This window comes from Sorex araneus, chromosome 4 (assembly GCF_027595985.1).
Source record: "Sorex araneus isolate mSorAra2 chromosome 4, mSorAra2.pri, whole genome shotgun sequence".
Lineage (NCBI taxonomy): Eukaryota > Metazoa > Chordata > Mammalia > Eulipotyphla > Soricidae > Sorex > Sorex araneus.
In genome coordinates this window covers 92,365,152-92,437,240 of record NC_073305.1, presented here as the reverse complement: position 1 = coordinate 92,437,240, position 72,089 = coordinate 92,365,152, and the positions used below count along the sequence as shown (strand labels likewise).

The 72,089-nt window shown below is 38.5% G+C and overlaps 1 protein-coding gene and 1 pseudogene across 1 annotated transcript; both read left to right on the top strand.

Annotated features, from left to right (window-relative positions):
* Positions 1 to 26,952: 26,952 nt before the first annotated feature.
* LOC101541332 (sorting nexin-16-like) lies at positions 26,953 to 27,964 on the top strand (annotated as a pseudogene).
* An 11,396-nt stretch (positions 27,965 to 39,360) lies between these two features.
* On the top strand, positions 39,361 to 49,422 carry LGSN (lengsin, lens protein with glutamine synthetase domain). The gene is given in 11 exon segments (XM_055136694.1): positions 39,361 to 39,540; positions 42,141 to 42,203; positions 48,284 to 48,383; positions 48,419 to 48,579; positions 48,581 to 48,615; positions 48,617 to 48,698; positions 48,700 to 48,813; positions 48,815 to 48,917; positions 48,920 to 49,114; positions 49,117 to 49,339; positions 49,341 to 49,422. Coding segments are annotated over 11 exon segments (1,338 nt in total).
* Positions 49,423 to 72,089: the final 22,667 nt, after the last annotated feature.

The window sequence follows — 72,089 nt, the reverse complement described above, 5'->3', positions numbered from 1 at the left end:
AATAACGATTTTTCTCCTCCCCATTTCACATGAGCCACTCATGGGGCCCACCGACATCAGTTCTTGGCCAATGGTGTTTAAATTCGATTGGTTAACTGAATTAAAAGTTCATACATACCAAAGGGCTAGATAGTACAGGGCCTCAGATGCTTGCCTTAGCTTGCATATTGCTGAGCCCAACTGAATGAGCTGTGTACCACTATCAGGAGTGATCCCTGAGCACAGAACCAGGAATAATCCCTGAGGACTGCCAGGTATGGCCCTGTTGCCCCAATAAAATATCATCCATGGAGCGATAGCACAGAGGTAGGGCGTTCACCTTTCATGAGGCCGACCCATGTTCGATTCCTCTGCCCCTCTAGGAGAGCCCAGCAAGCTACCAAGAGTATTGTGCCCAGACGGCAGAGCCTGGCAAGCTACCCATGGTGTATTCGATATGTCAAAAACAGTAACAATAAGTCTCACAATGAGAGATGTTATTGGTGCCCACTCAAATTATCAATAAGGGTCTAATATTTATTTCTTACACATAAACGATAACTATCTTGTGTAACTATCCTGACCTATTGTTTTGTTTATAGAATAAAATTCGTACACTGATGATTTCAAACAATATCTTACCTTTTAAATAACATTTTAGATAATTTATTATATACAAATAGAGAAATGATGGCATCTAATTTTAAAAATTACTACTGATAATGAACATGGCTGACCTGGGTTTGATTCCTCCACCCCTTCGTAAGCCTGGCAAGCTACCGAGAGTATCTTGCCCAAACGGCAGAGCCTGGCAAGCTACCCGTGGCATATTCGATATGCCAAAAACAGTAACAAGTCTCACAACAGAGATGTTACTGGTGCCTACATGAGCAAATAGATAAGCAATAGGATGACAGTGACAGTGACTGATAATATTTTTGAATTTATAGATTTTTACCTGATATCAATGCGTATATGTCACATAGGATTCTTGGTGACAGAAATCATTCATAATTTAGGCAGAAAATGTGCTGCTACAAAGACATCAGGTAAGTTGGAGAGACAGCATGGAAACAGAAACTGGTTTCCAGGAATGGGAAAGAATATACTCAACTTTGGCAGGAGGCACAGTACAGAACTGGCCCCCAAAGTTGCTTCTGCAACTGAGTGCTAGATTATGTAGTTTATCCCTTGTTGTATATCTATCCTAAGTACTTTGGGCTTCACCGGTGAATTGTCCCTTTCCTCCTCCCAGAGAAATTTACCATACCCTTGCTAACATTCCTAATTTGGTTACAGTCTATCTTCAACCTTTCCTTTGTGTTGGATGTTAACCCTAAGTGCTTTAGGCTTCATAGGTTAGTTGCCCCCTTTCTTCCTCCCAGAGAAGTTTAACATGCCCTTGCTAGCATCACTAACTTAGTTAAAGTTTATCTTAACCTTTCCCTTGTATTTTACCTCTCATTGTCACAGTTCCCCAAGTCAGTCTTGATTACTTGTAAGCCAAAACTTTCTGGTAATTCTGAACTTGTATTTGTACTGCTTTGTATTTGAAGTGTTGTATGTTTGTACCTGCTTTTCTATTTCCCCTATAGCCTTTTAATCTTTTACTATAGAGCAATGTTTTTTTATTAAACACAGGGAGACCATTAATGCTATGCTCCTGATATTTGGGAGTTGATTGACTCTGAAATATATCTAATCCTGGGCATAATTACTTGGTCATAACTACTTGACTCAGGCTTCAGTTTCTGTAGTTCCTAACACCCCAAAAGGGAGGTCCTGCCGTGGGGCTGGGATGGACTGGGGCAAGTGGCAAAACTACCTGGCATCAAAATTGGACATTCTAGAGGACACGAATGCATGGTCTTGATGCAAACTGTTACAACCTAAGTGACAGGACCCCCATAGGGAAGGACTGGATGAACTGGCCTGAGGATTTATGGTGAAAGCCTTGGGAAAGTCAGATTTACAGTGAAAGCCTTGCTTGCTCTCAGAGCCCAGAAAACTAAGTGTTAAAAGCCTTGCTTGCTCTCAGGCCAGAGAACTAAGTGTTGGAAGGAGCCTTGTTTCTTACTGTGTTTATCCAAACAACTGCAAGTATTGATAACTTATATAGGGAAACATAAAAGGAATGAAGTTGTCCTTCTCTCCCTCATCCTTTGTCCCAATTCTTTTGGCTGATAGTTGTAGTAGCTCTAATGATTCGGTGGAGGACAGATTCCCATTCATAGATTAGGTGTACATAGGTTGCCAGCATGACTAAAGACAGTTGAGGATATGATATTTTCAGCTTCTGTAGGAATCAGTCTTCCAGTGTATTTTTTCCCAAAGCATAAGAAGGATTTTAAGTGATAGATAGTAAACAAATCAAAAGAGCATAAGCATTCATATAATTCAAATAAATATGTAGGCATCAACATCAATAAAATTTTAAGAGGCTTATTTTTTTTTAAGTTTTTTTTTTTAAATTTATTTTATTGAATCACCAAGTGGAAAGTTACAAAGTTCTCAGGCTTATATCTCAGTTACACAATGCTCAAACACCCATCCCTTCACCAGTGCCCAAATTCCACCACCAATAAAAACAAAAACAAAAGCAAAAACAAAACAAACAAACAAAAGTATACATCCCACCCCTCACCCCCCAACCCACCCCGTACGTGAGTGATAATTTCACTTCCTTTTCTCTTTACCTTGATTACATTCCAGATTTCAACACATAACTCACTATTGTTGTTAGAGTTTCAAAACAGATTCACTATTTTTGTTGGAATTTATCCCCTAAGAATACAGCTCTATTAACAGGGAAATATTTGATAATAAGTTTTCCACTGATGAGAATGAAGAGATAAAATGTTGCATGGCCGCAGTAGTGGCCGCGCGGTTTACAATTTCTGTATTATAGTAATTAAGTCCGCGAAGATTTAAGTTTGAAAATGAATCATTTCCCTTCCTGGAACAGCATGTAGCCAAAGTTAGTTCACAGTCTCCATACATGGGTGCAAGCACTTGCTGGAACCCCAATTCCTAAAGCTGTCTCTGGTTCCCGCTCATTCCACATCCACCGGCTCTGCAGAGACATGGGCACCCGGGCCGAAAACCCAGCCGGCCGGAGCCGAGCCGCCGGCCCCGGCTGGGGCTGGCCCTGTATCCAAGAGGCTTATTTTTAATCATTTTTTAAAAAATTGAATTCCCGGGGCTGGAGCGATAGCACAGCGGGTAGGGCATTTGCCTTGCACGCGGCCGACCCAGGTTCGATTCCCAGCATCCCATATGGTTCCCTGAGCACCGCCAGGAGTAATTCCTGAGTGCAGAGCCAGGAGTAGCCCCTGTGCATTGCCAGGTGTGACTCAAAAAGAAAAAAAATTGAATTCCCATATCAAATTTTCATATTTTCTGAAGTATCTTGGGTATTTTCCATCTTTTACTTTTTGGTAAAAGTAAAAGGTAAAAGGTAAAAAGTGAAAAAAGAGATTAGGACAGTGAATTTCAAAAAGACAGATGGTTGCATGATAGGATCTTAAGATTGTTCTACTCCATTGCCATTATCTCAATCATATTAATGTAGCAGTATTAGAATGGCTCACTTCTTTTTTTCCTTTTTGGGTCATACCCAGCAATACACAGGGGTTACTCCTTGCTCTACACTCAGAAATTACTCCTGGTGGTGCTGGGGGACATTATGGGATGCTGGGAATCGAACCCGAGTTGGCCTCATGCAAGGCAAATGCCCTACCTGCTGTGCTATCACTCCAGTTCCGAGAATGGGTCACTTTTTAATTTTTAAGATGAATATTACTTTTCTGAACTTTTAAGATAAATTAGAGAGGGGCTGGAGCGATAGCACAGTGGGTAGGGCATTTGCCTTGCACGGGGCCGACCCGGGTTCGAATCCCAGCATCCCATATGGTCCCCTGAGCACCACCAGGGGTAATTCCTGAGTGCAGAGCCAGGAGTAACCCCTGTGCATAGCTGGGAGTGACCCAAAAAGCAAAAAAAAAAATAAAAAAAAAGATAAATTAGAGAAAAGTTACAAAATTTGTAGAGTTCATACATACTTTTTTCCAAACTTCCTTTCATGTAAAAATATTTCATTTTTATAGAACATATACCAAAAGCAAGAAATTAATGTTGTTTCAAATTATTAGATTATTTACATGTATCCATGTTGGTACTTAGTTAAAATAAATTTACAAGATGAATTTCTATTTATGACAGTTACAAGGAAGTATAGGGTGTATGCAACAGCTGGAATCTCCAAGAGTATTAAGTTTAGGGTACTATGGGTTAAACTCCCATTTTTTTTAATAGTTTAAAGAATCATAGGACAATGATTTGGAAGAAACCAGAGAGACCATTTAGCTCCAAACTTTATTTTGCACAGAATGAAACTGAGATGAAAGCAGGTGGTTTGCCTTTAAGAATTAAGATTTCTTGGGCTGGAGTGATAGCACAGCAGGTAGGGTGTTTACCTTGCATGGGCCTGACCCGGGTTCGATTCCCAGGATCCCATATGGTTTTCTGAGCACCGCCAGGAGTAATTTCTGAGTGCAGAGCCAGGAGTAACCCCTGTGTATTGCCGGGTGTGACCCAAAAAGAAAAAATAAAGAAGACTTCTTCCAGAACTCGGGTTGTCCTGCTATCTCATTAAGTCTTTAGGCTATTTTCTCTATGAAGTCAGAGAATCTTTGAAGACCCCAGGACCCTATAAGGAGTGTGTGAGGTCAAAATTATTTTCATAATAATACTTAGACATTATTTACCTTTTTTTACCTTCATTCTCTCAAAACAGTACAGGAAAAATGTCAGGAGATTGCATGACATGTGATATGCAGCAGAAGGAAACTTCGAAGCAGATATTAAATTCTTGTGTTTTCTTACATATTAAAACAATTTCCAGGATCCTGAAATGGAGTAAAATTTCTACTTTTTTATGTTTTGAAAAATTCATTTATTTTCTTTAAAAATGTCATGAACTATGCTATTATTCTACTTTTAAATATTATGAATACTGGTTGTTAGAACCACATAAGTGACAAATTCCTTACTGTAATTATAAAGTCATTAGGAAGAGAGGGCAATATAAGCAGCACTAGCTACAAAATACTGAAAACCAGAGATATCATTAAAATGTGTTGTTATTAGTCCTTCTATTCCTAAATACAGCTGGAATTTTTTTTAGCAGGCCTCCCCATCACACTTAGGTTCCTAGGGACCACTCTCTGTGATACTTGCTATGGTTGTACACACACAGTCAATCTGGGACAAGGCCCATAAAGTGCCTGGATAGAATGTGGGCCTCATGTATTTGGCCCTTTGCGCTATCTCTCTTTTTTTAAAAATTAATTTATTTTTTAATTAGTGAATCACTGTGAGAATACAGTTACAGATTTACATATTTTTGTGCTTATGTTTCCCTCATACAATGTTCGAGAATCCATCCCTCCACCATTTTCCATTCTCCACCACCAATGAACCCAGTATCCCTCCCACCTCCAATCCCATCCCCCCCACCCCACCCCGCCTCTGTGGCAGGGTATTCCCTTTTGTTCTCTCTCTCCTTTTGGGTGTTGTGGTTTGCAATAGGGGTATTGAGTGGCCACAGTGTTCAGTCTCTAGTCTACTTTCAACATGCATCTCCCTTCCCGCGTGGGATTTCCAACCACATTTTACTTGGTGTTCCCTTCTCTCTGTAAGCTATCTCTTTGACTACTGTTTAGGGATGTTTCTTTTACTCATTGTACCTAATTGTAAATTTGTCTTGGAAATTAGAACTTCATTGTTCCACATTCATGATTTATTTGTTTGACTTTGTGATACTTGAACTAAATATATGATTTTGTGGATGGGTAGAGAGACTTGAAAATGATGTTGAAGTGATTTAACCTTTATTGTTTGTTTGCCTTATCACCCTTTCTTAGTTATGTACTTTTTTTGAGGATTTACATTGTATGTTTACTATGTGTTGCTAAACTAGGCTTAAGGAAGGGGGAGACAATGGAATTTTCTCTTCAGAGTCAAATAAAAAGGACAAAAAAATTGCTATATTCATTGACAACTCTCTTTCTGCTCACTTTTAGAGTCACATACCCTTGCTTTAGCCCCATTTTTCTAAATGATGAATTTTAGTTCTTAACTGTGTGAAAATACATACTATTTCCTTAGAAAATGAACAGATTGTAGTCAGAATTAGGAGGTAATGAGGAAAAGGTTGGGGGAGAACTTCAGGCAGCTTTTGTAATCTGGAGGACCAGAATCCTTAGACAAATGCAAATCCATTACTCTTCACATATCTTTTCACCATATTTTGTTAAATTAAGTATATTGATGGCTGAGTTCTGTTATTTATGTTTCAGTTGAGCATATATATAAAATTAAAAAATTTTTTCTTTTTAATGAATCACTGTGAGGTACAGTTACAGACTTACAAACTTTTGTGCTTACGTTTCAGTCATACAATGATCGAGTACACATCTTTCCACCAGTACCCATTCTCCACCACCAATGTTCCCACTACCCCTCTCAACTCTCCCCTCCCGCCCCAGTGGCAGGCACATTCCCTTTTACTCTCTCTCTGCCTCTCAGTTGGGTATATTTGAAAGAGGAGTGACACTATGCAGATTCTAAAACAACCACAAATCAGTAGCAGGACAAAGTGTAAGAATCCTACTGTCACTGTTGATATGTCAGTCTGCTGACTGGCCCTCAGTCCACACATTCATGATAAATAGAGAAGACGAGAAACTGGGCTCTTCATTGGGCTCATCTTTAATCTCACAAATATATTGTTCTCTTATTTTGTTGGTTTTATCTTATTTCTTTATCAGTTAGCTGTGGGAAGCCAAGAATTTTGTGTCTCAAACATTATTTTGTTACATATAATCTACATAATCATAAAATAAAATCAGAATCATTGTGATTTCATTTTCTCCTACTATTTCTCCCACGAAGACAGAATAGGTTTAATCTTTTACTTAATTTGCATCCTTTTCTCCTCCGGTTCTGTTAAATAATTCATCAGAAGGCAGTAACTTAGTGGTAAACAACATACTGTTTCCCCTTGTTGGTACTTAGTAAACTTTAGCTTCTGCAATCTGTTCTCATAAAATGAATTCCATCATTCCTCAAATCATTTTAGTCACTTTTCTCTGGATCTATTCAATCAGATTATATCTTTTTGGCTAGAGAAGTACTTGAGTTGAATAGTCTTCCCATATGTTGTCTCAGAAGAGTGGTAGGGAAAGGATTTGACTCTTACATTTATAGTTACAGTCATTTTAACTGATACAGCCCTTTGAATGTGTTAGGCATTAAACTCATGTTTGTGAGTAAAAAGTGTTGAATGAGAACCTTTTGACTGTTTATTATTTTTCTCAATATATTTAAAACTCTTTACTAACATTTAGCTTCTGATTGATACTGGAGACTGTACATGTATGGGAAAATTTTAAAGAGGGTTTGTTATAATTCAGAAAACAAACAAAAACCCTTCTTCTTTCCTACCAAGTTGTAACTGAACAAAGCTAAAGTATCATTTCTGAATGCCTTTCACAGACAGTTCCCATTTCCTCTGACTGACTGAGTTAGGACGGTTTCTGGTACCATGCAGGGTAGCTTCTAGAAGAGTTTACACTCATTGTAGCCTGTTGGGATAGACTAGAGTCTGTCAGAGACTAAGATTAGGCGAGCTGGAAAGGCTTAAAAAAAGATGGTCCTACTTATAACACAAAGGCCTAGAAATAACTTAGAGTCCAGAAGGTATCCTAGGAAAAATATTAAATTGGAAATTATAATGAATGAAACTTTGACTTTGATAAAAGTCTGGGTTACTTACAACTGTGTTTTACCAATTATGCTTTTGTCTATAGATTTTTATATCATCTTTGCCTAATAAATGTTTTATCATCTGAGTCTAACAATAGTTTTCACTTGAGAATATAGTTGTTATTTAACAAAGATTCAGTATGTTGGTGAAAAGTCAATCAACACAGTTTCAAGGTTTTTTTTTTTTAATGTCCTTTGTGGAAAGTGAGGCATAAATGAGCATTTGTCATTTGACTCTGCCAGTGTGTTTCCAGCATACTATGCCGTGGGCATGATACATCAGTATTGTGTTTATCTTTTATTACCTAGCAGGCCCCTCTGGAAAGAATCTCCTTGGAATTCATCATCTGCAGGACCTATTTCAGGTATTCATAGAATATTTGTCAATGCTTTTGTTGGGAGAATATTGTGTTTCTAAGATTGCCTTAAATAAAGTAAGTGCTGAGATTCGTGATGAAGGGACCTTCTGTGGGAGGTATAAAAATCCAAATATTATTTATCAAAATAGTGGCAAAGTGAATTTTATTATTTTATGTCAACTAAATGAGGGCTGGTATGAATAAAGGCAACAGGATTATACTTGTTTTATGCATACTTTGAAATTGGCTATGAGGAAACTTTCTTATTTAATACATCTCAAGTTTATAAATTTAATAAAAACTAAACTTAGCTTAGAACTTGCATTAGGATTACTCACTTAATTTGAATAATCATTTAAAGTAAATTTATTAGGCAATGAGTTTCAGAAGCTTAGACCTGCTGTAAGATTTTTTATGCCAGTTTTAAATGTTGTAGACAGCATAGTTCTGCTTTACTCAAGGCTCTTCTCTCATTCTAATAAATGTGCTTTGAAGTTCAATGACTACAGGTCAGGACCCATTTTCAAATCATATTTGAAAGTCCCAGCATTATATGAAAAATACTCTTATGATCAAGAAAATATAAAAATCCAGCTTGTCAATATATAGTATTTCTCATTATTTCTTAACATGTATGTATCTAACATCTTGTATTTCTGACAGAGAATTGTGAAAAGCCAAATTGTATATGGGGAGTATGCTGTGACCCAGCCTGGGAAGTTGTTGATTTTCTTTTGATGAAGTTTAGAAAATAAAATTCTAGAAGCGTACTTACTAGTACAAAGCAAAGAGCCAGATCAATGCAAGTGTTCAAAGTAGTGGCATATATAGAATAGACATAATTACAATTCTTTTTCATCTAGTGGAGAAGATGAATAACAACTAATGAAGAATGAGTTCACTATCATGGATAATGAATGTGACCGAAATGCTTTGGGATGGAAACTCTTGGATATTAACCTTAAGTGTTTAGCCTTCATCAGTGAATTGCCCCTTTTCCTCCTCCCAGCAAAGCTCACAGTGCTCTCGAGAGCATCCCTAATCCCCTGAGTTTATCTTTAACCTTTCCTTTGTGGTTTACACCTCATTGTCACAGTTCCTCAAGTTAATCTTGGTTTCTTACAAAACAAAACTTTCTGGTAATTCCAGATTTTGTATTTGTAGTGAATTACTTGCTTTTCTATTTCCCCTATAGCCTTTTCATCTTTTACTGTAGAACAATGTTCTTTGTTTAAACACAGATAGACCTTAATACTATGAGCCTAATATTTGGGAGTTGATTGAATGAAATATATCTACTCCTGGGCATAATTACTTGGTCATAATTACATGACTCAGGCTTCAGTTGCTATAGTTCCTAACATTCCAAAATGTATGGACCTGGGGAGAGTGGCAAAGCTACCCCACCATCGAAATGGGACATTCTAGAAAGCACAGATGCATGATCTTGATGCAAGCTCTTATGACTTAAGAGACAAGACCCCCATGGGGAAGGACTGGCAGCACTGGTCTGAGGACTTAGTCTCGGTTTTATGATAAAAGACTTGCTTGCTCTCAGAGCCCAGAGAACTAAGTTTTGGGATCTTTATCTTGTACGATGTTTATCCAAATGACTGCAAGTATTTGGCAAGAAGAAGAATTAATTGTTGTACTAACTGTTTGACTTAATAATTTGATATATACGACTAGGAGGAAAGAGAAAAGCAATATAGAAATCTCTGAGAGACAGAGTGTCTCCTTGAGTTTATCTCCCCCAGAGAATTGCCTCTGCTGGAATATTTTACCTCTGTAAATCACAGGGACATGCAGTCCTATACCTCAGCCGCCTTTGGATGCTCTATAAGTATGCAAGCAGCTCTGCATTGAATGGGCCATTTTCACCATCAGTCTGTGGTCCCCATTGTCTTTCTGTCTCTCTGCTGGGGAGGCCTGGGGAGGATGGGAGTAGGCTCTCGGCCACCAAACACACACACACACACACACACACACACACACGTTGTCGCAGCACCCACATGGTGTCTTGTGAATTCACAGAAACAACAAGTGTACTTTCCACAAGTAAATTGATAACTCTTTGAAATAAGCACCTTTGAGGAGTAACTGTGTCTTAGTACTCTTTTCATTGTCAGGGGCATCAGATTATGCCTCTGTGTCTGTGAAAGAGAATAAATTTATCTGAATAAGACACGTAGTTATAAATGATGGCTTTGAAAGGAAGGCAAATAATTTGAATGTCATAACAAATTTCAAAATTTTAAGTACTATTTAACTACTTCAACTGGGTTATCCTACTCTTGAGCTTATGGCAGTATTCCTTTCTCCCCCAGACACCATAGCTTTAGCCCAGAATTCAAGGTGACTCAGCTTTTATGAAAATGGTTGAGAGAATGTTCGTTCTGAGGCCAGCTTAGTCCAAATGTTGATTGTTCACATTGTGTGGGGTAGAAACATAATATGATTTTATAGTGTACACTTTTCACAGCATGAAATAAACTGTCCTCTGTGAAAATTTTTCTTGACAACTGAGATGGAGAATTATATTTACTATATGTAATAAAAGTGAGCCTTGGCATCCACTTAACCTAAATATTCATTCAACAACCTCCCCTACATTTTTCTGTACTGGGTCCTATTCATAGGAAGAGAATGAATATGGCAGGAGTAAGGAGGGAGTTGGTGAGTGACGTACCTCTTTTCTTTAACTAATGCCTGAAAATGAACAATTATCATGTTTATACCAGATGCTCTGATAACATGAGCAATAGCAGCGTGAGGTTAACTTAAAAAGCACAACAGGGGCTAGAGCTATAGCACAGTGGGTAGGGCGTTTGCCTTGCACACAGCCAAAAGGGTTCGATTCCCAGCATCCCATATGGTCCCCTGAGCATCGTCAGGAGTAATTCCTGAGTTCAGAGCCAACAGTAACCCGTGTGCATTGCCAGGTATGAAACAAAAATTTTTAAAAAATGCACAACAGCTGAATAAAGTCTTGAAAGATTCAGAAGGCAGATTGTGTATGAGAAGACAATACCCTATGATGATCATTTTCCCAACCCAAACACATCCTTTATCAGAAGCCTAAGGAAAAAATTATTCATTTTAGATTTGGTAGTTCTCTAATGACTCTTTTTTTTTGGGTTTTTGGGTCACACCTGACGATGCTCAGAGCTGACTCCTGGCTCTACACTCAGAAATCACTCCTGGCAGTGCTCAGGGGACCGTATGGGATGCTGGGAATCGAACCCGGGTCGACTGCGTGCAAGGCAAATGCCCTACCCGCTGTACTATCACTTCAGCCCCTTCTCTAATGACTTTTATTCTAATAAAATGAAACAATAAAATCTATAGATTTTTATTGAGATTCCTCACTCGAAACGATGTCAGAAAAGCAAACACTTAGCCAAATTCTTATCTTAAAAGAAGATACATCAAAAAATATTCTCTTTTCCAAACACAGACTCTGTGGGTATATAAAGTTGCGAAATTAGGAAACATGGCAGCACATTATAATAATTAAAATCTGTCAAGAACTCTGTGTGTGGCATGAAATGATTATATGCCAAGTGAGTTGGGTAAGATCTATTCTCTGCCCAGCAGATACTTATGATTCATTGTAGGAAGTACCTCACAGGTAGATACAGAGGACTGACATGTCCACATTGCAGAAGACATGGATGCCATCTAGGTTAAGACATCCTTCCTTGCATCCTGTAACTTTGTGTGCATGTGTGGTAGAGGACATACTATGTGAAATTCTATGGGAGAGTTTTTAGAGACCAACATTAAAAGCCTAGAGATTTACTTACCCAGATTTACTTACTTCCCCGCATCCCACCATTGCCTGTGTAGCTTCATAAAGATGTTCTGATTTATTTTATGTTTTAAATGTATTTTGCTTTTTGGAAGGCAGAATTTTATTCTCAGACATCAAGGTTATATAATTCAATTTATGTTTGTACTTATTTTTTGTTTATTTATTTGGGTCACACCCAGTCATGCTCAGAGGCTGTACCATATTTGACGCTTTGAGGTCATACCCTGAAGAACTGGGGGTGTTGCAGAGAAGTGGGTGGATGGAGATGTGATCATGGGGGGTTAGGGGAGAACCATGTGATGCTGGGGATCAAGTCATATTTCAGAGACATAACTGCCTCATGAGGATGGTTCAAATGTCTTTTTATATAATAAGCATTCAAATACCCTTTAAAATTATGTTCTATTTATGTTCTGTGTAGGCACAAGAAGCTATGTGTTTCGGGGCTGGAGAGATAGCACAGCGGGTAGGGCGTTTGCCTTGCACGCGGCCGACCCGGGTTCAAATCCCAGCATCCCATATGGTCCCCTGAGCACGGCCAGGGGTAATTCCTGAGTGCAGAGCCAGGAGTAACCCCTGTGCATCGCCAGGTGTGACCCAAAAAGCAAAAAAAAAAAAAAAAAAAAAAAAAAAAAAAAAAGAAGCTATGTGTTTCTTGTAGAGAATTTGGGTGATTGCCTATTATAGATATATATGAAGTACTTTTTTGACTAAATGAATAAATTTCATACAACATAGAAGGATCCCAGAATATCAATTATTACAAGAAATATGAATATGATAACATATTCTTTTCAATTTCAGTCTTTAATATATATTTAAATGTTTGGTCCTGATGAGTATTAACTGTCACTGTCACTGTTATCCTGTTGCTCATCGATTTGCTTGAGCGGGCACCAATAACGTCTCCATTGTGAGACTCGTTGTTACTGCCCAACAGCAAATCTTTATTAAAAACAAATTCTAGAAAATTTATATTTAAAATTAACTATTAAAGTTATTTTCCATAATTGTTATTAAAATTATAATGAAAAACAGTCTAACAAAAATTTCCAGAGATTACATGTATAATCTCTTAAATTCAATGGACTTTAAGCATTAACATTTAACATATATGCATACAAACACACACACATATATATACATATGGTATAGTTTGGTATAGTTTTCAGGATAATGTATCTGTGGGCAATATGTCTCTAAGAATATCATATTTCCTTTAAGTTGTAAGTCAATGATCTTTTGGATTCTTGTTAATTGTAATCTCAGGGACTCTAATTTAGTATAAGACTTTGTAGAAACAGTTTAGTTGACGGATTGAGTCAGCAAACTACACATCTGTAGTTTAAGTTTTCAAATATGCACCAAATGTGTATGTGGTTGATGAGCCTGATAACTAAAAAGGAGAGTATTTTGGATAGGTTCTTGAGTAGACATGAAAAAAATAATTTAGGGGTTGGTTCTGGCACTGCTTATGAGATCATATGAGATGCTAGGATGAAACAGGGGATTATGTTGTACAAGATAATTTAACTTAGTTAACAACCGAGGCTATAAAAGTCAGTGTTATGTAATTTTATTCTTAATGTACTTTAATTTTATTTTGTTTTATATTGCTCATCAATGTTGTAAGGATTATTTTGCAATAGTGTATTATGAACGACTTAGAACATAAGACTTGGTCCATGTCTTAAAGAAAAAAATCATAACTCTGGAGCGAAGATGTGGTATTGAGGATAAATTTTATAAAAAACTCTAAAGGATAAATAAATGAAAGCGGGGTTGAAGAGACAGCCGTTATGGAACATCTTTTCACCCACAGAAGCTTTATTTTCTCTGTGCCCTTCTCTACAAAACTATCTGGGCCAGAGAGATAGTAGGGGTTAAAGAACTTACCCTATATACCACCCTCTCTATGGTGTAACACCTCAAATGTCTCGCAATCACCACCAGGAACAATCTTTGAGCACAGGCAGGAGTAATCCCTGAGCACACACCAGTATGGACCAACCACTTCCACCATCACCGTCCCCCTCCCCCAATCAAAAAAAGAAAACTATGAAGCAATTCTTAAAAATATTTTTTTTTCTGGGAAAGTTGTTTTGATTATATGAATAGTGGGTTACCTTTGGGTCCTGTTGAAGATTCAAAATAATTCTATTTTTGGAAACAGTTATGGTGGTGAAATCTGGATAAAATGTCTAGTGTGCTATATTTCAACAAGGTCAGCCCTAGTTGCCATCAGTTCATTTGTTAATTGAAAATTATTTACTGAACCCTTATATCATTCTGGTTGGTAGCACAAGAACACAACTGTAACACACCTTGTAGGAATATACAATCCATCGGTTATCCCCTTTGTCAGTGCATTTTTCCCTCCTTCTCTTCTTTTTTGCTGTTGTAATGGCTGGTGTTTACTTACACTAGTGTACATAGTTGCGGTGATGAACAAAGTCTAGCACTGCACTGTAGCACTGTCGTCCGGTTGTTCATCAATTTGCTCGACTGGGCACCAGTAACGTCTTCACTGTGAGACTGGTTGTTACTGTTTTTGGCATACTGAATACGCCACAAACAAAGTCTAAGTCTCATTATTTTACCTCTTGCCAACATTAACTTATTTTTTATTAAGTGTATGTCTCACATAATCCTAGTATTTTGTTTCATACATAAAATATATTAATTTAGAAGTCTTTAATTCCTGTTAGATATGCATTTTTGCTTTCTCAGTTGGTTCTTTCTCCTTCTCTACTTTTTTTCTTTTTGGGCCACACCCAGCGATGCTCAGGGGTTACTCCAAGCTCTGCACTCAGGAATTACCCCTGGTGGTGCTTGGGGGACCATATGGGATGCTGGGAATCAAACCCGGGTTGGCTGCGTGCAAGGCAAACACCCTACCCGCTGTGCTATCGCTCCATCCCTCCTTCTCTACTTTGACCGTGTCAAACTGTTTTCTGAAACTGTATTCTGAAACAGTATTCCAGTATTCTGAAACCATGATTCACCCAAGTTCTTACTGAATATTTTCCCTATGGAACTAGAAAATCGGAAGTTTTACTATTTATCTTTTATATCTAGAATTAAAAAAAGGTGGCATCTTTTTTCCCGAATTGAAAAGAAAGATCAAGAGCCAGGCCAGAGAGCTAATACACAGGGTTAAGGCTCTTGCCTTGAATGTGGCTGACCCTGGTTTTATCTTCAGCACTGCGTATGATCCTTCAAAAGCCTCCAGGAATAATTCCTAAGCACAGAGCCAGGAGTAAGCCCTAAGCACTCCTCCCTATTACAAAGAAAGATCAATAGTTTACAATTACTCCTATTTTGGTGCAAGGGATGTAATGCAGGGTCTCATGCATGTGAAGCACTTATTCTACCTCAGGCTACTTCCTATCTTTTAAAATTAATTTTTGTTATACTCTTTCAAAAATAAAAAGCATTTATTTTTAATAATTGTCTTCATCTTGTTTACCCCTCCCCAGTTCTTCTCTTCCCCATTTTTTGTTTGTTCTCATAGCATTTTAATTCTTATTTTCTCTTGTAGAAGATGAATTAAATTCCCTCATTTCATTCTAGTTTCATTCCTTTCTTTCGTCTACTCTTCTTCTCCATATCTTAGTATCTCCTTCTTTACTGGAAACTTCCATGAAGCATTTAAATTGTGTAACCAAGTGCTGGGGATGTGGCTCAGTAGTAGAAAGCAGGCTTTGCAGGTGTGAGAAACTGGGTTCAATTCCTGGCAAAATGATAAAATAAATGTGTAGCATTTCCTAAACGTAACATTCTTTTCTCGGGCACCAATGTAGTAGCTATTCTCTCTCTCTTCTCATTACCTTTTTGAATCGTATATTCTATCTCTACTTGAGACCGTGGACATTTCTGCTTGGATTATTGTTTGTAGACTCTGGTTCAGTTCTGTTCATTCTTCCCTACCTCACTGCAGTCTGACTTCTGCTCACGTCCTTCCCCTGAAACTGCTTTTCCCAGGTATTCTGTGACTGGGGTTGCAAAATACAATGAACAAGTCTTAATACCCACCCTATTTATATTGTCAGCAGCAGTTCTCTTTCTTTAATAATACTGCTTTTAATCTTGATGTTAGTGAAACAACTTCCCCAGGAGGTCATTTCTTCTCTGACTACAGTTTGGGATTGGAATAAATTCATGTCAATTTATTAAGTATTACTACTTCTCAATCTTATCGTGGACCTTCTGCTTTTCCAATCTCTATTTAATCCAATCACTGTTTAGGATATATTTGTTCTTCCATTTTATCTTTGGATTTGACTTACATGGGCAATGCTTGCTGGATGCTTTTAGATGACACAGCTACTCAAATTCCATGTGCCCAAACAACCTAGCAACATTTTGGGTTTCCAAGTCAGAAACCCCATTGTCGTCTTTGATGCCTTTGTCTCCTTTACCTCATATATTCAGTAAATTACTTTCCAAATCCACTCCCCAAATAAATTTGCAGTAGGCTCCATTTTGTTCCATCTACATAGCGTTTTTCTTCTCAGATCATTGTAAATTCTATCTATCCTAGATTTTCTATTTAAATGCTATGGCCATATTTTTTAGTTCAAGAAGAGGTTTCTAAATTTAGACTTGGCACTTAAGGAATCACAGTGTTTGGGTTAAGTGAATTCTCACCTTTTGTTTGGAGAAAAATTTTATGCGTGAAAGAAAGTTACTTTAATGATCTTGAGAATTATTCCACAAAGCACTAACTGAAACATGCACAGTCTCTTAGAGACTATACAGATCAATTATAATGAAGATCACAGTAAAATTATCAGAATAGGGTACAAAGTTCAATGACCTCGTTTAAATGGGGAATTAGGAATATTAACCATTTTTGAATAGGGTGGTTATAGCAGATTGACCAAGGAGTTAATTTTGATCTATGATTGAAAGAGTTTATAACTATATACTGGGATATAGTAGATTGTCAATAAGACTGTAGGCAAGAAAAGAGAAATTTGAACCAGTAAAAATGATAAAGTTGGGGCTGGAGCAACAGTACAGCGGGTAAGGTATTTGCCTTGCAGGCGGCCGAGCTGGGTTCGATTCCCAGCATCCCATATGGTCCTCTGAGCACTGCCATATGGGTGATTCTTGAGTGCAGAGCCAGAAGTAACCCATGTGCATTGCCAGGTGTGACCCAAAAAGCAAAAAAAAAAATGATAAAGTTAACTTTATAAGTATGAGTACAGTATTTGTGTGTTCAAATGATCTGCTATGGAGTTTGGGGAGATTATTGAGGCTAGATTATGCAAAGCGCTAGAGACTACTCATTTGGAATTATCCTAAGAGTAATGGGAAATTGTATTCTAAGTAGCAAAATAGCAAGACCAAATTATGGATAGATTTTTTTTTTTTGCTTTTTGGGTGACACCCAGCGTTGCACAGGGGTTACTCCTGTCTCATGCACTCAGAAATCACTCCTGGTGTGCTCAGGGGACCATATTGGATCCTGGGAATCAAACCCGGGTCGGCTGCGTGCAAGGCAAACACCCTACCCGCTGTGCTATTTCTCCAGCCCAACAAGACCAAATTATGATTTAGATAAATAACTAGGACAGTAGTTTGGATTCTGAGTATGAAAAGAATAGTAACACTGAATGCAGGGAAAACCAGCCTGTAACACTGTGACATTCCAGATGACATATGGAAAATGGAAGTACTGGAATTATTTTATTTTATAGTTTTTACTAAAATGTACCTAACATAGAACAATATATTAGTTTCAGGTATTAATATAACAATTTGATGTTTGTATTTGTAAAATGTTCACCACAATAAGTCTAGTTAACATCCTTTATCACTATTGGTAAATAATTAATTAATTTGCGATGCAGGGTGTCATACAGTCAAGGCAAGCACTCTACTGCTGAGTTATGTCCCCAACTAAATATATTCTGTTTTTGAGAAATATTATGAGAACTTTAACGTTTTATTCCTAACAAATTTCAAATATGCAACAGCATTGCTAAATATAATTGGCATGCTGCATATCATCTTTTCAGGAGTAATTTGTTTTATAGGAGGAAATTTATAAAAATTTATATGTTTAGACCTCATTCACACATTTTGCCTATCCTTGACCTCTTGACTCTGGCAATCACAGCTTTGTTTTCTTTGCCTATGAGCATGACTTTTTCAAAGCAAGAGCCTGTAGTAATTTTTCTTTTACCATTTGATTTAGTTAATAGCATAATGCCCTTAAGGTTTATCCATGGTCTTGCAAATGCCAGATTTCCTTCTTCTTATTTTTGTTTTTTGGGTCACAGCTGTCGATGCTCAGGGGTTAGTCCTGGCTCTGCACTCAGGAATCACTCCTGGCGGTGCTCGGGGGACCATATGGGATGCTGGGAATCGAACTCTGGTTGGTTGCATGCAAGGCAAACCCCCTACCCACTGTGCTACCGCTCCAGCCCCCAGATTTCCTTCTTTTTATGGTAAGTAATATTTAACATTTTTTAAAACCAATTAATCCATTAATGGACATGTAGCTTGGAAGGCATTACTTTTTTAAATAAAAGCAATTGTACAGAATTCATAATGTAGTTAGCTTTAACTTTTATTATTATTTTTTTGCTTTTTGGGTCACACCTGGCATTACACAGAGGTTACTCCTGGCTCATGCACTCAGGAATTACTCCTGGTGGTGCTTGGGGGACCATATGGGATGCTGGGAATCAAATCCAGGTCTGCTGCATGCAAGGCAAATGCCTTACCCACTGTGCTATCACTTCAGCCCTTTAGCTTTAACTTTAATTGTAGCACTGTAGCATTGTTGTCCCATTGTTCATCAATTTGCTCGATTGGGCACCAGTAATGTCTCCATTGTGAGACTTGTTACTGTTTTTGGCATCTAGAATAAGCCTCTAGAAGCTTGCCAGGCTCTGCCATGCGTGCCGGATACTCTCGGAAGCTTGTGGGGCACTCAGAGAGGGACAAAGGAATCAAACCCGGTCGGCCGTGTGCAAGGCAAACACCCTAACTTTAATTAATTTTATTTAATTCTACTTTCACGTTTTACCATCATAATAAAGAGAGGGCTGAAAATTAATAAACTTTATGTGCTTTGCATTATTTTGCTAGACAAAGTTACCAGGAGTTATTGAAGTGGTGGGGTTTTCCTTTGATTATAAAGCCACTGAAGGTATATTGTTCTTAATTTTAAATTTGATAATCATTGATCCTTTTTCATATTAATTCTAGAAGATGTTAAAACTTGAGTGTTTTTGATATGTTTCCTTTTTTCATGCACTCTCATCATTTATAAAAGTAAGATGCCTGGTAAATACCTTAATGATTATATCTCAGACTTTAGGTAGTTGCAGAGGCCAACACAAAGGTTTTTAAAGTATTGACATTAAAAAGGTAACTCAGAGAAAATGAAAAGTAAATGAATGAAACCAGTGACATTTAGAGTCTAAATAACACTGCTTATTATATTGAAAGGAAATATATTCAGTCAAATTAGGGTCTAAATTTAATGCTTGACAGAATTTTTTTAGGTTAAACCTCTTTTTCATAATTTATCCAAACCACTGAATTTGAAAAAAAAAGAAAAATTTGTATTAAGCCATATAAAAAACACCAGATGAGGAAAGAAACACCTGGTTAGAAAAATATGAATTATGAAAATAACTTGCAATATTCTGTAGGTATTCAGTAAGGCCATCTTGCGTATGAGAAAAAGAAGCCATCTGAGGAATGATGGCAGAAATATTTCTGAGGTAGGAAAAGCTTCTCTGGTGAAAATGTCAAAAGAAATTAGAATCAACCTGTTGTCAGAGAAGTTTGTGATTTTTTAAAAAATGAAACACGAGCTGATTTGCATATTTATGCCATGGGATCAAAATGAAATTGTGCACCTGTGCTTAGGCTCATGGTTTTCCAACCAAGTTCACTTCCCCCACTCTGTCTTCATTTCAGGTATCCCTAGCTCTCCCTTAAGTATGCTATAGTTTCCTTGCTGAGATGAAGACTCTCTCCATACAACATTATCCTATTTAATGCTAACAGTGCCGCTGAGTTCAAGCACAAGTGTATTTTGTCAGATCATCGCCTTTGAGGGCCTTGAATTGCTTCAAACTTTATAGTTGGCTCTCTGAGAGGTTCCCGTACTTTACTGTTGTCGGAATTTGGAGCTGCTTAACACAAATCATGTCCCATGAGTCAGGGACCTGAGGCTACCATACTTGAGCTAGTTTCTCAACAGAGAACCCTAGTAACACATGGTGGTGTGTTAAAAACAATTATCACTGATATGTAACTATTATTATTATTATTATTATTATTTTTTAGTTCATAATATTTTATTACATTTAATATTCAGACACCAATCCCATAACCATTACACTTCCCACCACCTTATTTCAGGTGTTTTCACCCCAAACCCCAATCTCTGCTTCAAAGCAGAGATAATAGAAAAGCCTCTGAAAATGCTACAAGAAAAGTATCCTTAGAAGAAAGAGAATGAAGATTGTTGTATCTATCCAGGGGCCATTAAGCCCTTTTTTTAGAGATCACTAACATGTTGTTAGAAGTTGAACCTTGTTATTTATGACTCATCAGGCATAGCTTGCCCAAAATAATGGTGCAAGCAGGAGACTTGTCTGTTTAACTCTGTTGGTGGTGCTTGGGAAGTGGGACAATGTTTCTAAACAAGTTTGCATGCAGCTGCTGACAGAGTTCCATAAGGATCCTATCTCAATCCTTTCAACTTTTCTAGCTGTCCTGTCACTCCCCTGAAAATCTTAAACTTCCCCATAAACTATGAACCAAAGAGTTATCACCTGGTCATCACTTTCCAGCATCCTGGCCTAACTTCTGGCACCACCGCAGCCATTCATGGATGTGCTTAGTTACAATGGAACAAATGAGCTGGGTTCAAATCTTAGTTCAACCATGTGTTAGAGGTGTGATTTAAGGCCAGTTTATTCGTCTATCTTTGATTCAGTTCTTCTAATATTTCTAATAGAGAAGATAATGTACCCATATTAAGGGGTAGTTTGGAGATAGAAACTGATGCAAAATATTTAGCGAATATAACACAAACAATACAGTTGTAGCTAGCTATTTTTAAAGCAGTACTGAACAATGCCAATCCCTGACATTGGAATATAAAATCAATCATAAAATGGAGGGGCAGTAAGGCCAGACTGGGAGACACTAGTCTGTTCAGTTGTGGGCACATTGGTGGTGGTTTGTAGTAAGTTTGTATGTCAATACCATAAATTTTAATACTATTGTGTCTCCCCAGAATCTTAAAATAAATTTTAAAAGTTGGTTTTTAAAAATAATTGGGTTAGTAGTTAAACATTCTTTATTTGACATATAATTTTAAATTTGATAATCATTGATCCTCTTTCATAATATTTCTAGAAGAGATTAAAACTTGAGGTTTTTTTGACATTGTTTCTTTTTTCATGCACTCTCATCATTTATAAAAGTAATTATACTTTTCATTATCTCTCAGTACCATACTAAGTATCATGGCTGAGGAAAAGGTACCTGGGTACGCCTACTGAGGGCCCTCTAGAATTCTAAATAATTAATATTTTTGATAGCTACCCATGTCATAATTGAGAAAATTTCTTCACTTCTTTACTCCTAACACTGTAAATGAATTCCCAACATTGATAAGATCTGGAAATCACCTACATGCTCAACAACAAGTAAATAGATAAAGAAATTGTGACATATATGCACAAGGGACTATTACTCACCTCCAAGAAGTGACAAATTCTTTCATTTGCTACATAATGGATGGAACTAAAAGGTGTCATGTTAAACAAATAAGTGAAAAAGAGAAAGTCATATCTGATGATCTCATTAATGTGAGTTACACTTTAGTGAGAAACAAAGAAACAAATCACGGGAAAAGTGTATAATACAAAGGAACTAACCAAGAGAATAACACTGTCCAGTGAAAAATAAACTCTTAGACTGATGACAGAATTGGATCAAGAGGTGGGGGCAGTAGAATGGCATATCTATGGAGAGTAGTGGAAGGATTGGGACTTTAATGGCCAGCATGGTGTGGTAACATTGTGTCCCCAGACCATGTAAACATATATACTCTTTTAAACAACTATTCTCTCAGTATATAATAGAGCATTAATAAAAGAAAATGATTTTACATTAAAATAACTAAAGATTTCTGGCATCCATTGAAAACTTGAAAATATGCTTAGACTAGGACCACGTTTTGTGATGGCAGTGACTGAGCCAAGGGTTGACTCCTTTGGCAAGGGGTACTTGTCACAATATCCACCATTCAGCTCATGATGTCTCTTTGTAATCTGTATGGTATTTGACTTTGAACAAATTTTACTTATCCATGTGGATCTATTTTTGCTTTGGCAAAAATATTTCTGCTTTTCCCAAAATTTATAGTATCTCTTGGTTATGAAATTATGTATACAATGTTAACGTACTTTCTTGGTTCAATTACATTTATACTATTTATGGTTGAAAATATCAGCACTCCAGAGAACTTGCTACTTAGTGAAGAAACTAGAATTGAAATCCAAGCTGCATGAGTCAAGGTTTAAGTTTTTAATGACACTTCATTCACCTTGTAATTAAGCATAACAGAAAGATTAAAGAGAATGAAAGTACTCTATGGAGGGGGAATACAGCAGAGGTCTACTAACTTGGGTTCAATTATTATAGCTATGGTAATACTCTGATCATATAGCATTAAAAGAAGCAAAGTGGTGGTGGGAAAGAGGGGGTGTTGGGTGTCGAACTCAAACTTTGTACACGTTAAGCATGTGCTCTACAACTCACTAGACCTTAAAGGAAAATATAAAGGACTGGACTAGATATGATCTTCATTTAAAAACATGAAAAACAGATTAAGAAGTTAGAGATCCATGCTATTTCAGTTCTTGGACTCTTATTAGTGAGATTTTTTAGCTTAGTAATGAAGTAGTCTACCTTTTCTACTCCTTAAGAAACTTTCCCTTTTGATTGGAAATACATATCAATGTATTCAGATGAGTAGATTAGAACAAATTTTCTTTAAGAAAGGGTCTCTGGCAAATCAGAAACACAATAGCATTCTAGAAACCAGAAGACCTGTTCGAAAACTGTATCCATCATTTACTTTGTGGTTTTAGGGAAATTACTCTGGATTGTAATTTTCCTCAATTGTAAATGGAGATTCTATTACCTTGAGAGCTATGCTAAGGCAAGTGTGCCTTACCAAGTACTCAATTTTTAGAACATTATTAAATTGCACATTAGAATTTGAAGCTGAATCTTAAAGTAGGTCTCATTAGATACTTTTAATGTACTGAATGAAGATGTTTCAGAGATCATAAACAATACTGTTTTGGTTCCTTTAATATTTTTGTAACTGGTCAAGCATTTCATTTTCTAGACAAGTCTTAACAAATGAGGGAATGGGAAGTTTGTGATAGGTGTACACAATAGGATACTACTCCAGCTATGATAAAAGATGAAATCTTACAGTTTGCGGCAAGTTGGAAGATATTGGAGGTTGTGATAAATGAATCCAAAAGATAAACACAAACATAACGTGATCTCACTTATATGCAGAGTATAAGGAAACAAAGCAAGGGATTAAACAATCCCAATGGAAACATAACTCGAGAGAGTGTTGGTAGAGGGGGAGGGAGAATGAGGGGAAGACTTCAGCACTTTGGTTGTGGGCATGAAATAATAACACTGTAATTCTGAAATGGTAATTTTGGGATTATTATAAAATATATTAACTTTTTTGATTAAAATATATTAGAAGGATAACTTATAAAACTAGATGTGCACATATAATTTTTAATCAAAAATATAACCACATAATGTAAATTCTTAGCAATGCAATTTTAGATATGGTGAATATGTTCAATAAGTCTAGCATAACACTGTTAGAATACTATTAAAAGTATATGGAAGTTTCATACAAATATTTGAACAGAATAAAAAAACCAATAGAAAAATAAACTGCTGTATTACATGAATGTTATATTCAAATAGAACCAAATTATATTTGGTTATAATTATATAACTAAATTATATAACCAAATTATATACAAATATATCCAAATTATCTTGTATGAAATAGACAATTTTCTAATAAGTGAAATCACATAAAACACTTTATTCTGTGAAATGAAACTATATTAATATAGTAACTTTAATAACAACGTGGCAGAGAGTCTCTTGCCCGCACGCCTGGCTGTGTTCCCCGGGGGCCCCTCGGAGGGGATGGGCTCCAGCTTCCCTCCCCACCCCGAGCAGAGCTCCCGGCAGCCAAAGACCACAGGAATCTAGCTACAGCCATGCTCGAAGCCCCTCTCCACACGTTCGGACAGGCCTGTGCATGAAGGTACCAGCAGAGGAACCCAGGTGTGTGTAATCCCATCAACGGCCAACATCCAGAGAGAGACTTAAAGCAAGCTCCCAGAAGCAATATCTTGTAGCCTACTTCTCCCTCTGGGAGAAACTGGCAATCTTCAGTTTCTTGCCTCCTTGTGACAGCCTTGCAAGCTTCCCATGGTGTATTCATATGCTAAATCCAGTAACAAGCTGGATCTTATTTCCCTGACCCTGAAAGAGCCCCTAGTGTGACATCACTGGGAGGGCTGAGTTGAGATAGACTTCTAAGATCTCAGGGAAAGGACGAAATGAGAGGTTACTGAGCCCACCGAGAAATCGGTGATTAAGGGATTTCGTGATTTTCGTGATTGCACAATTTTTTCCCCTCCTTTAGCCATTTAAGTGACGATGCTCAAGGATTAGAAGGACCATACTCTGGTGGCTGTGGTTTTAGGACTCAACTCAGGACAGGATGAGCAAGTCTTTCTCCAGCTCGGATAAACTGATTTTTTTGACAAATGGGTACAGTTATTTTCCAGAGTCACTCTGGTGTATACATTTTGTTGCTTTTTTGGGCCATACCCAATGGTGCTCAGGGCTTACTCCTGGCTCTGCACTCAGGAATCACTCTTGGCGGTGTGCAGGGCACCATATGGGGTTCCAGGGATAAAACTTAGTCAGCTGTGTGCTAGGCAAGCACCGTTCTTCCTGTACTATCACTGCAACCCCACTTGAGAACATTTCTATAACTCACTGTAGATGTGTGGACTTCCAAAGACAATACCTGAAAAATTTTAGAATGTAGTTTTGAACCTTGACCCCATCACTTTCACCTACCCTCAAGTCCTTTAAGTATACTAAACATGCAAAAGTACCAGCAACTCTGTCTACAAAAAGTATTTAAGTTTTTGTTTCAGTTGGTCTTTCCCAAATCTTCAGGGAGAGTTCTAGCCACTATTGATATAGAACAGACCTGAGTGTGTTACCCATATTCCCGGCCTCTTTAATTCTCTCTTTGCTGAGACTAAGAGATCATGTGAAAATTATTAGCATATTATAGAAACTAGCTTATTTTCATTTAAATTGCTTTCTTTAGCTTTTTTCCCTGGGCAGTATAGTTTTATTGATATCTCCCATATAGTTTGATTATGATATTTGTTTTACACATATAAAACAGAGTTGCAGAATATGAATGCAACTTTATGCCTTTTGCTTTGTGGAGGGGTGCGGGTGAATGGGTGGGGATGCTGGGGCCATATTAAGCTATGCTCAGGACTTACTCTTGACTCTGATCTCAGGGGTCACTCTTGGCAGTGCTTAAAGGGCCATATGTGGTGTCAGGATTGGATCAGGATTAGCCATGTACGAAGCAATTGCCTTAACATCTGTGTTATACAGTCTGCAACTGTTTTTGTTTTTGTTGTTTGTTTCTTTGCTTTTTAAACAAAATTCAATACAATAAAAATGAGGGTAAGGAAAATGAGAGCAGACACTTAATTGTTCAGAGACTTGAGGTGGCTTGAAAGGATTAAATAACCCTAAAAATGGAAGAAATACTAAAAAATATTTTTAACTGAAATGGATTTATTATGCTAATTTTAAAATAAATAATATGCAGTATCTCAGAGTTACAAAAATAAATGCAGAACAGTCACTGACTGGTAAGTTTGGGAACCTTCATTATTCTTCCCCAAGCACTATATCCCACCACTAGGTCAACGACTGGGCCCACCTGAAGTCTGTCTGTCTTCCAGCCTTGCAGAGCTCGGACTTAAAGTACAAACACCTGCTCTTTGATCAAAGTTGTAAAGAACTACACTTTGATCCTTTATGGGAACTATTTACCAACTTAGCAATGATGATACCCTTGCTCTTTTGGTGAGCCCTGTGTACCTAGTTAATGATTGTTATGAATATAAAAATATCCATGCAATGTGGCCCAATCCATTTTTTGTCTAGAGAAGTAGACTCAAGATTTTAAATTTAAGTTTTTTTATTTCTGATCTTCGAGTGTTAGCTAAGTTTCCATGCTCTGGGAAGTTTTATAAGAAAATATTTGCTAGTAGAGAGAGAGAGAGAGAAAGAAGGAAATGGTCTGCTAGAGATGGGGTCGGGTGGAGGTGGCAGAAGGGATTTTAGGGACATTGGTGGTGGAAAATGTACACTGGTGGGGGGATGGGTGGTTGATTATTTTATGACTGAAACTCAATCATGAAAGCTGTGTAACTGTATTTCATGGTGATTCAATAAAAAAAAAAAATCACTAACCTATGCCCCCCTGCCCCCAAAGAAACTACTTGCTTGCCACATTGTCATTTTCACAGTTTTTGTCATTTACTAATACAGTTTCAGTCTCCAGAGAGATGGATTTATCACGTATTAGTCTTAAATTAAAAAATGAGGACTGGTCCGTCCTCTGATCACGTGGGGACCTGGCCTGGGTTCCGTGGCTGGGGCAAGTTGGGGGGAACACCCATTTTGGGGGCTGAGGTTTTCGGGAGGCCTCTTGGTACTGAGGCTGGAAATCATAAAGATAGTAAATTACCATGAAGAAAATAATGAATTTCATAAAAGTTATTCTCTAAGTGTTCAGCTGTGTGCACAAGCCAAAGGAAGATGACAACTCCTTATGCTCCAGTGTCTATGACTCTAGGCAACTCTACTTCCACTTTTACAATGAACACAAATCAGAGTTCTTTTGGGAGCATCTCAACAGGCTCAAACTCTTTGAGAGGCCAGTTAGAAGACTCTAAAATGGGTAATTTTACCCAGACAAGTATTCCTTATCAAATGGTTAATACAACATCTGTCTCTAACAGTCCCCTTGTTAAGACTGATTAACAGGTACTGATTCTTTCATTGAATATTCTACTAGACCAAAAGAAAATAAAGAACAAAATCCTGAAACGGGATTGGGAAAATAGACTTATACTTAAGATACTGGGTTATGAAGTGATGAAGGGAAGAGCTAAATTTAGTATATATAAAATACATGTAAGAAAAACACCAGAATAAAACTGGGTAGTTTTCAGAAGATAGACTGAATTACTTAATGGTAAATTAAGTGATGTGTTTCCAGGCTTCTGATTAGTGTGTCCACCCAAACACTGGTTTAAAGATAATTACAATGCTGACTTTTCAGAAGATTGACAATTAGGATTACAAGTGCTTCTTTAAAATTTAATAGCTCTTAAGCACATTGCTAATTGCCTCTTGCAGTGAGAGAGTTTCTTTGTCTGGATGATCCACCAAGTCCATTTGATAGCCTATAAGAAAGCAGGGCTTTTTGTGAAACATTAGAAGAGATGAACGACCATTTACAGAAGGAACTACTCGAAAATACAAAAAAAGAAGTAGAAGAGTTGAAGCAACTTAGAGAGAGGCAGCTTTACTTGGACACTCTAGGGAGCAGATTCAGACACTGTCATCAGAATCTTCAGAATCACTGCATGGGTCAAAACCAGAAGGTGGTGCTACCTAAAAGGGTAGTCCTCTACACATGAGGGTGATCAATATGTCTTAGCTGAAGAATCTAGAGTTGATAACAATGCTTAAGTTTTAGTGAACTGAAAATTCTGTATCAAAGATAGAAGACGCAGAAGTGATATATAATTATAAAGAAGACTAAAACATCATAAATAGTTCTGTCCGTTTCTGTGTTTTAACAGCTTTAGGGTAGAATGGCAAATATATTATATTTGTTCCTGTTCCAGAGTGCAAAGTGTTTAAAATTTTAAAAAGACTAACATTTGCTGAGAATAGCAAGAATGTACATGCTTAAAGATGACTTGAACTTTAAGTTACTGTAATAAGAAATTTATTCATGGCTGCTTTAAGTTGTCTTTTAGCAAACTTTTGTTACTTAATATACTAAAAAAATCTAGTTAAGAGTTCTGTTATCAAGCTCCACATTCTTAAACATTGTGCATAAAATATTTTGGTGCTTTTGACAGTGTATTTTTCCAAACTAACATGTAACATGTCTCTGTGTGTGATTGCTTGAGTATTACATGTATATATTTGGATCTGTTATACTATAGAAGTGAAAATTGTGCTTTACTGTCTGGTTGGTAGATCCTTTGATCTTTGACATGATATATTTTCACTTTTGTTTAATGATGGCTAAAAGTTGAATTTTAAATATTAACCTGTTTATTATCTCTAAATAAAAATTGTTCAGTTGAAAAAAATTTGAGGAAAGAGGGATCGGGTGGACGATTACTCAATGGTCTGAGCATGTAATTTGCATGTGGGACACTCAGTTATGACCCCCAGCACTACGTGGTTCTCTGAACAACTCCCTGAGAACTGTTGAGGGTGGCCTCAAAAAACAAAACAAGCAAAATCAGAAGATGAGGCTTGGGAACAGGGTGGTTCAACAGGTTGAATGCATGTTTTGCATGAAGGAATTTGAGGTTCATTCTCCATCACCACATGGTCCCTTGGGCTCTACAGGCAGTGACCTCTGAGTTCTGCCAGGTGTGACTCCAAGCAAAACTAAATCAGAGGAAAGAAATATGCCATGAATCTTTACTGTACTAACCAACTAGTACTAGAGGTCTGGGTACCATTAATTACACAAATTGGTTAATTCAGAGGTTCCCTATTTGGCCCAGAACTAGATTAAACTTTTTATAGATTTAATGCATCAATATATTTATAATCCTAAACCAAACACCAATATATAATTTACAAGTATTAAAGAACCAACCGTTAAAATATGTATAACAAATTTCAGCATGGTATTTTATTTTCTGTGGTATCTACTTTGAAATTTTTAAACAAAATTTTTTTAAAGAGAGTTTTATGTTGAAACATGGAATGTAATCAAGGTAATGAGAAAACAAAGTGAAATTTATCACTTACTTGGGCGGGGCCTGGGGGGGCGGGAGGGGGCGGGAGGTGTACTGGGGGTGGTGGTGGAATATGGGCACTGGTGAGGAGATGGGTGTTTGAGTATTGTATAACTGAGACATAACCCTGAGAACTTTGTAACCTTCACATGGTGATTCAATAAAATTAATTAAAAAAAAATTTTTAAAGAAAAGTTTTTAAAATAGGGAAGGAAAATGCAAGATATCAAAAGGAGGCAAGCCCTTAACCCTAGTTTATAGAAAGGAGAAGAACAAAAAAGAAGAAAAATTGAGGAGGAAATAAGAAGAGGTGGATGGGAGGTAACTGGGGTAGGAGTGAGGGGCCTTGGGCACATTGGTGGTGTAAAGGTGTGGTATATCTGTATATTATTATTATTACTATTATTATTATTATTTGGTTTTGGGGTCACATCCAGTGGTGTACAGGGGTCACTCCTGGCTCATGCACTCAGGAATTACTCCTGGTGGTACTTGGGGGACCATAATGGGATGCTGGAAATTGAACCCGAGTCGGTTGTGTGCAAGGCAAACAAACATCCTACCCACTGTGCTATTGCTCCAGCCCCTATATCTGTATATTAAACCAGAATTGACTTGGTGAGCATGAGATTCAAAGTACAACCACCAAACAAGAATGTGTCTGTCCATGAAAAAGTGCTCAGCATCACTTATCATTGTGGAAATTCAAATTAAGGTGACCGTGAGATATCATTTCATAGCAGTGAGAATGTCATATATGAAAAACTGGGAATAATATGTATTGGTAGGGATGTAGTGAAAAAGAAATTTTCATCTACTGCCGGCAAAAATCTTGTCTGGTTCAATCCAGGTGGAAAAAAGTATGGAGAATTCTCAGCAATTCCATTTTTTGGCATCTACCTCCAAGAGCAAACAAACAAAAAACACTTAAACAACTAAACATTTATTTTAAAGGACATATTCACACCATTATTCACTGCAGTACTTAGTACAATAAATGAGATATGGAAACAACCTACATGTTCAAAGACAGATGAATGACTTTTGATATGAAATATATAATGAAACACTATGCAGCTGCAAAGAGTGAGGAGATTATGTTGTGACCTGGTTGGAATTGGAAGATGTCATTTTGAGTGAAGTAAGCCAGAGAAGGACAAATAGGTTGATCAGGGCATGCCTAAATCACCTTTGACCCCTGAGTATAGGAAAAATGACAGAGAAGGAAAGAAATCGAGGGATAAAGATGAAAAAGGGAAGTAATGAGAGAACAGGGGTCAGGGGACTCGGGTATACCCGTGATGTGGGAGAGTGTTATAGCTATTATCCAGAGTACAGACTCACGACACTAGAAATGTAAGATCTAAATCACTGAACTTTGAAATGTATCTGTTAAGGTGGCAGGGGAGTGGGTAGGTAGGGACATGAGGGACCATGGAAACAGTGGTGAAGGGAAATTTACACTAGTGATATATTGGTACTGGAATATTGTATGCCTAAGACTCAATTATCAATAACTTTATAAAGCATGGTTCTTTAATTAAATTAAAAAATTAAGAGGAATAGCAACAACAAAAAAACCTTTAAAAAAAGTGTTAAGGAGGTAGGCTGAGGATGGAGATACCCTGGGAATATTGATGGAGGGAAGTTGATCTGGCAATGGGATCTGTGCTGGAACACTGTATGTCAAAATTGATTATAAACAACTTTGTAAATCACAGAAGAAAGAAAGAAAGAAAGAAAGAAAGAAAGAAAGAAAGAAAGAAAGAAAGAAAGAAAGAAAGAAAGAAAGAAAGAAAGAAAGAAAGAAAGAAAGAAAGAAAGAAAGAAAGAAAGAGAGAAAGAAAGAGAGGAAGAAAGAAAGGAAGGAAGGAGGAAGGAAGAAAGAAAAAGAGAGAAAGAAAGTGATAAAGAGAGAGAAAGAAAGAAGGAAGGGAAAAGAAGAAGGAAGAAAGAGAAAGAAAGAAAGAGAGAAAGGAAGGGAGGAAGGGAGGAAGGAAGGAAGGATTGGAGAAAGAGAGAAAAAGGAAGGAAGAAAGAAAGAAAGAAAGAAAGAAAGAAGAAAGAGAGAAAGAAAGAAACAGAAGGAAAGAGAAAGCAAGAAAGAAGAGAGAAAGAGCAGTAAAGAAAGGAAAGGAAAGAAAAGAAAATTTCCTTTCTTCCAGACTTTTTTTTGTCATTTTTTATTAGTGAATCACCGTGAGGTACACTTACAGATGTACATATTTTCTTTCTTGTGTTGCAGTCATACAATGCTCTAGTACCCATCCCTCCACGAGTGCCCATTCTTCACCATTGATAATCCCAGTATCTCTCCCCTGCACACACCCCATCCCACACCCCACCCCGCCTCTGTGGCAGGGCATTCCCTTTTGTTTTCTCTCTCCTTTGGGATGTTGTGGATTGCAATAGAGGTATTGAGTGGCTATCGTGTTCTATATATAGTCTGCTTTCAGCACACATCTCTCATCCTGAGCGGGTCTTCTAACCACACTTTACTTGGTGGTCCCTTCTCTATCTGAGCTGCCTTTTCCCCCAGCATGTGAGGCTGGCTTCCAAGCTGTGGAGCAAACCTCCTGGTACTTATCTCTACTATTCATAGGTGTTAGTCTCCTATTCTGTTATTTTATATTCCATAGATGAATGCAATCTTTCTATGTCTGTCTCTCTCTCTTTCTGACTCATTTCACTTAGCATGATACTTTCCATGTTGATCCACTTATATGCAAAGTTCATGACTTCATCTTTTCTAATACCTGCATAGTATTCCATTGTGTAGATGTACCAAAGTTTCTTTAACTAGTCATCTGTTCTCGGGCACTGGGTTTTTTCCCAGATTCTGACTATTGGAAACAGTGCTGCAATGAACATAGAAGTGCAGATGTCTTCTGTACTTTTTGTTGTTTTTGTTTTCTTATTGTTTTCTGTTTACCTTGTTATTCTGTTCGCTGGGGCTACTCAGCATTATTGAGCTAAGAGGGTACAGGGGAACAGGGATTTCCATTTGTCCTAACAGCTGACTCTGAGAGCAGTAGTTTAGGTGAGGGCAGCAGAGCCTGGGAAAGGAGTCTGGCAGTTCAACCCAGGCCTTCCATACATGTTTCAGAGCATACACTAAACACACTCTTCCCTTTTGGAATTGACATTTCCAAGCGCCTACAATGTCTACTCAATCAGCCTTTTACAAGTGACCATGGCCTTGTTCTCTATAAATGAAATATGACCTCGTTGTCACAGAACACAGACAATTCTCCAAGGCCTTTCAGTTGCTAAAGAACTTTGAGGATTTAATTTTTTTCCTTATTTTTCCCCCTAAACCTTTATAGCAGAAAATTTCTTTATGAAAACACATTGATTTAATTTATTAGTCCTTAGAGGGATGGGAAAGGAGAACACCTCGCAGGAATCACACTGTAAGAAAAACAAATGAGCCCCTGAACTGGCAATTATCTGCCTGCTATTCATCATGCTCATCTCAGAAGGGCTGACCAAAAGGCTTAATTGTAACTAACAAGTATGATTTATTTGAAGAAAAGACATTCAGACAATGATGCAGCATGATTAGTTGATGCCATGAAAATGGAATTAGAGTGGATAGGGTTTTCATATTTGGTAAAAGAAACTTTTAAATGAAAAATTTACATACAAAATACATACTGGGGAGCATGATTCCAATATTGCTAATGAGATGAGGTCAAAACACATAGGACATATTAATTAGTTAATTACTCAACATATCCAATTGTTAAAAGGATAGACATTGAATGCCCATGTTATGCCTATATTAACACAGATAATGGTAATATTGCAGTTAAGGAGAGCTAAACCTACATCTCATCCTGCTGATGTGAACATAGGGAAATAGTAAAGATGTAATTATATAATATGGTAGGCGGCAACAAAAATGCTAAAGAAAATGGAAATGAGATGCTACATTGTTATGGACAGAGTCCTGTCCTCTTAGTTCACATATTCCAAATCCTTATCTCTACATATCCTACTTAGAGATAATAACATGGCCATAAACTATATTTAGAGGTAATTGTTTTAATGAGGTAATTAATTTAAGAGAGGTTTGTAGGCTGATAACTAGTGCAATTTGATGTACTTTTAAGAAAATTAGACTAGAAATTACATGCCTATGGGGAAGACCATGTGTAGAAGATGGCCATCTAGAAGCCAAGGAGAAAATCCTTCTGTTAAAAAATAACCTTTTTGATACCTTAATGTTTGACTTCTACTTTCCAGAATTACAGGAAAATACAGTCTTATTTTTGGTATACAAAAATCTCACCTGTTGACACAATTCTAGAGTTAAAATGGATGAGATAACGAAGCTCCAATATATTTTTTTTATACAAAGTTGTTTATTTATTTATTTATTTATTTTTAATTTATTTATTTTTATATAGAGAATCACCGTGAGGGTACAGTTACAGATTTATACACTTTTTTTTATTTTGATAGTTAAAACCCTTTATTTTTTTTAATTTTTTTAATTTTTTTAAAATTTTATTGAATCACCATGTGGAGGGTTACATAGTTCTCAGGATTATGTCGGTTATACAATTCTCAAACACCCTTCCCTTCACCAGTGCCCATCTTCCATCACCAACCCCCCCAGTATACCTGCCGCCCCCTCCCACCTCCCCAGTCCCCACCCTTGTACTTGATAAGTTTCACTTCGTTTATGCCTTATCTCGATTACATTCCATGTTTCAACACACAACTCACTACCGTTATTGGGGTTTCCCCCAAAAAAGAAAAGCAGTCCTATTGCCAAGGAGGCATTTGATAGTTCTCCACTGCTAAGAATATAAAGATATTAAGTCCCGCTGTTTGTTACATAACTTTTCTTTTTCCCCCTTGCCCCGCGCCACCGAGTTCACGCCTGTTTAGTAATCGCCACGCTGCCTGACAAGGGAAAAAAAAACGAAAAGGATGGTTATTTCCCGTCATCAGCAGATGTGGGGCTCTGGCTTAGTTGATAGACTAGTAGAGTGTCTGCAAGCAGTTTCTGGAACCGAAGGTCTTGCGCTGGTATCGGCTCCGGCTCGAGATTCCACCAGCGTCCCACTGTTCCATGTACATAATTTTTCCCCTTATATCCCATTCCCACGCCACCAGGTCTGTTTGCTTAATGGACATCACACTGTAGTTGACGACACGCCGCGTTTCTTCCCGAGAAAGAAGAAAATTTCTTCTCAGCTGGCGTGGGGATATAGCTTAGTTTAGTCTAGAGAGATGGCTACCGTTTTGATTGCCTTCAATGTTTCAGCAACAGACTTACTATTCTTGTTAGGATCTCCCACAAAAGTCCGACCCATTAAAAGTGAACCATTACATATTGCTGATGCTAAGATGACATTAGGTTTTGGGTTTCTGTATAAAGTCCAGGGAAAGTACAACCAGAAATAACATCACTACAAACTTTTACCCTTTTATGGTGCTCATAAGATGGAGAAGTCCTGCGCTGTGTTCAGGAGGGAGGAGTTGAGAGAGAGAGAGACAGGTTAAAAGAATTGGGGGATGCCCGGTTCCCACTGTTTCAGCGCACCGTGGGGTCTCTGGTCCCATGCCGGAATTAGTTCAGTGGGCTGCCTGGAGTCCAAGGGCGCTCCCTTGGGCTCTTCCATCATGCTCGCTCTGCAGCCGGATCCAAAGGGCAGATTTGTACACTTTTGTGCTTATACTTCCCTCATACAAAGTTCGGGAACCCATCCCTTCACCAGTGCCCATTCTCCACCACCCGTAAACCCAGCGTCCCTCCCACCCTCCCCAATCCCATCTCCCCCCCACCCCACCCTGCCACTGTGGCAAGGCATTCCCTTCTGTTCTCTCTCTCTAATTAGCTGTTGTGGTTTGCAATAAAGGTGTTGAGTGGCCGCTGTGCTCAGTCTCTAGCCCTCATTCAGCCCGCAACTCCCTTCCCCCACATGGCCTTCGACTACAATGTAGTTGGTGATCGCTTCTCTGAGTTGCCCTTTCCCCGGAACGTGAGGCCAGCCTCGAAGCCATGGAGTCAACCTCCTGGTACTTATTTCTACAGTTCTTGGGTGTTAGTCTCCCACTCTGTTATTCTATATACCATAGATGAGTGCAATCTTTCTATGTCTGTCTCTCTCTTTCTGACTCATTTCACTCAGCATGAAACTTTTCATGCCCATCCACTTAACTACAAAATTCTTTTTTTTTTTTAAATTTATTTATTTTTAATTAGAGAATCACCGTGAGGGTACAGTTACAGATTTATACACTTTTGTGCTTATACTTCCCTCATACAAAGTTTGGGAACCCATCCCTTCACCAGTGCCCATTCTCCACCACCCGTAAACCCAGTGTCCCTCCCACCCTCCCCAATCCCATCTCCCCCCCACCCCACCCTGCCACTGTGGCAAGGCATTCCCTTCTGTTTTCTCTCTCTAATTAGCTGTTGTGGTTTGCAATAAAGGTGTTGAGTGGCCGCTGTGCTCAGTCTCTAGCCCTCATTCAGCCTGCAACTCCCTTCCCCCACATGGCCTTTGACTACAATGTAGTTGGTGATCGCTTCTCTGAGTTGACCTTTCCCCGGAACGTGAGGCCAGCCTCGAAGCCATGGAGTCAACCTCCTGGTACTTATTTCTACAGTTCTTGGGTGTTAGTCTCCCACTCTGTTATTCTATATACCATAGATGAGTGCAATCTTTCTATGTCTGTCTCTCTCTTTCTGACTCATTTCACTCAGCATGAAACTTTTCATGCCCATCCACTTGACTACAAAATTCTTGACCTCCTTTTTTCTAACAGCTGCATAGTATTCCATTGTATAGATGTACCAAAGTTTCCTCAACCAGTCATCCGTTCTGGGGCATTCGGGTTTTTTCCAGATTCTGGCTATTGTAAACAGTGCTGCGATGAACATACATGTGCAGATGTTGTTTCGATTGTACTTTTTTGCCTCTCTGGGATATATTCCCAGCAGTGGTATTGCTGGGTCAAATGGGAATTCAATATCTAAATTTTTGAGAATCGTCCAAATTGTTTTCCAGAAGGGCTGAACCAGTCAGCATTCCCATCAGCAGTGAAGAAGGGTCCCTTTCTCCCCACATCCTCTCCAACAGCGGTTGCTTTTGTTCTTTTGGATGTGTGCTAGTTTCTGTGGTGTGAGGTGGTATCTCATGGTTGTTTTGATCTGCATCTCTCTGATGATTAGTGATGCAGAGCACTTTTTCATGTGCCTTTTGGCCATTCGTATTTCTTCCTTGGTAAAGTTTCTGTTCATTTCTTCGCCCCATTTTTTGATGGGGTTGGATGTTTTCTTCTTGTAGAGTTCAACCAGTGCTTTATATACCATTGATATCAACCCCTTATCTGATGGGTATTGTGTAAATATCCTTTCCCATTCTGTGGATAGTCTTTGTATTCTGGTCACTGTATCTCTTGCGGTGCAGAAACTTTTTAGTTTAATGTAGTCCCATTTGTTGATCTCTGTTTTTACTAGATTGCTTAGTTCCGTGTCACCTTTGAAGATACCTTTATCTTCAATATCGTGGAAGGTTTTGCCGACCTTGTCTTCAATGTACCTTATGGTTTGTTGTCTAATGTTGAGGTCTTTAATCCATTTGATCTGACTTTTGTGCATGGTGTCAGGTCAAGGTCTAAACCCATTTTTTTGCATGTGGTTGTCCAGTTGTGCCAGCACCATTTGTTAAAGAGGCTTTCCTTGCTCCACTTCACATCTCTTGCTCCCTTATCAAAGATTAGATGATCATACATTTGGGGTTGTGTGTAGGGATATTCCACCCTGTTCCATTGGTCTACAGCTCTGCCTTTGTTCCAATACCATGCTGTTTTAATTGTTACTGCAACAAAGCTCCAATATTGAAATCAATAAGGATAAATATAAGATTTTTATGTGAAATTATTATTTCTGATCCTTGTGTAAGAAATTATTAATAGACTCGTGCTGCAAGTAGACTATGGGCCAAACATGATGGCCTCTTAGAACCTATATTGCAAATCATGGCACCCAAAAGGAGAGAGAGTAAGAGGGAATGCGCCTGCCACAGAGGTGAGGGGGGACGGGAGGTTGCAAGAGGGATGCTGGGAACATTGGTGGTGGAAAATGGGCACTGGTGAAGGGATGGGTACTCGAACATTGTATAACTGAAGTGTAATTACGAAATTTTGTAAGTCTATAACTGTATCTCATGGTGATTTCATTCAAATAAAATTTTTTAAAAAGGAATTTATTAAGCTGTTTGTTGCTACTTAAGCCTTCTGTGTTACTGTTTTTGTTTGTTGAGCTTAGATGACTGAAAATGCAACCTATGGCTGGGGAGGTGGGGGGAAGGGGGGAGGTATATCGTGATTCTTGGTGGTGGAATATGAGCACTGGTGAAGGGATGGGTGTTTGAGCATTGTATAACTGAGACTTTAACCTGAACGCTTTGTAACTTTCCACATGGTGAATTAATAAAAGAATTTAAAAAAAACAAAAAAATGCAACCTATTTATTTTTAATTTATATACTCCCACAATGCTTGCTGAGTCTAATCCCAGCTCTGTGTTTAGGGGTTGTTCCTGGCAATGCCAGCAGTTGAACCAATGTAGGCAGTATGTAAGATAAGCACCTTAACCTTTGTACTATCTCTCCAGTCAGTAAAGTCTATTTCCATTTTAACCACTTGGTCTGTGGTATTTGGTAAGGTGATCCTAGAAAACATATATAACTCATTCTCCAGACATAGAGAGCAACTGTATGATCTTAAAGTGAATCAGTAGTTGAACCTGTCCGTATTGCAATCAAATATCATAGAATTAACTATTTCAGTAGGTTATGCTTTTTTCCACCATGGAAAAATGTCTCACCTTTACATCTGATACATATATTTAATTTTGGGTGTTTATTTATTTATTTATTTATTGCCATATCCAGCTGTCCTCCTGGTCTGTGCTCTGGGATAACTCCTGACAGTGCTTAGGATACTATTATATGTGATGCCAGAAATCTAACCCAATCAGTAATGAGCAAGGCCAGTGCCTTAACCTCTGCATTATCACTCTGCCCCCTGAGGAATATTTATATTTTTACCATTCCTATATTCAATGACATATGTTTATCAATCATCAATTGCTTTAGTGGTAACGGTGCTAGTGGTAGCATATATTTCTACAGATTTACATGTAATACAAATAATACATGCTAACTAAATATCTAGCTTGGATTTGTTGATATTGTTTTCTAGGGAAGGCCCACACCTCGTAGAGCTTGGGAGCAGGGGTCCTGGGGCTGGAACCCAGAATCCTGCCTGGAAAGCACACACTGCCCATTGAGGTATCTCTTTAGCCCTGAATATTTTTTCTTATGATAAAATAATGCATGTCATTTATAGACCTTTAGATATAAATAAGTGGGCACCAGTAACGTCTCCATTGTGAGACTTGTTACTGGTTCTGGCATATTGAATCTGCCTCGGGTAGCTTGCCAGGCTCTGCCATGCGGGCGGGATACTCTTGGTAGCTTTCCGGGCTCTCCCAGAGGGACCAAGAAATTGAATCCAGGTCGGCGGTGTGCAAAGCAAATGCCCTCCGCTCTGTGCTATCGCTCCAGTCCTGGAGCGTATAATGCCAAAATAAAACAAAAGGAAAAAATTTAAAAGGCCTATACAGTTTTTACATTTTAGGTAAAAGTATTTAATTTATTCAGAATAGATTGGGAACACAGCTACTGCTAATTTAGCATGAAACATTGTAATTGCAGAAGCTTAATTGTTTGTGTTAAATGGAAGGTAGCTATAAAGCCTCAGGAGTTTCTCAGTAGCCAAACGTATCTGTGACAGGACATTATCTTTAATATATTTGCATTGATGGAACCAGTAATTTGTTTTCCTCATGCTTCATGTACTTAAACTCTACATAATTTATGTTTTTAAACTGCCAATCTTTATACTTATTTTAAAGGCTAATTATATCTCAAAAAAGGGATACTCAGGTATCACTTTAAAATTATAGCTGCTCACCATCAGTGATGTGACAGATTGATGGTTATTTAGATGCAGACATGATCATGTTGTCATTTGGGTTCACTTTACGCATTTAAGAAGTACTTAGATGGTACTTACTGTCTGCTAGGTGGTGCTTAATAAGTTGAATCATCGCAGCAAACCTCTGAAGTCGATAATGTTTATCAATGAGGAGGCAGAAGCTCAGAGAGGATAAGAAAGCTGTCAGGGGTAAAAAAAAAAAACAGGATTTGGAAGAAGATTGGGTTTGGTGTTTGAGAAGGATCACTAAACTGCAACTTCTCTTAAAGGTTCAGGCAATGACTAATATTTATTATGTGTCCTACGGACTTGCTCTCTTCAATGCTGTAGATGTGTTGAATCGCTTTATGATAATGAGACACCGACTGGGTTAAGAGGCCCAGATTCTAGTTTTAATTTGGGCAAGGAATGTGGAGAGCTTGACTGGGGTTACTTCACAATATCTTTGGGCACTCCAGATGGTATATCTCCAAAGCCTCCCCTAATTTTAAACTTTTAGAATTTATATACTATCTTAAAATTCTTGGAAATGTTTTTTTTAGATTTCAGTTTTTGAAAGGAATGGCTCCCCAGTAGTGCTCAGGGGGCTTGAGACCCACTCCCCTGAGAGTTTGGTGTTTGCTGCTGTCAGTGCAGATAGGAAGGGGTCATGCAATGCTATAGGGGAAGGGGGATTGTGGTGCTGAGGATAGAACCTGAGGCTTCACATATACAAGACACACACCCCATTCCTTTGAGCTATCCAGACAGGTTGGGTTTCTAAGTTTTGCTTATTCGCTTATTTAAGTTTTTTGTTGTTTTGGGGTCTCACCTGCAATGTGTGGAGATTGCACCTGAAAATTCCCAAGGGACCAGACGGTGCTAGAAATCAAACCCAGGGCCCAAGCACATAAAGTCTGTGCTCCATTCTTTCAAGTCATCCTTTCGACCCCAGGTTTTCACTTTTTAAATAAATTGAGTATGCAGTATAGATTTTCCATCATCTGCACTCGCATTCTTCTTCTTCTTCTTCTTTTTTTTTTTACTTTTTGGGTCACACCCAGCATTGCTCAGGGGTTACTCCTGGCTCTGCACTCAGGATTTACTCCTGGCGGTCCTTTGGAGACCATATGGGATGCCCGGGATTGAACCCGGGTCGGCCACGTGAAAAGGCAAATGACTACCCTGCTGTACTATCGCTCTGGCCTTGCACTTGCATTCTTGAGCAACACATTTGCATGCTAATTTAGATAATTTTTTTTTCTTTTTGGGTCACACCCGGCGATGCACAGGGGTTACTCCTGGCTGTACACTCAAGAATTACTCCTGGCGGTGCTCAGGGGACCATATGGGATGCTGGGAATTGAACCTGGGTTGGCAGAGTGCAAGGCAAATGCCTTACTTGCTGTGCTATTGCTCCAACCCCAAATTTAGATAAATTTTTAATTTGACATACACTTGGAGACTTCTTAGATCCAAGTGCTATTATGAGGATTAAAATGTCTCTTTTTTGGCAAATAAAGGGACAAACGTACAACAAAACAAAAGTCTACAATAAAATCCAAATCCACAGAAAATAAATAAAAGCAAATAATTGAACCTTTAATGACAGGAACTTGAAATTTAAATCAATCAGTTAATTAAAGAATCTAAAACTATTTTGATATCCTTGCATATACAGACTTAAATAGGATAGTCACTAACAAATATGCAAATACATTTTAATTTCCATACGCAAAGACTTTCAGTATTTATTAATAGAATTGTTATATAATGTGAATAATTTTAACTTTCATCCAGTTCCAAGAGATAATCTTTTCAAACCACTTTGTCTCAAGTTATATGACTATTTATTATAGTAGCTTATGTTGTCTTGGACTGGAGAGATAGCACTGCGGGTAGGGCATTTGCTTTGCATGCGGCTGACCCGAGTTCGATTCTCCCCTCTTGGAGAGCCTGGCAAGCTACCAAGAGTATCCTGCCTGCCCGGCAGAGCCTGGCAAGCTACCCAGGGCGTATTCAATATGCCAAAAACAGTAACACCATGTCTCAAAATAGAGATGTTACTGGTGCCCGCTGGAGCAAATAGATGAACAATGGGACAACAGTGCTATGTGTTGCCTAAAAAAGTTAACCTTTTTGTGGGGGAGTGGTGTGTATGGCTGTGCTCTTCCTGCTCTGTGCTCAGGAATCACTCAGAGTGGTGGTCAGGAGACCCTGTTTGGTATTAGGGATTAAATCAGGGTAGGTCACATTCAAGACAGGTTCCTTAACTTGTATACATCTCTCAAGGCCACCAAGTAATTTTTTTTGCGGGGAGGTCACACCTGGCGATGCACAGGGGTTACTCCTGGCTCATGCACTCAGGAATTACCCCTGGCAGTGCTGGGGGGGCCATATGGGATGCTGGGAATCGAACCAGGGTTGGCGGCGTGCAAGGCAAATGCCCTACCCGCTGTGCTATCACTCCAGCCCCCAAGTGATATTTTTATAGCTAGAGACAATATTCTTAGAAATATTATAAAGACAGGGAAAAAGTCATATCAACTCTTAACAAAAGACATGATTACACACTTTTGTTAATCACAACGATGAAATCAGTATTCTCTAGTCTCTTGCTTCTTAGTTCATCATGATGTAAAGACCTGGAATCACTCTTTACTTGGGAGTTAATGGAGAGCACCCAAATTTGACATCATCTCAATTCTCCTCTAGAATGAAACACTTAAAAAAGGAGATGGTTAAAAGTTATCTTAGTCGGGGCTGGAGCGATAGCACAGCGGGGAGGGTGTTTGCCTTGCATGTGGTTGACCCTGGTTCTATTCCCAGCATCCCATATGGTCCCCTGAGCACCGCTAGGAGTAATTCCTGAGTGCAGAGCCAGGATTAACCCCTGTGAATCGCCGGGTGTGACCCAAAATGCCAAAAAAAAAAAAAGCCATTTTAGTTCCTACAATTTGAAGAAACAGGCTTCCACGAAGTGTCTATATCTAAAAGTATCCCTATACATTATTTCTAAGTGAGTTGTACATGTAGAATTATGATTGAATGTAATTTCTTGACCATTAGCAAGCAAATAGTCCTTACTACTTTTTCTATGTTCTTGTAATTGCCATAACAATTTAAGCTGGAAACTAAGAATTTACTTTGATTCTTTGCTTGTCCTTCTCAAATACTTTTTTCAAGCAATTGAACCGATATTTTCAGCTTCCAAACAGCAACTCCTTTACCTAATAAAAATACAAAACTAATTAAGACTGAAAATTTTAGTCCTTCTGCCTTAAGTAATTTTCCTCTACAGAATTATCATTTCTCTCTTACTGCAATTATGAAAATTATATTTTGTTTGATAAGAAAATATTTCAACAGAAGACTCAAGAGCAAATATAAAAGGAAAAAAGTGATTAAACAGGCTTTGTTAGATAAAATGCATACTCATGTTCATCCCTTAATTTGATAAGAACATATATTGTTTTTTAATGACTTAATGATTAGTATTAGGCTCTGAAAAATAGTATTTAAGGAAATACTATCTTTTGGGGGGATATCTTGAGACTTTTGGAATTTTTTTTGTCAGTTATGTCATGTATCTATTGTAAAGACTGATTTGTTATAATTTGAAGCATCATTTATTTTATTAAGACTGGCTCCTCCCTGCCCTAACAGAGCCAGCTTCGGCAGACCAAAACCGAACTCAACCACCCTCTCACTCAGGGCTGCTCTTCTCATGCTCAGACCAGCCTTACCCACAAGTGAATCTATTCACTGGACATTTCATACTTTATACCACCAATGGGCTGGAGCGATAGCACAGTGGTTGGGCGTTCACCTTTTACGCGGCCGACCCGAGTTTGATTCCTCTGCCCCTCTCAGAGAGCCTGACAAGCTACGGAGAGTATTGAGCCGGAGCAGCAGAGCCTGGCAAGCTACCTGTGCGTATTGGATATGCCAAAAACAGTAACAATAAGTCTCTCAGTGAGAGACGTTACTGGTGCCTGCTGGAACAAATTGATACCACCAATATACCAAGAATAGCACAGCACATATGACATGGGGTGTAAAGTAGAAGGTGACCAATCTTAGGGGAAAATATATTTATACATATATATATACATATAAATCATATACATATATATGTTTGTGTGTATATATATATATATATATATATATACATGCTACTGATCTCTTATAGAAGGGCTTAATGGCTCCTGGGTGAAATACAACTATCTTCATACACTTTCTTCTAAGAAATCTTTAATCTTTTTTTCCCTCATTTTTAGCAGATTATTCATAACAAGCAATACAAAATAAATTATTTCAGTTCTGCTTGGGGAGCAGGGTTTGGGGTTCAAGACGGAAATATGGTGGTGAGAAGGTATAATGGTGGTGGGATTATTCTTCAAATATATTAAATGTAATCAAATATTGTGAACAACTTCATAAAAATAAAAAAAGTAAAAAAATATTAAAAAAATGTTTTTCCCATAGGAACTACCCCTGGCCATGTTCGGCACTAATGGTGTGCTTTGCTCAGAAGCCACTGCGTCCATGTGGCCTCTCAGTGCTGTGTGACCAGGCCCTGCTGGGGACTAAACTCAGGTTCTTGCACATGTTAGGCGTGCGTTGTACCACATGAATTCTCTCCCAGGCCCAGAAATGCATTCCTCAAAAAGGGATATCTTTCAGTACTATGCTAGAAAGAATTCCAATTAAGAATCCTCCAAGTTTACTTTTTATCATTCTGTAATCTTCCTTTTTTTTTTTTTTTAGGGAGGAATTTTTTTTCAGTCATATCTGACTGTGCTTAGGGATCAGGCAGTGCTTAGAAACCCGTGGTGGTCCTAAGGTTTGAACCTGGGTCAGCTCTGCACAAAGGCATGAACCTTAATCTTCGTACCATCCCACTATCCCTCTAATCTTACTTTTAACACACTACTATCAAATTGCTTTTGCTCATTTACTTTTTGTTATGAAAAACTGGACATATTCAAAACGTTTTTTGTAAGACTTTGAACAGATTCAAATTGGTTTCAGAGAAATTCTTTAGACCCTTCAGTAGATACTTCCTCTTCATCCAGGCAAATATATATGCCGGTTAATCTTGATAAGAAATTTACCATACACTGGCCTGGTTTCTAACTCTCATGAATTTCTTTCAAACAATGACAATCAATGAGAGAATGTAAATTGGCACTTCAGGCTTCATGTGTGCTGTTCATCTTTTGTCAAATTCAAATACAAGCTCCCACTAATTGTATGTTAAAGGTTAAGATTTAGAGCATGATCATAGTACCTCAATAGAAATACTTTACAAAAATACAGCAGTATGCCCCCTATATTTGTTAGTTGATTAAATCAACACCAAGAGAAAATGTCTGTTTTTTGTTTATTTTTTGTACTGCTATTAGAAATTCTTTAAACCACCCCAATTTTTTTCTTTTTACTACTCAGTTTTTACGTGCAGTTTATTTTTGCTTTTAGATTTTTGTTTTGCGTTTGTTTTTATTCTGTACTCAGCAGTGCTCAGGGCTATTCCTAGCTTGTTCTCAGGATCACTCTAAGCATTGCTTGGGAGTCTGCATGCAGGAAGAATGAAGGTCAGCTAAGTGGAAGGCACCTTAACCTCTGTACTATCTTTCTGTCCTGAGTCTGTGATTCATGAGTTAGAGTTCCAGTGTTTGTGTTATACTGCAACTTCTACCTTAAACTCAGTTTCTATTTCTTTTTGTCATCGTAACACATTTTTTGTTTGTTTAGGGGCCATACCTGGCTATGCTCAGGGGTTACTCCTAGCTCTGCACTCAGAAATTATTCCTGGCAGTGCTCTGAGACCATGCCAGGGATTGAACCTGGGTCTGTCTCTGCAAGGCAAGTGCGCTACCCACTGTACTATTGCTCTGGCCTCTGTTTTTTCTTATTAAATTGAAAGGTAATATTGATGTTTTAAAGCAGTTTGCTAAGAACAGAGAAAAAGACTGCTTGGAAAAGGCCTCATGTTGAAGCTATGATAATGATGGAATGTACTCTCTTTAGCTTATTTAAACCTTACAATCAAGTTTTATTGCCTCTTTTCTGTTGAATTGTTTTAATTTTTATATGCAAATAAGGTGATTTTTTTTGGTCTCAGATCTAGTCAAAGATAAAGATAAATTATTATTATTATTATGTAAATCCTTACTAATTTTTTTTGTGATTTCAAAAGTAATCTTTACTATTCAAATTTCAGTTGCCACAAGGATTTGGGTTATTCTTCAAAAATTGAAGTTTTTCAGGGTTGAAGAGATCATTCAGAGGTAAGGCACTTGCTTTGTATCGGCTGACCCTGGCTCTATTCCTCAGATCCACATACGTTGTCCAGAACCTGCCAGGAGTGATCCCTGAATGCAAAACCTGGAGTCAGCCCTTAGCACAGCCGCATGCAGCCCCAAAACAAAACCAAAAAGAATTGAAGACTTTCTTTAGGAATTATTAAATTCATGATGATCTAAATTAAAGTGTAAAATTGTTTCAGTGTTTTTTCTTACACAATTAAAGATAATTTATTGTCTTAAATATATATAAATATAGATGTGTAAATGTCTTATTCAATAAGACATTTATATATTTTTATTTCCTACCATTAATAGTCTAAATTCACAATGTTTAAAAAAGAATAAAGAAAAAGAGTGAAAAATACCTCACAACTGTGTGGATTAAGTGTACTGAAGAATAAGGTATAATTTCCCCCTACCTTTTAATCTTTTTGTCAGGCAGGACTACTGGAATGAAGTGATAGTCAGTCCTTCTGTATTGTTCACAGTCAAGTGAAAACAAACTGATTTAAAATGCAGGAACTCTGGGAAAGCTTATGAATAAAACACACCATTCCTCTCTATAGATACATAGAGAACTCACACAGAGATTTTCAAACTGAAAAATGGACACATGTGGGACTCATAAAGTCTCACAGTATATGTGTGTGTGTGAGAGAGAGAGAGAGAGTGAGAAAGAGAGAGAGAGAGAGAGAGAGAGAGAGAGAGAGAAGAACGCATATGCATTAGGTTTTTTCGTGAGTTGAAAATTACCAGGCATAGTAATGCTTGACTCACTAAACTTTATTACTGATAAAAGAAGCTATGTCAGCCAAGTCAAATGGCCCTTGAAAATTTGTTTAGGGATGATTCAAAGTACAGGCGGCAGTGGGTCACAGTCAAAGTCAGGAGTGACCCAGTATACTGTCTCTGTTAGCACCAGTCTCTGGTAACATAGAAACAATCAGACTTGCAAAGTATTAGTATACTTTATTGACCTCATGATGCTCACTGACATCATGGGAACCAAACTTTATAGTATTTTTTTCTCCACCCATTAATGCAACTTGCAACACATAAAGCCTAATTGATAGTCCTATTACACAATTTTAGAAATTGCCTTATGTTTCTGTTCCGCGTTATAACCTTGTCACTTCCCTGTTGTCTGGCACATAGCAAAAGTTAGAGAAATGACCAAGCCCATTGTATCCTAGAGATAATATGGCGAGAAGTTTCCCTAATCATCATCTAGCCTAGCATTTCTATTTTATTACACAGATGTGGACATTGATGTACTGCCTTTAGCGACTTGCTTAACATTACGCAAGTAATTAATGAACAAGTTAGGACTAGCGGGCAGATTGGCATACCCAGTTAGTGCTGCCTTGAAGGCTACAGTGTTTTGGAAACCATAACTTTAGAGACAGAGATCCACATTCACCGGCAAGATTTCCAGGAATGTCAGACAGTGCTATACTTTTGTTTTTATTTGTTTGGGGGGGTCATGCCCAGCTATACTCAAGACTCACTCCTGGCATTGCACTCAGGGATCACTCTTGGTGAACTCTGGGGACAATATGGGATGCTGGGATTAAACCCAGGTCAGCAGTGTGCAAAGCAAGCACCCTATTTGCTGTAATATCCTCTCTGGCTCCCCTATAATTTGTTAAGTAAATTGTAAATGTGAGTGATATGAGGAGCGCAGATGGCTGGTGACCTGACTCCTTTAGTGTTAGGACAACTGAATGCTGTAGACTTGACCATAGATCACCTCCCTGAGGACTGAGGATAATTTAGTATAGCTCTTGGGGGTGAAGGAAGGGATGAAGGTGGGAGACACATCTGCAGTGCTCAGTGGTCGTTTCTAACTATGCTCAAGAGTGCCCTCTGGTGGTGCTCAGAGGTCAACATATGCAAGATCTTACCTTCTGTACAATCTCTGTGTCTTTACTTTGTACTATCTCTGCCTGATAAATAGGGGATTATAATGAATCAAAATGAAACCTTGTTGAAATATTTGCACCTACAATATAAAAGCTTCATGGCCATGCGACCTCTTATTGTCTAGTTCTTCCTCTCGGAAAACCCAGCAAGCTACTGAGAATATCCTGCCCACATGGCAAGCTCCCCGTGGCGTATTCCATACGCAAAAAACAGTAACAATGATGGGTCTCATTCCCCTGACCCTGAAAGAGCCTCCAATGTGGCACCGTTGAGAAAGGCAAGTTAAGAGAGACTGCTAAAATCTCAGGGCTAGGACGAATGGAGACATTACTGGTGCCCACCTCAGCAAATCATTGAACAGTGGGATGACAGTTATACAATGTCTTCTTTTATACATTATAAAAGAAGAAAAAGCTCTTTAAAAAATATCTTTGACTATTGTTACTTCAAATAATGCTTTAAATTTTGGCCTTGTCTTTTGCTACACAATATTTTCTTTATTAGCATACTTTTTAGTTATGTGTGATGTTTTCATGTCTAAGAGAATATAAAGTTTTCTAAGCTTAAAGATGTTGAATTGTTTATTGTTAATGAACAAGTCAGGACTAGAAGGCGGATTTGACAGACCAGTTAATACTGCCTTGAAGGCTACAGTATTTTGGGTTTTACTTTAAAATACTTAACATGTACTTTTAGTTACTATTACACAAAAGATGTTAGACACATCCAGCCCCCACCCCCTTAACAGCAAGGCTATTCTCTCCCTGTCCACTGCACCCTGTTTGTTTACATAATCCAAAATATCAATCTATCCCTTCACTCGTTAGAGGAAAACTATATCCATATCGTTTACAAGCCTCGAGATTATCTTGAATTGATACCAAATCCTCAGGACAATGACAGAGATTATATAAGAGCAACTGCGCTTTAATTAGTGCCAGCGTTCTCAAGCAAGAGTTAATAGCATTTGAGTTTTGATGCGGACTGAGAGCTACATGAGACACCTTCCCCGCCCCTGGGGAGCACCAATGGACTACCCCGATGCACACTGCCAGAGGCCAGCGGAGCCAGATGCAAGACTGGCTTTTCTCTATCATCTTCAATTTGTACATTCTTGGTGTGCCCCAGATGGTCAATTCCAGGACTGTACATTTTTCCTGTTTCAACGGTATTGAATAATCATGACCATTCTCATCCAGCCGCTCGTTAAGGGCTTGTAGCACACTGGAGCCAACATTGAGAGCTTTCCCTCCACACCCAGGCCAGGTGAGATTGGAAATGTCTTTTCTGCTCCAATTTGGCAGCTGTTCGGCTGATAACGCGTTTACTCTCAGAACAGGTGTCAAAGAAGTGGCAAGGAAATAAATTACATTGCCAGGATTTTTCAGTGAGAACTGGATTCTGCAGTTCAGTCATTCTGTGTCATAGTCTCTGGGCTGTTGGTGGAAAGAAAAACAGGTTCTGCAGCAGTTCTGGAATAGAGCCGTTCACAGGCACGGAGGGAAAGAATTGGCAGGACTCTCGAAGCACTCTGCAGTGCTCAGCTGCCTGATGGCGCCTGCTGTTTGCTGCCAAAAGCGCAATTCCAAGGGGAGTAAAGACCCGAAAGATCCTTCATACAACAGGGAATATGGCGGTAACAGCTGTGCTTTTAACATCAAGTGTCAAGGTGAGAAAGGCACCAGGATAAAAATAAAATGGGCTTCATGACAGCACCGACTTACCTGATGTTGACTGTACTGGATGCCACAGGCTTGGATGAGCTTCAAGGTTGCCATGGTGCCTCGGCTGGTCCAGCTGACAGCACTGATCGTTATCAATCAAAGCCTAGCGAGGAGATCCCTGTGGATCTGGGCAATGCCCGAGTGGCACTGGAGGAAGATCAATGTCTCTGACAGGCTCTCAGAGAAACTTTTTGATGTCGTGAAGAAATACTAGTTAGAAAATAAAGACACAGATGCTGAGAGAAATAAGTTCTTAGAGTCCTTTGTTTAGAATAGGCCTCTTAACTGACTCCCTTGGAGATGTGATTTTTTACTTAAGTAGGTGATTTATCAGAAAGTAAAGATTGGAGCTTTGTAAGGAACAGCAATAACAAGATTAAACATGCTTTGCTCATTTTTTTTTCGTTTTGTCCGGATGGACTATTTGACAGATGAAATGGAACTACAGAGAGGATCCTGAGCACTGAAAACAACGATCAAGTTGCAGAGACATTGTAATTGTAGTATGCAAATTTACCAGGTCTGCCTGTCATCATTTTCTCTGCGTCTGCAGAACTATTTGAAAATACTCAGTTTTGTTTGTTTTCAGGCAATATATTCCACAATAAAGGCAAAAATGAGAGAGAAATATTTAAAGAACTGAAAAACACAACCCATTTCAATTATATACATATGTTGTGACTGCCAAGATAAAAGAACCCATGTAATCTCAAGAATGAAGATCTATGTTGGATTTGTTCTGCCAGGATCCATGGATTGTTTTCAGTACGTTAAATAACTTTTGTGAAAGTATGCCATGATGACTAGTCAGCTAAAGTTCCCATGTATATTCTTCTCTTTTTTACCCTGGAGTGGCTCCCCAAAGATTAAGGGATTTCAAGAGTGTAGTGTTCCCCCAAGAAGCCAATCCAAAAGAAATAGGGTTTGAACTGGTAACCAGGTGTATAAGATCCATGTGGAATGTACGTGTATGTGTGTGTGTGTGTGTGTGTGTGTGTGTGTGTGTTAGAGGTCAGGGTTGTTAAGCAAAACAACTGATTTTGAGAGATTTTCCAATATTTGAAACTAGAGTTTTAAAACTATCTCTACACCATGTTTTTCAGACTGTTTGAACCAGCCACCCAGTAACCAATCTATGGTCTGCCAGTTGAAAACTACCGTACCAGAGCTTTGTGAGGTGTCCGAATAACTTCCCAGATGACAAGGCTCAATAAAATTTAGAGTAACCATCAGTGAAATTTAGCTTTTTTTAAAAAAAGAAATCCAAAATATACTTACAGAGAATAAAAACTTTATTCAGCAGCTTAGGATCAAAGATGACATTTTAACAGGGTATGTTATATTCAATTAAAACAGTCTGTGGTCTGAACACAAACAGAGGATTAGTATTTGGCTCAGATTCCCCTGATCCTCACTGACAGCTTCTGTTTTTTTCTCAGTGAGGGCAAGATATCTTAATACACAAGAATAAAATTTTTGGGTAACTGGAGAAAGAGTATAGAGGTTAAGAGACTGGCTGATCCCAGTTCAAATCCCTAGTACTGTATATTGTCCCATGAGCACTGCCAGTAGTGAATCCTGAGTATGAGCCAGAAATACGCCTTGAGCACAACCAGATGTGGTCACCCCTTCCTTGCTACACTGCCCCAAACATACTCCCCGCAAAGGATAAGAATTTCAGTGGATAAGAGATACAATGAATGGTGGGACCCAAGAAATAACATAGTGTGAGTGCCTTGCACACAGCCATCTAACGTTTGATCCCTGGCATCCTATATAGTCCTCTGAGCACCACCAGGAGTACCTCCTGAAGGCAGAGCTAGAAGTGAGCTCTGAGCATTGCTGAGCGTGGTTCCTCCTCCCAACCTCCTCTCCCCAAGTAGAGACAGAATGAATGGTGTGGTAGGCTGGGTGTGGGAGGAAAAGAATCTTCTCGGAACTGCACATTTCATTCTGGAATAAACGTAGGAGGGGAGGGAGAAATCCAATTGTGACTTATAAGTTACCTGCCAAGAGTCATTCTCAGCTCTGTTCTCAACAGTAAAACTTAAATGTTTGTTGGTATGAGAATAAAAACTAACATTTCTGAGTTTCCATTGGGGCTGAATGTGGCCAGTTACATTATTCAATTTGGGCAGAGAAGTCTAAGTACAAATGATGCATGGATGTTGTAGCAAACTTCCAGAAAGGACAGATGCTGTGGTCCCTGCCCTGTCTATTTTCCAGGTCTTCCTCCATCCTTCTGGCTGACCTACAGATGAGGTGGCTAGAGTAATTAGTGCCTTTGGGATGAGAGGTTATGTCAGGTGAAATTTTAGCTATTTAAGTTCCATATGCCTACAGACAGATCTGAGATCAAAGCTCATTTCTACATCCCTTAAGGCACAGGAATTTGGGGCGTTGTTACCTAAAAAAAACTCACCTTCCTAAGTGGTGTTGAATGTGACTGTATCTGTATATATGAGTATGTGCCTGGGGAAACATTGGAGGGATTTGGAGATGAAAATTTTTTTTTTCTTTTTGGGTCACACCCAGCGATGCTCAGGGGTTACTCCTGGCTTTGCACTCAGGAGTTACTCCTGGCGGTGCTTGGGGGACCATATGGGATGCCGGGGATCGAACCCGGGTCGGCCGAGTGCAAGGCAAACGCCCTACCCGCTGTGCTATCGCTCCGGCCCTGGAGATGAAAAATTTAAAGGAAACACCGGCCGTTTCCTCAATATTTCCATTTCTGAGGAGTAGAAACTGATTTTGAAGGATAAACACATACATAATATTATATGGGTTTTCACCTAGCAGAGCTATCTGGACTCCTTCACAGTCTGTGGACCTTCATGATATGTATCTAGTGCTTGGCTTGGTTTTACAATATTAGGGAAAAATCCTATAAAAAAAACTCTACTCATCATAGTGTTTGTAGCACTATATCACTGTCATCCCATTGCTCATCGATTTGCTCAAGCGGGCACCAGTAATGTCTCCATTGTGAGACTTGTTGTCACTGTTTTTGGCATATTAAATACGCCACAGGTAGCTTGCCAGGCTCTGCCGTGTGGGCGGGATATTCTCGATAGCTTGCTGGGATCTCCGAGAGGGGCAGAGGAATCAAACCCGGGTCGGCCCCGTGCAAGGCAAATGCCCTACCTGCTGTGCTATTGCTCCACCTATCTTAAGGAGAAGGAAAAAAATTTCAAAACCTAATTATACAAAAGCATTTGTTTTTCACAGTCGATAGAAACAAAAAATGGGCTGAAAGGTAACCAAAAGTCCTAATGAAATAAGAAAATATGCTTGATATTATCAGTGGCCTTTAAATATTAAATATTCCTGCAAATTTCAAAAGCTAAATTATAAATGACCACAGAATGTATTAAATTTTTAAAATTTTATTTGTTTATTTATTTATTTATTTATTTATTTATTTGCTTTTTGGGTCACACTGGGCATTGCACAGGGATTACTCCTTGCTCATATACTCAGGAATTACTCCTTGCAGTGCTTGGGGGACCATAGGGGATTCTGGGAATCAAACCCGGGTCGGCTGCGTTCAAGGCAAGTGCCCTACCTGCTGTGCTATCACTCCAGCCCCACAGAATGTATTTTAATCACATCAATGAAAACAAACTGTCTGATCAACAATATAGATTTAAACCACATACAGATTTAAACCACATTTCATCAACTCAAATAAAATGATACTGCATGGGAATCTATCCACGATAACTATATAACATACATTATCATGTGGAGATGATAAAAAATCAAGCCTAAAGTCAATGCTTTAGTAATCTGAAATGTAATCTCAAGTAATTTTTAATACAAACCAGAAGTTTGGTCAAATAATAAGAAAACTGAAATATCTAGGGTTTCCTTCAATTTAATTTCTTTTTGTCAGAATGTGCATGTTCTGTCACCATTCTTTTTTTTTCTTTTTTCTTTTTTTGGGTCACACCTGGCGATGCACAGGGGCTACTCCTGGCTCTGTACTCAGGAATTACTCCTGGCGGTGCTCAGGGAACCATATGAGATGCTGGGAATCGAACCTGGGTCAACCGCGTGCAAGACAAAAGCCCTACCGGCTGTGCTATCACTCCAGCCCCTCTGTCACCATTCTTATCTGAGTCAAGTCTTAGCTGATTATCAACAGGCACCTTGAGAAGGTCTACAGCCCTTATAGCTTTCTTACCACGGGAAGATGCACTCTGGGATGGCTTATTTCCCTCACTGTCACTAGAACTACTTTCACTTTCTGAGTCAGATCCCGAGCTGCTTTCAGATCCACTGTGGCTGCTAGAATCATCCCTGGAGATGTGGGAACAGTGATGGGGAACAGGACTGTAATAAGACAATGCCATGGAGTACACCAGGGAGTAACTCTGAACCTTCACACCATAATAGTGAAGGAGTGTTTGTATCTTTTATTACTTTTCATACACATTTTATTAACTTAGCATAAATATTCAAAATGTCAGGGTGAGGCAATTTTATGATTGGTGTTTATTGTATAGTCATGAGTTGATAGAAAGTATTCAGCTGTGTTATAAATTTATAACATATGGCAAATTGTTATAGAGATATATTGTAGCTGTTTGCTGATCTATTTTCTGTTTTTAAAGGCAAATAAAAATGTATGCAAGGTTGTGATATTGTATATTTCTTTTCATTAGTATCATGTATTTTTATTTAATCTTTGATTTTCTCATTAACCCCAATTTATTAAGTATTATTTTGTTTATTTTTCACAAGTCTATGGTGTTTTTCTTTTTGCTTTTGGTGGAATTCTAGCTTCCTACCATTGTGATTCAAACTATGCTTAAATCTTGACAAATTTATTAGAACTTGAAAAAAAAATAACATTGGTCAAGAGTCTTTAGGATTAAGAATGATTGGGATAGATGCAAAAATTCAGTTCCCTGTTTCTTTCCTATTAACTCACAGGCTTTTTTTGAGGGGGGAGGGCAGATTGTTTTGTTTTGGGGTCACATTCAGCAGTATGAAGGGAATTTCTGGAGCATTTCTCTCTCAGTCTTGGTGTTTCTCCAGGGGAAGCCTACACCTCCCACATGGATGTATTGGAATGTGCTTTCTATTTATTTTCATAGTCTAGGTAAGGAACAGATAATTGTTCCACAGCACTTATTAGGAATGTTTTGTGCATTAAATTTCATTCTGAGAGCCAGAATACTAGGGAAGACCAAGACAATGAAGAAAAGACAATGAAGAAGTTCTAGAAATGTGCATTAAGCACAACAGAAATTTGTTATTTCTCCCTTTTTTGTAGTGCTAATGCTGAAGGAAAAAAAACAACTAAAAAGCTGTTTTATGGCTTGAAAAGGATGGTTTATGAATGTCTTTCCAGAAATTGCTTTCTTCTTTTCATTTGCTATAATTGTTCTAATCAAAGCTTAGGGGGAAATGTGATTACTGGATTTAAAGTTGGTTATTAAATGAGTATACATAAGAAATGTAAATTAAAAACAATAATGTTTTAAGACTAGAAAATAAAACATTAGTATCATAATAAGTTTACATTTTCAAGGACATTTTATGATATAAAATTTTATTTTACAGTGTCAGAATGACAATGAAGCTTAAGAAGATGATTTGAAAGGAATAAAATATTAAAAATTTTTAAACAAATAAAAATGAAAAGCACATCGTGAAGTCTGACCATTTCAGGAATCCCAAGGGTATAGTGACATACCTGTGGTCACCTGCTTATCGAAGCAGACTTCCCAGTGTGTTTGTGATATGGATAGAATTAAACAATACTTTCATTTTCTAAAATCTATGATAGATATTAGAAATTGCATCTCTAAATAGCACATGTGTACATAATTTCATTTCTTCTCTTCCAAAGCTCTTAAGTTGCCTCTAAATTAATAGTTCACGTGAAAGATTTTCTATTTAGGTTATGCGTTCCGAGAATGAAAGGAATTGAACCTATTCATATTTACATTAGCATTTTTTATTTCTTGTAGATAGTCTGGAATTTTAGAGATATCCAATCTCTAAAGGCTTCTCAAGGCTGTCAACCTCTGTTTCTGGAAAACTCCTAAGTAGAGACACTTTGGTAAGCTTGGTGGATGTGATGAAAAACCTTAAGAGCAGAGGGCTGGATTTCAACAGTAGGTTCAACACTTGCCCTGCATACAGCCAACTGGTGTTCAATCCCTGAGACCACGAGCTGCCCCCTGAGCACACCGCCAGGTGTGGCCACAAAACAAATAAAAACTGAGTGAAAAATATATGATCATAGTTTTTAGCATTGTGAATTTTTTCAAATGCGTCTTTTGTTGTGGAATTCTCCTTTCCTGGGAGCTGGAAGTTCTTCCAAGTGGTGCTCTGAGGAACTGAGGGCCCCTCCTGATGATTCTCCATGATGAGAATGTGGTGCTGCTCAGGCCCTCTAATAAGTGGGAGCACCCTGAGCCACCCTGGCAGTGCTCAGGGACCTCCAGGGCTGCACCTGGCGATCCTGGGGGAATCATGTGGAGTCAAGGAATTTTCCTTTTATCTCCTGTCTTCCAAAGCAGAAGTCAGGAACTCACCTTCGGGTAGCTCTTGAGAGGCCATGCTGTAAAGACTCTGCCAGTTAGATGCAATCACTGGGCCCTGGTGGACTCCAGTTTGGATCAGTTCAAACAGACAGTAGACTACTACGTTAGTAGTCTATGGTAGCATGCAGGTTGTATGGTGTTTTCTTTGCAGTCTCTCTCTCTCTCTCTCTCTCTCTCTCTCTCTCTCTCTCTCTCTCTTCTTCTTCTTCTTCTTCTTGGGTCACATCTGGCAATGCGCAGGGGTTACTCCTGCCTCTGCACTCAGGAATTACTCCTGGTGGTGCTCAGGGGGCCATATGGAATGCTGAGAATTGAACCCAGGTCTGCCCCTTGCCAGGCAAACACCCTACCTGCTGTGCTATCACTCTAGCCCCTTTGCAGTCTCTTTGGAGTAGTTTAGTGTAGCCACAGACATTATTTCTTGTCTTCCCAGATTATGTGTATTACCTAATATCTTCTATTAAATGTTTTTTTTTTTGCTTTAACTAACTCGAATTTAGAGAAAAACACTAGAAAAAGAATACATAAAGCACAAGAAAGCATTGATAAGGAGAACGGGGAAGGAAACGCAGACTGTTTCTTAATCACAACAATTATTGTTCTGGGCCAGGAACTTAACTCACAGTACTGAGATATAGGTCTAAGGGTTTGATTAGGCTTTCTGCATTGATTTCCCCAGCACTACTGGATGGTTTCTGTGCAGAGTTAGGAGTAACCCTGAGCACCACTAGGAGCCCTACAAAACAAAAACAAAACCGCTCGGAAACAATTAGTGCTTATGTCAGATTTATACTTGTCATTGTAATTGTCATTCCATTGCTCATCGATTTGTTCAAGCGGGCACCTGTAACATCTCTCATTGTGAGACTTGTTGTTACTGTTTTTGGCATATGCAATACGCCACGGATAGCTTGCCAGGCTCTGCCGTGTGGGCTCGATACTCTCAGTAGCTTGCCAGGCTCTCCAAGAGGGGCAGAGGAATCGAACACAGGTTGGCTGCGTGAAAGGCGAACACCCTACCGCTGTGCTATCGCTCCAGCCTGATTTATACTTAACAAAGATTTATTAAACTTCTTGTGTAGAATACTAGTTGGTTGGTGGTTTCTTATTCATTGCTTTACTGGATGCTCTTAGCAATTTCATGGAAAATGCATGCTCTTCACTTTAAAGGTAAGGGGTGAGAAAGTCAGGTACTGAGACTAGAAGTCCACTTTGGGCTTCCTGCCTTTGAGTCAGCGCTGTAGCAGAACGGTTTTCACTACACAGCTTTCATGGCTTTCACTGTACAGCTGATAACATCAAACAATATTTTCTATATTATCGTCCAAGTTTTAAGTTTCCTGGGCACTAAAATATAGGCATAGGGTTTTATAATCAGACATGTTCTTTTTTGCTAGAGTGCAATTCAATTTAATGTAGGTTTGCCATGTTTTATATGATGTGCTTGATTACAAAGAAATCTCAGCAAACCAGATGTGACTTTGTTCAGGCAATATCAACCTACTTGCTAGCTCTATCTAGGCCAAAACATCTTATTGAAAAGGGTGATCAACTCAAGAAGCATTTACTTTAGGACTTTTCTCAGGGAAGGATAATATAATAATTTAAGTCTTAAAGAATTTATCATTCTATAGACATTTGAAACACACACACAGAGACATACACACATACGCACGCACGTACATACACACACACACACATACATACCCTGGTTGAAATTTCTGACAGTACTTGCAATTTAAACTGAAATTATTTTCATCCATTTTCAGAAATATCCTTTGACAAGTACTTAGCATTCCCGAGAAAATAAAATATTTGTCTGAGTACTTAAGGAATAACAGAGAAGGAAGCACTGTTTTTTTTAAAAAAAAACAATTAACATACAAGAAAGAAAAGACATAATAAGATAAAAAGAACCGGACACAAAGTGTTAGATAATAAGATTTTAAAATAGGATTTTTCCTTTTAAACTTAATCAGCTTAGATCATATTGATATTAATTATTCTAGAATTTCTAATATTTGATTCTCTGACTACTTGGCTGGAGTGATAGCACAGCGCTAGGGCATTCGCCTTTCACACAGCCGACCATGTTCGATTCCTTCGCCCCTCTCAGAGAGCCCGGCAAGCTACCGAGAGTATATCTCGCCCACATGGCAGAGCCTGGCAAGCTACCTGTGGCGTATTGGATATGCCAAGAATAGTAACAAGTCTCACAATGAGAGACGTTACTGGTGCCCACTCGAACAAGTCGATGAGCAACAGGATGACGGTGACAGTGACTACTAAAGAATATCTATTTATTGGACATACATAGATTTACTGACTAAATTGTTACATTTTACTATTTATTTATTTATTATTTTTTATTAGTGAATCATCGTGAGGGTACAGTTACAGATTTACATAATTTCCTGCTTGTGTTTCAGTCATACAGTGCTCGAGTACCCATCCCTCCATCAGTGCCCATTCTCCACCACAGATGATCCCAGTATCCCGTCCACACCCCCTCCTCACTCCATCCCACCCCACACAGCACACCCTGCCTCTGTGGCAGGGCATTCCCTTTTGTTCTCTCTCTCCTTTTGGTTGTTGTTACATTTTAGAGAACATTTAAAACATAAGCTAGAGGGCAGCAGTGTACTATTAAAAAGACAATATTAACTACTCAGAATTCATCCCTAAATCTAGTATTAAACATGAAAGTAACCAGATCATAAATGAATATAAATTGAAAAAAATGTAATAGAAATACTAACAGCGGAAACACATTTGTAAACACATGACTTGCATTTGAATTCATTTAGGGTAACAGATATTAAGTTCAGGTTCTATATCAGGAGGAAAGAGGAGCATTGGAAGTATGTAATATTTTGGACACGAAGAGATATTTTCAAGAGCCATTAAAAATATAAAACTATTGAGATATTAGGTACATTATGTGACCCCTGAAATTAATCCAGGTTTAAAAATATCTGGACTAATTAATGAATTTGGAATAAATGATTCTGAAATGTCTAAAGAAATCATTTTAAATATTAAACTATCAAAGGAATAAAAAAGCTAGCTGTAGTTTGTTTTTTATTTTGAATTACATACAAATGACTCAAATTATAAAATTCTCTAAAGCATCTAAAATAAAACAAACTATACCTACTGGCAGTTTTCCTTCTTAAATGATTAGAAAACATATGTGTTAATTCACTTCATTATAAGAATGTAATAAGAACTTTTGATACAGTACTATTTAAAATAAAAGAATGATGGAAAGAATTTAAATTATTCTTCATGTTAGGTAATAACTAGCATTTCTATTCAAGTTATTAAATAATTTTTGGTAGGTTTTGGGGCCACACCCAGCAGTGCTCAGGGATTACTCCTGGCTCTGTGTTTAGGGATCACTATTGGCAGAGCTCTAGGAATTATACGTGGTACCAGGATTGAACTGGTGTTGGCCACATGCAAGGCAACTGCCTTATCCTCTGCAGTATCTCTCTGGCCCTAAATACTTGTTTTTACAGCCATTTTCTTTTGTAAGTTACTGAAGAGTAAGATTCAAAATTGAACTTAACATGTTTCCCATAAAGAGATTTCTGTTGAATTGAGGGCATAATGTGTATTAATAAATGTCTAGGGAATGAGGACAAAATATAAGTGTTACAGATAAGAACCAAAGAGCACATGAGCAGGAGAGAAAGTAGTCATGGAATAACTAGCCACATTTATATCTAATATTTAAAAGTCAACCTATCTGATGATGGGCCTTAAGATCAAACCCTAAACTTCCTGGTTCATTTAGCACAATATGCCCATTCTTTTGGCAATCCCTTGAATCTGAAAGGGAGAGTTGACATTATATGTTCATGGCTGCAATCTGTTACCATGTAGATAGGACAGAGACTGGGAAGTCTTACTGGAAAGACACAAAAACTCAACAAGTATCTACAACAAGTGTATTTGTTCACTTTGCATCAACAAGCAACTGAGCAGATGATAGCCAGATTCTCAAAATGTTCCTCCTCTTGAGTGTCCACCAGGTAGCTCAGATCGGTATTAAAGGTAAGACCATTGGCTTAAATAGAAATCTATTGATCCTCTTCCATTATTTGAGCACTTTTTTTTTTTTTTGCTTTTTGAGTCACACCCAGCGATGCTCAGGGATTACTCCTGGCTCTGCAATCAGGGTTCACTCAAGGCAGTGCTGAAGGGCCATAGGGATGCTGGCAATCGAGCCCTGGGTGGCCACATGCAAGGCAAACGCCCTACCTACTGTGCTATCTCTCCAACCCCCACTATTTGAGTATTAACTGACTTGCTTCATGATCTCATCTGGTCAGTGGTTATCAGTTGGCATCCACTATGATGACCAAGAATGGCAGATGAAACATGACATGTCTTCCCTTCAGAGGAACAGAGCATCCGTCAAACTCATCTTGTTTCCTGACTCAATGCTAAATTAACCCTTTCTGGCACATTGACCCTCTGTGTCAGTCATGCCTGGCACCTACTGAAAAACCTCCATGGCTGAGTGGACAGCTTCAGCTGTGGCTTTCCTTATTCTGTACTTTGGTCAGCACCATGTGTGTTTCTTTCTTTGCTCTTGACACATGATTTCCGTTTCTTTATGCAACAATGCCTCCATCTATAGAATGAAGATACTCCATATTCACAGCAGTAGGCCTATCATATCAGCCCCCACGCTTTCTGTTTTTACTGAAAATATCAAACAAAGGGCACATAGGTAAGAAGCTTCTTAAATGTACTGAACTCTTTGGGACATTTTTTTCAAATGTTGACATTAAGTGAATAAATGAATGGTTTGATATTCCAAAAATTGCTGAAAACTTGACTGTGCATTATTAGAAGAATCAATCCATTGAGAGGCTATTCTCTCAATAATCCTTATTGCGAGAAGAATCAGTAAAGGTCTGGAATTAAATCTGCAGAGAATAGAAGTCTCACATGCACTCTGTCTCAAATCCTCTTGGCTTTTATTTATAGTCTGAAACAATACGTGAAGCATTTAATTGGCAAGGTTACCCGCCACAGTTGAAGCTCCCACTTCAGGGACACTCATTTTTCATTCTCAGGTACCCAGTCAAGGAAACCAGACTGGGTAGGGTAGACCTATAAATAGTTTGCTTGCATTTTGGGACAGGAGTCGGTTACTGTGTCTGCATGTCCTACATCTTTCCGGCTCATTGATAGTGAAAAAAAAAGTGAGAATGGGAGACATTTTTGTTTTGAATTGCAGTGGTTGCAAGAATGTTACAAAACAGCGCTGCTGGAAGTTGCTCTAGGGGTTCCTTGTAGCATCAGAAGCATCACCTTTGAGCTTTTCAGAAGCGGACTCTCAGAGCCAAGGTGTGTGTTTTCACAAGTGCTCTAGGCAATTCCTCTCCATGCCGAAATTTGAGAAGCAACACCTTGGAAGATCAAGACTTGTCCAGTAGTTCACAGACATTTCCACAAATCCTGAATCTAAGGGGGAAAAAATAATTCAAAAGCTTCTGCTGCTTTCAAAATGCCATTTCCAGGTTTTCTAGTTTCGCGTGCCCCTGGGGCTAGTGCTTACAATTCTAAACTGCTACTGAAGCCTAACAGCTGTTCTCACACCTAGGATAACGTCTTAATACTCAAGAAAGGTTTTTACACGTTTCAAAAAAGTATGCTAGCTGCTGTGCTATTAGGTCCAGTGTGGTGACTATTAATCAAGTTTGTAGCTAAGATGATTAAAAGCTTCTTGACATGTGAATGATCTCGCTTTATTTAATCACTTACTCTTTCAAGGAAGGAGAGACACTCAGTTATCTCTGATTGAATGGCTTTCAGCCATTGGAATATTTTTTTTTAAGAAAGAACTTCAGCATCACTCATAGGTTTATTAAATTACCTTCGAAGCAATGTTCTTTCCTGATCAAGAGGTCACATGGGTTTTGTTCAGTACCGGTTGAACTTATGCAACACCTCTTAATTCTCTAGTTCACATTTTCTCATTGGATTGAAACAGACATACCTTTTATCAGGATATATACTGCCTACAGGAAAATACATTTTTTTTTTGTTTTTTGGGTCACACCACCCGGCAATGCACAGAAGTTACTCCTGGCTCTGCACTCAGGAATCACCCCTGGCGGTGCTCAGTGGACCATACGGGATGCTGGGAGTTGAACCCGGGTCAGCTGCATGCAAGGCAAACGTCCTACCCACTGCTATTGCTCCAGCCCCCAGGAAAATACATTTTTACATTGATTTGTCTAAAGTTTTGTAAGAGATTTTGTATCACTTGTATCATTTGTCATCCCATTGATTTTTGATTTGCTCGAGTGGGCTCCAGTATCGTCTCCATTTATCCCTTTTGTGTGTGAGTGTAGTCCAATGGTATCTGCTCAATCCAGGAACACAAAGCACCTCAAACCCTTTGTTCAGGGTTTTGACAAAGAAGTCTGACCATTTTGTAGGTGGGTGGCTACTTGGTCTTTTGATGTCCCATAGAATCCGGTCAGTAAGAGCTCTAGTCCAGCGGTCATCTATGAATTGCATTACGTTTCTGGCTCATCTGATTTTCGACACCTTGGCAAAGGGGGCAGCGCCCTGATTCTTGATCGTCCGTCAATAGAGGTCAGAAGTTCAGATTCCTTCTCTCACTTGAGTGAAATTGTGATATTCCAAGCATAAATCTTTCGATTCCTCTTTGGGAGACCTGAATAGCATTCTCATCCTGTTTTCATAGGGCCCAGTCTCTGAGGCTTATGTGGAATGCAGGAAGAACAGTTGAGTCGAATAAATGTGCCCTGAGCCAGAGGTTCTTTGTTCTCTTAACAACTTCTTCGACACTCATGAAGGCATTCCATGCTGCTCTCTTACTCCTGCGCAGTTCTGAATGCCAAGAGTATCTCGCCGGCATGGCAGAGTCTGACAAGTTACCAGTATTAGATATGCCAAAAACAGTAACAACAATGGGCCACATTCCCCTAACACTGACTGGAGAACTGACTCTACATTTTTTTTTTTTTCTGACTCTACTTTTAGTATACTGAATCCTCAGGCAGGTTTTTTATTTTTAAAGGTGAGGAAATAGCTCAGGGGTTAAGGGCACATGTTTTGCTGCATGGTACAGTGTGAGATTCCACTGGAAAGTGCCGGGTGGCAGGTGAGGGATTGAGCATTTGGTGGTAGAAAACTATCCCCCTGGCCAGTCCACAGCAATGGATGGACAAAGGACCGGGGAACAGAGAAACAGGGCCTGGGCCCCAGGCTAGTCAATAGACAGTTTATTTCTCTCTCCTCCCTGTCATAGTCCGATCTCTCCCTTACAGCACAATAGTAGTTGTAGTTTTGGTCGTAGTCCCAGTCACCTAGTTCCATCTTTCCCCTTATAGCATAGTTATATAGAAATCATGAAGGGTGGGGGTACACATAGGATGGGGTGATCACTATCATAACAACAAAGAAATGTAAATCCACTCCTTCAGGGGAGGATCTAGGAGATTAAGTCAAGGACAAAATCTCATCTGAGGATTCAGCACTCTAGATAACTAGGAGATCCAATCAAGGGCAGGATTATTCCATCCAGGATATATTGCTTTCTCCTTTCCTCATCTTGTAATCCATTTAAACAATCATACTGAATTTACTTCTTATAATATTTCTAGTCATTTTGTATGAACACAGTAAGAGATGTATTAAGCTTAAAGATTGGCTCTTCCTGGGGACATCTTGCTATATATCCCAGACCACAGTCCTCAGGCCAGGTTAGTCTTTCCTAACACCAGCAGGGTCTTTATTCAGTTACTTCTTTTTGGGTCATGACAGAGTTCATTCCATGACCATGCTCTTAACTTATTATACTTGTGGTACTTAGCTTGTGCCCTTTCTATGCCAGGGTAATTTACATCTTGCCCTGAGTTTATCCCGTCCCTGTGTTGGGACCCTCCTTTTGGGGGTGTTAGGAAGTAAGGGTAACTGAGGTTTAAGTCAGGTAAATATGATGAATGCCCAGGAGTAAATATTATTTTGGAGTCAATTAACTCCCATGTTACAAAAGCATAGCATCAACTGTCTTCCTTTGTCAATACAAAAAGGACATTGCTAAACAAAACCATGCAAATGACATAAAGGGAAGAGAAAAGCAATATAGGATTATTAGTGTTCGATGGAATTGGGTGTGCCTCAGGGGCACTGTTGTGGGAGTAACTCAATAAAACTCAACTCCCTGCAGGAGAAACAAGAACAACCCAATGTTATCCAACAGTACAGGATTCTGAGGGGTATCTGGCACTCTGTGCTCCCCTCTCCCTCTCAGCAGCTGCAGCTCTGGTGGTCTGCCACAATCACCGTAAGGACTGAGCTGCACCCACCTGTTGGCCATAAGCCATCTGACCACATTGCTAGAGTAACTCTGGAAGTGGCCACTGGCACTTTGAGCACTGCTTGGGAGCCCCTACCCTCAATTAAATTCTGTTTTCGGTTTTTGGCAATTAGGTTCATTATAAAATTTCAAAAGTCAATGTGTGAACTAAGCTAATGAATGCTAACTCCCTCAGGGGAGTTTGTGCCTTGCTTTTAATCAAACAGTAAATATTTGCAAGTTTATGACACAACATATTTTTCTGTGACAAAAGAGAAAAGACATGGTCTACTTTTCAACCTATCCATAGATTCTCAGGTCTCAAAACTGGGGGATATAGCATAAAAATTGCTTATTTGGAGATATTTATGATGAGGTTATGTTATATGGACGGACTGGAGTGATAGCACAGTGGGTAGGGCATTTGCCTTGCATGCGGCAAACCCGGGTTTGATTCCTCTGTCCCTCTCAGAGAGCCTGGCAAGCCACTGAGAGTATCCCGCCTGCACGGCAGAGCCTGGTAAGATGCCTGTGACGTATTTGGTATGCCAAAAACAGTAACAGCAAGTCTCACAATGGAGACGTTACTGGTGCCTGCTCGAGCAAATTGATGAACAACGGGATGACAGTGCTACAGATAGTGCTATGTAGATGAAGCAAATGTAAACACCAGTTTTAGGCATCCAGCCCAGAAGGTTTCTTGTCTTTTTATTTGCTTCTCTTTGCATTCCAGGTAATTCTTATTTTTCTGGCAAAATATAGGAGCACTTTTTCAAGAGTCTAGTTTGAAAAATTTACTTTATTTCCCTTGTTACTTCAGTGGTGGCAATCTTTGCCTATCTAAAAATATAATAGTATATCAGATTCAAACATAATTTTTCATAGTTGTAGAACTACACATGTAAAGAGAAGAGATGAAAACAAGCCCAGTTGGAATGTTGGGGAAGAAATCCCACCTAGCATAGATTTCTATCAGCCTGTGAAATTAAAAATCCTTCTAGCATACTAAGTCATGGTATGTTTTTTTTAACTACTAAAAAGACGTAAATGCATTATAATGATAGTTTCTTAAACTATCATTTTAGTTTGTTGACACTTTAGACATTATAGTTTGTTGTAGTTTCATTTTAAAAAAAATTTTGCTTTTGCTTTCCAGCTATTGGAGTCAAGTTACCAAAGACATCTCTAACGTTAGTATCAAGGGTCATATTGCCTATATCTTCTTTGCATTTATGGTTTCAGTTATGAATTTCATGTTGTTAGTCAGTTTTTAGTTTATGTTTAGTAGATAGTAATAGTTTTCAGTTCTTTCACTGTGTCACTATCATCCCGTTGCTCATCAATTTGCTTGAGCGGGCACCAGTCTCCACTGTGAGGCTTGTTGCTACTGTTTTTGACATATCAAATATGCCACGGATAGCTTTCCAGGCTCTGCCGTGCGGGCAGGATATCTCGGTAGCTTGCCGGGTTCTCCGAGAGAGGCGGAGGAATTGAACCCAGGTCGGCCATGTGCAAAGCTAACGCCCTATCGGCTCCACTATCTCTCTAGCCCATCAAGTTCTTTAATATTTTTTTTCCAGTGGTTGTTCTGGTTTCCTATATTATATATTGAGGAGATTTCCCTTGCTCTGTTGTATGTTGTTGGTTCCTTTATAGTAAAGTTGTACACATATGTGTGTTTGATTCTATTTCTTAGTCTTCATTTATTCCAATATTGTGATGTTTTCTTTGTTTCTAATTATCCACCGATCTGTGTGGTTTTAAGCTCGATTGCCATGTTGTCTAAATTATTATCACTATGTAGTGTAGTTTGCAGTTGAGGAACAAACTGTTTTATTTTTTTCTCAGGATCATTTTGACTATGTAGGTTGTTCATAGTCTCAAATGAATTTTATTTCTCTTTTTTTGGTGAAAAAATAGTACATTATATCTGTGAAAAATGTCATTATCATTTTGAAGATGGTTGGGTTTTGAAAAATCTTACCTGTGTGAATTACTATTATCCAAAAGACAAGAACAAGTTTCGAGATGATATAGAATGAAGGGAATACTTTATACAATGTTAAGTGAGAAAGTAAAATGTTCCCAAAGTGAAAAATGATATTGAATTCCTCAACAAATTCAAACCTTAAAATGTCATACAGTCTAGTTATGCCATTTTAGGTTTTTAATGATTGACACAAAAACACTAATTTAATAAGATATTTGTAACCTCATGTTCATCACTGAAGACAATCTAAGTTCCCATTGACAGATGATTGGATAAAGAAGTTGTACTATTTGAACTATGTATCCATAATGTTGTGGCTGGAGCAATAGCACAATGGTAGGGTGTTTGCCTTGCACACAACCGACCCGGGTTCGATTCCTCCGCCCCTCTCGGAGAGCCTGGCAAGCTACCAAGAGTATCTCACCCACCCGACAGAGCTTGGCAAGCTCCCCATGGCATATTCTATATGCCAAAAACAGTAACAACAAGTCTCAAAATGGAGACGTTACTGGCACCCGCTCGAGCAAATCCATGAGGATGAGAGTGACAGTGATACAGTGATATATAATGTAATACTCAGCATAAAAAGATGTAATGTGTACAAAATCATTGTACCCCCTATAAAAAACATAATAAAGGACTGAAATATAGCCTATTCAATTATCTTTAATACTAGTGAGTATGCCTTTTATGTTAAGTCAGAGAAGAAATGTGCAGGGTTAAAGAAAAGCACATTTGAATAATTTATAAAACAAACAAAAGCCTAATATATACAAAACTGATGCTTGACAGTGAGTTCTCAAAAGAGCTCATTTTATTGGATTTAAAAAAAAAGAGAACTATTTTTTTCCACTTTATTCAAACACCATGATTTTCAAAGTTGTTCATAATGCATTTGCTACAGGTATTCAATATTCCAACCCCAATACCACCACCACTGTGACCTTCCTTTACAATCATCCCAACTTTTCTAACCACTCCTCAAGCCTGTCCTGTAGCAGGCCCAAAATAATTTAATTTCTATTGCTTTTTACCACTAAGTGATAATTGAATTATCAAAACAAACTCCGTTAAAAGAAAATTTGTGAAAATTATTATATCACACTATCGGGATATTAAGTTCTTATCTGAGAGTTTACTAAACTGCTGATGTTAGCTGAGACTTCTGTGTTAATATTTTTGTTAATCAAGCTTAGTTGGCTTCTGTAGGATGACATTGCTTTCTCCTTTTCCCCCTTGCCACAAGGAGTTTAGGTTTAACCCGGTCGCACCCATCAAGGTGCTCCTGAGCCATTCCCATTCCTTTGTCTATCTGTAATCACTTCTTTATGCTTTCTTCCCCAAACAGTTAATCAGCTTTCCCCCCTCATCTGACTCTGTTAATTTGTAAGGTCAGATCTTTCTAGGACACTGAACTTATATTGTAAGTTAATATTGCCTTTCTCCTCTCCTTAAGTCTTTTGAATAGTTTACTTTAAAGCAATGTCCTTTTGTATAGACACAAGAAGATAATATTATGCTTTTGTAACTTGGGATTTAATTGGCTTTGAATATTATTCATTCCCAGACATCTGCTTTCTTGACTTAAGCCTCAGTTGCCCTCAGTTCCTAGCACCCCAAAAGCAGGATCCCGACGAGGGACGGGACGGACCCAGGGCAAGTGGTGAGTTATGTGCTACCCTGGCATCGAGATGGGCCTGGCCAAAGTGCCTATTCTTAACTACAAGTTAAGAGCTTGATCATGGACTAATGCTGTCATTATCCAAAAGTAATGATGAGGCTAGGACCCTGCTAGGGATAGGAAAGACTAATCTGGCCTGAGCACTGTAGTCTGAGATCAAGATGGCCCCAGAAGAGCATTTCTATAAGCTTAATGCATCTCTTATTGTGTCCATACAAAATTATTAATATTATGAATGCTTATATGTTTGCTGGACTAGGAGAGGAGAAACACACTCATGGTATTTGCCCTTGGACAGGTCATCCTGGTGAAAGAGAATCTGTCCTAGAAGCAGCATTCCCTGAGGGAAAGAACTTTAACCCTATTGATTGTGACCACACCTGTGTGTAAACCCCAATCCTCAAACTGGGGGGATTTAACTAGGCTGTAAGAGTGGGTTGGAGGGAGAGATCGAGAGCCGGGAGAGAAGCAGAAAGAGAGAGAGACAGGAGAATGGAATAAACGACAACTGATCGAGCAATGGGCTTGGCCCTCATTTCCTCCTCCATCTGCCCCATGGCTCGGGCCACTCCAGCTGGGCAAATGGCCCAGGAACAATCTCCCAAAACACGGGGTGGCCGACGGGGAGAGCCGCTGGGGCTCTTCCCCCAGTTGCTCCCCAGCAGAAGTTATTTACAGGCTTCTACATTACATTTGCATCCAATTTGGTATGTTCCTACTGGGATGTTAGTATTTTAAAGTTTGGAGATGTTGCTCTAGAAAATGCGGATATTTAATTGGAGAGTAATTTTATATGGCAGTGGTGGTGGAATGTGGTTGCGGCTTCCAGGCTTTGAGAAGTTTGTGTGGTTGGGAGAGGTCATCCACCCCCACTCTGAGAAGGCCAGGAGTTTTCAGTCAAAACCTGGTTTACCTGAAATTTTCTGCAGTTTGACATCTCCGTGGAGCTCAGTCCTGAGGCTGTGGAGTCTGGCCTTAGGTATGGCAGCTAGAAAGTGAACATATTTTATAGAATAACAGAGTAATGCAACTTTTCAACAAAAATAGCTATAATTAAATTTAGAAATAAAATATCACACATTTTTAAGTGTTTATACTAAGAAACATCATACAATTCTATACATTTTAGGGTTTCTTTGCATCATTGTAAAATTTGAAAATTCCACGAGATTTTTTTCTGAAGTATTTAATAAGAATTCCCAAAGTACTAATTTCCTTTATTTCATATTACCTTATGAAATACTACATAGTAGTTAGTAGACCTTTTTCAAATAGAAATTAAACATTGGAAAATTAACATAATGCACATAAATTTCTGAGTATTTATAAAATATAGCTAATCATAACAATAATAAAAGGTAAGTATCACATCATTATTTTCCCTATCAGATTTAGTATTTTATACTATGAACTTGGGTTTAATGATGTTCCAGTGAAGGGGAAATAGTTTTTCTTCTTTTGCTTGGAGAAGGATTAGTAATACAAATATCTTATGCCAGCTGCTGTTCTCCTGAGGATTTTTCATGACTTCCACATAGAAAGAACGTGCTTATGGTTGATTAGACCTGCATCTCAGGGTACAGAAGGGCTCCTATTGAGAAATTCACAATGAATTAATTTAATTTTCATTCTTTTTTTCATTGTAGGGCGATTCAATAAAATCCTCTAGGATCCTTATTAAATAAAAGAGTCCCACTACCAAGTGACTCAGTTGGTTCCATGTTACTGCACGGTGAATAAAAGTCTTCCAGTAACCTCATGCCATGAATTTCTATATACTGTACAGTAAATCAATGGCATTTTACAACAGAATTACGTGGTAAGTTTCCCTGTGCTTTCCTCTAAATCAATAGAAATTCACAATAGGGTTCAACTTTTACCTTCTATGAATTGCGTGGTAAATCAAGTGTCTTTATTTATTTAAAAATTGATTGTTTCCATAATATAAGAAAATAAAGCATAGGTCTACCTTTTTCTAATAAGCATGCATTCTTGTTGCTTCAGGAGAACTAATGAGTTTTTCATGAGTAAATGTGGTTAACTTTTGTGATGTTGAATGCTAAGGTCACTGAAGAGGAAAGAAGCAAAACTTACTGGTGGGGACAAGACAACTTTTAGAACCATAACCACTTAATATGACTTAGGGATAACAGCAGTCTCTCTTGGGGGAATGCAAGATGATGGTTGGAAAAAGGACTCAGAGAAAGAAGACTTGCAGAAGAAAAGAGAATGGTATCATGTTTCACTATTAATTGAACTACATCAATCAATTAGTAAAAATTTACTTATTATAGCCTGAAAAACGTAGTTAATAATATATGGCCTCTCTTTCTCTTTCTCTGTCTCTCTGGGAGCAAGGGGACTCCCAACCACTGTTCAGTAGGTCAAAGGGTGATTCTGGGCTATATTGAACTGTTCTCCAAGTCTTTAACTCTAGGATCTCTTTTAATTTTAGCATTTGGGGGATTAAAGAAAAACAATTTCAAGAGAAAATGTTTTAATGACCTTAAAATATTTTCTTAGTTATGGAGACTTTTCACTTTTTTATACAGCAGTATTACTATTTTTAAAATTAGGTAATGTGGTTAAATAGAATTATGCTTTCAGTATTGATATACAAAGAATTACTGCATCACCATCCTCCAACACTGTATTATATCTTGTACAGTAAATATAAATACATATATGCTTCATTTTATATACAGTATATATTAAAATCGAATATAAACATTAATATTATATAAAGTATTATTTTTAAAAATAAATTTTAGTAGGGTGAATTTAGATGAGAAGGCAGCCATGCTCAAGAATATTTTCTATACCATATGCTTTATATATTTATTTATTTATTAACACTGGGGCACCCCAGTGTTATCGGCTCAGTTTGGGGTCCAGAGCATTCTCCACTATTGTGGAGCCTCCCCCACCCCCGCCAGGATTCTTCAATGCTGAGTGTGGCAAGATGGCTCCAGGGGCAGGTTGAGGGTATGACTTCCGAGGTCAGGGGTGGTCTGGATAGAACTGCCCAGTTCCTGTGCCCTCATGTGGTTTGGAGAAATAGTCCTGGTCCCCACATATTGGAGTCATGTTTGTAGAAGCTCATGGTTGCCAGGATTCCATCTGGGAAAGGCAGGGAGACTGCACCTGCTCCATCTGGGGCGCCCCCGTGATATTGGCTCAGTATGGGGTCTGGAGCATTCTCCAGTGTTGTGGTGCCCTCCAGTCAGGATTCTTCACTGCTGAGTGCGGCAAGATGACGCCCAGGGCCGGATGAGGGCGTGACTTTGGGGTCAGCAGCGGGACCATATGCTTTAGTCCTTTGTAAGGGGAAAAATTTATATGTAAGGCTGAAATTTTATTGTACAAAAATTATCCACGGGGCTGGAACAGCAGGTAGGTTGTTTGCCTTGCATGTGGCTTACCCGGGTTCAATTCCCAGCATCCTTTATGGTCCCCTGAGCACAGCCAGGAGTAATTCCTGAGTACAGAGCCAGGAATAACTCTTGTGCAGCGCGAGTTGTGACCCAAAAAGAAAAAAAAAAGAAAATTATCTTTCAAACAATCCCAAGTGCGAGGTTTCTAAGTTGATATAGAAGCAAACATTTTGGAAATGTGAAACATACCAATCAGCCCTTGTCTCTCTTTTCAGGATAAGGGACCTAAGGCTTATGAAAATTTATTATGATTTTCCCATTGCCCAAGCTTGCTAATTATTGGAAGAACCGTAATTCTATCATGATTTGTTAATTTCCAGTCTATTTCTTTGTTAAATGCCGCACAGTCTTGTACAATATCACATTTATACAGAATTTTTGTGCTATCTTTGGAACTTTTAAAATATCTTTACCCTTGAATCTGTCCTTTTATTTGCATTTTACCATGTTTTAAAGTCCTATTGGTTTCCTGCCTAGAGGAATTTTGAATTAAATTGCCTTTTGGGCTCTGAACTTGTTTTAAAATTCATTTTAAATTGGCTCATAAACCTGTGAATTTGTCCTGCATGAGTTTGGACCCATCCCGTGATTTAAGTTGACTTAGACATAACTGAAGATAATTTCCAATTTTTCTCTACTTCCCAATCACCGAACTTCTGATATCCTGTTTTATGTTCTTATGATGGATACTGAGGAAAGCATCCCAACCCTTGAGGTGATTTTCAAGCACTTTGGACCAGAGTCAAGCACATTAAGCAGAAAAAAAGCAGTGGTAGATTTTAGATAAAAAGTACATTCATCTGTTCATCTGTATTGCAAACCATAATGCCTAACGAGAGAGAGAGAAAGAGAAAGAGAGAAGGTGTCTGCCATAGGGGCAGGTGGGGGAGAGAGTGGGGAGTTGGGGTGGTTTGGGGGTAGGG